We start from the raw sequence: 72,089 nt of genomic DNA, 5'->3' as shown, positions 1-72,089 counted from the left end.
TTTTAAGCACATTTATATTGCTGGGCAACTATCACTGCCATCCATCTTCAGAACTCTTTTCATCTTGCAAAACTGAAATTCTATACATGTGAACAATCACTCTCTATTCTTTCCTCCCTGTAGCCACTGTCAATCCCCTCTCTAGTTTCTGTCTTTATAATTTTGACTTCTCTAAGTACCTCATATAAATGGAATCATACAGTGTTTGTCTTTTAGTAATTGGCTTATTTCACTGAGCATAATGTCCTTCAGTTTCATCCATGCTGTAGTATATATCAGAATTTCCTTCCTAAATAATTTTCCGTTATATGTGTATACCACATTTTGCTTATCCATTCATTCATCGATGAGCACTTAAGGGAGAAAGATTTGTTGCTTCCATTTTTAGTTTTTGTGAATAATGCTGCTATGAACATGAGTATACAAATATGTTTTTGAGACTCTGCTTTCAATTATTTTGGGTATACACCCAGAAGTGAAATTGCTGGATCATACGTTAATTCTATTTAAGTATTTTGAGGGACCACCATTGATTCCCATTGTGGCTGAACCATTTTACATTTCTACTAACAGTGTACAAGGGTTTCAATTTCTCCACATCCTTGCCAACATTTGTTATTTTCTGTTTCTTGGATAATAGCCATCCTAATGGATGTGAGGTGGCATCTCATTGAAGTTTTGAATTGAATTTCCCTAGTGATTAGTGATGTTGAGTATCTTCTCATGTGCTTAATGGCCATCTGCTTATCTTCTCTGAAGAAATATATTTGCCCACGTTTTAATTGTGTTTGTTTGTTTGTTGTTGTCATTGAAGAATTCTCTATATATTCTGGATATTAATCTCTTATACATTAATTTGCAAATATTTTCTTCCATTGTAGACTACCATTTTATTCTGCTGATATATCGTTTGATGTACAATTTTAAAAATTTTCACAAAGTCCAATGTGTCCATTTTTTTGTTGTTGTCTATGTGTTTGTTATCATAACCAATAAATGATTACCAAATTCAATGCTGTAGTGTTTGCCCTATGTTTTCTTCTAAGAATTTTATAGTTTTAGGTCTTACATTTAGGTATTCGATCTAATTTGAATTAAAGTCTTTTGCATGTAGATATCCAGTTTTCCCAGCAACATTCGTTGAAAAGACAGCCCTTGCCCCATTTAGTGGTATTGGGTACCCTGTGGGAAATCTTTTGACTATACATGTGAGGGTTTATTTGGGGACTCTCTATTCTACTCCATTGATCTATTGGTCTGTCTTTATGTTACTACCATACTGAAATGACTTCTGTAGGTTTGTAATGAGTATTAAAATCAGGAAGTGTGAGTCTTCCAGGTATGTTCTTCTTTATCATGACACTTTTGCATATTCAGAGTCTCTGAGATTACACATGAATTTTAGTATGCATTTTTTCTCTTTCTGCCAAAAAATGTCAATCAGATTTTGATACAGATTGTATTGACTCTGTAGATCACTTTATCATCTTAACAATATTAAGTGTCCCAATCCATGGACATGTGATATCTTTTCATTATTTATGTCTTCCTTAATATCTTACAGCAAAGTTTTGTATTTTCATTTTACAAGTCTTTCATCACCTTGGTAAAGTTGATTCCTAAATAGTTTATTCTTTTTGATGCTGTTGTAAATGTAATTATTTTCTTAATTTTCTTTTTGGCTTGTTTATTGTTAGTATAGAAAAATGAAACTGATTTTGTGTGTTGACTTCATATTCTGTTATTTTGATGAGTTTGTTTATGAGTTCTAACAATTTTTTGTGGAATTTTTCGTTGTTTTTTACATATAAGATATCATCCATGGGTTTTTCATAGGCAGCTTTTATTATGTTGAGGTACTTTTGTCCTATTCAAAGTTTGTTGAGTGTTGTTATCATAAAGGGGTGTAGCATTTTTACAAATATTTTTTTCTACATCAGTTGAGATGATCATGTGTTTTCTTCCCCTTCATTCTATAAAAATGGTGTATTATGTCGATCAGCTTTGTGTGTCGGACCATCCTTGCATTAGAGAAATAAATCTCACATGATTATGTTGTATAATTTTTTTAATATGCTGCTAAATTCATTTACTAATATTTTGTTGAGGATTTTTGCAACAATGTCTATAAGCTGTATTTGTCTGTAATTTTCTTTTCTTGTAGTATCTTTATCAGGCTTTGTGTCAGGATAATACTGGCTTCATAGAATGAAATAGGAAGTATTCCCTCCTGTTGAATTTTTTGGAAACATTTTAGAACTATTGTTGTTAGTTCTTTAAAATTTTGGTAGAAATCATGGTAAAGCCATCATGTCCATCACTTTTCTTTATTAGAAATGGGGTGAGATATTGGTGCTACCAATATCAAACTAAGAGCTGAAATTGATCATAATTAATCACAATTTACCATTAAAGTCTTTCTCTGGAAGTTGAAAGCCTTCAATAAACTCTAGAGCTCCCCAAAATTTACAACAGGCAGATTCTGTCTGTGTAATTGTCTGTGTGGGAAGACAGATTCCTGGTGCTTACTACTTCACCATCTTCCAAGAATCCTGTGTGTAATTTTTTAACACTGACCAAATATAATAATGAGTTTGGAAAACTTTTTAAAGTTTAATAATCAGCACTCAACACACGACTGGCTGCAATCAACATCATTTTTATTGTACAGTGAACATACAGAAAAGAGAGGCAAAATGGTAATGGGATGGAAGGTTTTGGGAGTACAATAATATGGTTTGGATTTAGAGGGTAGAGAGAGGCTAGATCAGGTACAAGGCAGCATTTATTATTTTACATGGGATGATGTACACAAAGAATTGCCAACATTGGGGTAGAGAAAGAATATTGGGTTTGCATGGATAAAACAATGACCAGCACACAGTTTTGCTTTAAACAAACTCATTGATGGAAATAAACACTGCTTCAATCAGACAGATAACTTGTTTTACTTGTCAAATATGATCACAGACATATTGCAAGAAAAGTCACCATAACAAGTAGAATGAATAGGTCAGGGAAAAATTAAACATTAAATTTATTATTGATTTTTGAGCACCCATTATGAGCCATGCTAGAAAAATAATAAAAACCAAAACCAGATTGATTATATTTTAGTGTGTGTGTCAGATATTATTCAGATAAATACAACATAAAATGTAAAATAGTAAGCCTGAAATAGTAAGTCTTCTGAATGAGTGGAACATGGATCAAATCAGGTGTAGAATCAGAACACATTCCACATAGAGAGCCTAGGGGATTTCCTCCCTGAGGAAATAATAATTTAACTGAAATTGATGACTCACTAGGCACATTTTAGAGCTAAAAGTACCTAGAAATTTGGAACAAATTTTTAAAAAACCTTGTAAAAATAAGAAAAGTGAATGTGCCAGGTGAGAGTAGAGAAATAAAGAATAGGCAGAATCTTTTAATTGTTAGTCATGGGAATAAAATCAAACTTCTCTAATCATAGAATGACATTTATCTGACTTACACAATTGAAGAGTTCAGGCATGACTGCATTCAGGATTTCAATAATACAGGAACTGACTTTCTTGCAATTGCTTGGTTTGGAATTTTATTCTATTGTTTTTTTTCTTAATAGACTCCTTTCTCATTCAGAGAAGTTGACTTCCATACACTCTAGTTTCCATCACCTCTGAACTACAGCAACAATACTCTTCTTTCACTAAGATTATAACAAAAACCTCAGGATTTTCTGGAATTGGACCAACTTGACTCCTTTGCCTACTCTTGCAATAATGCCTGTAGCTGGAAGGGTGGACTACAATGGATTCCCTAGTCTAAATCACATATGATGCTTTCCGCTTAAATCATATGAACTGCTATGATGACAGGTCTCTGTATTCTTCACGAAAAATTAGGCAACTGTTAACAGAGAAAAGGAAAATTGTTCCTAGGCCTGCCAAACAACAGATGTGTAATAGGTAGCTCAGTCATACAGGGTTCTGCAGGATATGTGAAATTTATGAATGTGCACTAAGTGTAAGGGAAGTATTTGCAAAATAGTCAGTAAAAGTAAGGTGATGTGTCACATTATTATTTTCAAATGATCAATAATTAGAAAAGATTGGGGAAATTCTGTTTGACAGATTAGGGGTAGAATGAGTGACGGATATTGTGGAAGTCAGTAGAACAGTTAGTTGACAATGAGATTAGGTAAGCGTTAACAGTAATAAGGAGGGTGGAAAGAAGTGTCCGTAGTCTGCCTTTGATGCTGTCGGAAGAATTTGAAGAAGTTCACACACACTTACATGATTTATTGCACACAATTTCTAAAAATGGAAGGTGAAACTGTAGACCAACAAAGTGTTTAGCCTGAATGACATTGTTTCCAGCACAAAATGCTAACCAACATTTAAAATGATGTTTTTCCAAGTATGTTATACAAATAATTATATTGAATGTCAACATATTATTAATATTTGGATACTAATTCATTGTAAATAGTTATAAATTAAACTATCATAAATCTTAGAAAGTATTAATATTTTTGTAGAAAGTATTAATATCTTTATTCAAGATTTCTGCTGATAAATGTAGGCTTTTATTTATTCCTTTTTGATTTATAGATTTGATATTAACATCATATTATGCCACTATTTGTTGCACAGTGAGGAATATTTATATTGTTACAAAATCACCATGATTTTTTGATGGAGATTGAAAATATAGAACAAGCAAACATTAAGTTTATTTTACTGTGATGAATGAGACAAGTTTTCATCTTCCTGCTGTGCTTAAGTTAATCAAACTGTGGGGTTTGGATAAAGAAACAGTTTGTTGGTTTCCCATTCTACTTATAAACCTTCTTCTATGGATCAATCCAAAACTACAGCTTCTTCACTTCCAATTTGAGAATCTGAGTGCTGCTGGAAAAAATTAGTCACATCACAGGAATTAGTTCCATCTGTATGAGTAATGTGTGATCATCAATCCTGAGTCTACATTTTCACTTGACAATGTTTTTCAAATTATTTTGATTCACACCTCCCTTCCATTTTCAATAGATGACCTCATTAATGGTTGAGGACTTTTTGCACCTAAGTTCACGAGAGATAGTTGTCTGTAGTCTTTTTGGGTATTGTGTCTGTTTGGGTTGAGTATCAGTGTAATACAGATCTCATAAATTGAATAGGGAAATGATTCTTCTACTTCTGTTTTCTGCGTGAGAATGTAAAATTCTGTTAATTCTCCACTAAGTGTTTGGTAAAATTCTTCTGTGTCTGTAGATTTCTTCTTTTGGGAGCTGTGCAATTACAGATTCCATACATTTGCTGGTTACATGTTTATTCATAATGTTTTTCATCTTATTTAAGTTTTGGTAGTTTGTCAAGCTCAAAAAAGTAGTCCACTTATTTTATGTGGTTGAATTTATTAAAACAAAGATGTTTTCAGTATTCTCTTAATATATTTTAATGACTGAAGGATCTGTAGTGTTATTACCTATTTCACTTATGATATTGGTGATTTGCATATCCTCTCCTTATATTTTTGTCAATGTTGCTAGAGCTTTATAATTTTATTAATTTTCTAAAGAAGCACAATTTTGTTTCATTATTTCCTATAATTTTACTAATTTCACTTGCATTGACTTCTTCCCTTATCATTTTATATCTTTCTTTCTGTTTGCTTTGTGTTTATTTTACTTTTCTTTTGCTATCTTCTTGACATAGGAATTTAGGTTATTGATTTGCAGTTTTCCTTACTTCTAACATAAGCATTAAGTACTATTAAATTCTCTAAGGACAGTTTTAATGATATCTCTGATATTTTTATGTGTTGTCTTTTGTTTTTCTTGAGTTTTATATATTTTTAAAACATTTATTTGTGGCTACCTCTTTGAACCACAAATTATTTAGAAGTGTATTGTTTAGTTTTCACTTATATATTTTCCTCTTGTCTTTCTGTTATTGCCATTGTTTTATGATCCACAATATGCTCTATTATAATGAATATTCCATGGACATTTGGAAAAAATGTGTACTCTGTTGTTCAGTGGAGTGTTCTACATAAGTCAATCTGTATTTTTTTCTTTCTTTTTTTTGCTTACTTTCTGTCTAGTAGTTGCCAAGTAGCCAAGGGGAAGGGGTCAGCTGAAGTTCCAGTTATAATTTTAGAATGATCTGCTTTTTTTTTTTTTTTTTTTTTTTTCCTACAGCTCTATCAGCTTTTGGTTTATGTATTTTGAGACTCTATTGTTTGGTTTAAACATACTCCTAATTTTTTTAAAGTGTACATGTTACAAAATTTTTCATCTTTTCATTCTACCTCTTTCATTGAATTGGAAGTGAGTTTCTTGTAAACAGTTTATAATGTGGTTGTATTTTTTTTCTTAGTCACTCTGCCAATCTCTGTCTTTTTATTGTTTACATAGATCATTTATATTTAAGGTATCTATTAATTGGTGTCACATATCTGCTATTTTATTATTTGTTTACAATTTGTTTCTTGGCTTTTTTTTTTTTTTTATTTCTCTATTTCTCTGTTCTTGCATTACTGAAGGCTACTTGAATAATCTGAATAATATTTTGGACTCAGTCTTGATTTATTTATAGTATTTTGAGCATGTCTCTTTTTATACTTTTTGTAGTGGTTGGTTGGGCTTTTATAATATACATACATGAGTTATATCAATCTACTCATGTCAACGTTTTACCCAAATTTGAGTAAACCATGGAAATTTACTTTCTCTTAGTTTGCTTTATCCTCTCCACCAATAGATTTACTATATGTTCCAGCAATTCCGCTTCTGGACATATACCTAAAGGAAATGAAAACAAGATATTGAAGAGATATCTGAACTCTCACATTTATTACAGCATTATTTAAAATAGAGAAGATATGAAAGCAACATAAGTGTCTATCAACAGGTGAATGAATAAAAAAGATGTGGTATATATACACAATGGAATACTATTCAGCCATGAGAAAGAAAGCCATCTGGCATTTGATCTGGGCAAGTAGATGTTGCCATACTTAAAATTGGAAGTAGAGGAAGAGTTTATTAAAATGTGGATTATTTCTTCCCCAGAGAAATGCAGTATTATAAATTGAATGCTCATAAATTATAGTATAAAGCTACAGAATTATTTTTAAGAAAGTTAAAGTTAATTTCAACTAATGGAAATTATTTTATTTTGTATGACCTCTATATGAAATAGCACTATATAGAAATAAAAAATAATAACTATATTTGATTTTTATGTTAGTATTTTATGAATTCACATGAGTATGTGGCAATATGAGGAAAATTTTGTTTATAAGGAACTTTTACATTGGGGGAAGATTGTGATAAGCCATATTAAATATTAACTTTACTAGTTGACATATTAAATATCAAATTTAAATTCTAAAAGTAAAGTTTCCAAAGACATATTTCAGTTTAATAAGAGTATTAAGAAAAGAAAATATATTTATTGAATCAAACTGTCAAGAAATATGAAAATATGTGTTAGCCACACCTATCTATATATGTGTCCATATGTCTACATCCATTTATTTACCTATCAAGCTGCCATCTTTCTGTCAATACTCTTGGGTATTAAAAATGAAATAAATTTTGTGTATTATCGATTATATATTTTTGACATTTTTGTTCTTTCATTTCCTTTATGGTACAATCTTGGATTCCCAGAATACTGAGGATTCTAAGGATCATCTTTGAATCATGGATGGTAGTTTTGTTTTTGACTAAGGAGAAACAAGATTTAGATCAGAAACAAAATTTTGATGATCAGGTAGAGATGACTAAAAATCCAACTTGAATAGGCATAAAACTATAAATGGTATATTAACTTATATTTCATACCTAGTCTTACAAACAAAATGGGGAGTAGCTTATGACTTATCAAAATAAATGGCTTGCAAAATCATCCTTTAGAAAACTGAAAGGAAAATGAAATGAAAACATTTAGTTCAAATTGACTTTTATTCTATAAAAATTTATAAGTGCAAATAATTCATTTCTTCAATCAATGTTTCCTCCACATTCATATTTTATTTGATTACAAAATTTTTGAAAGTAACATTTTTGTTCCATCATTTTTCAGTTTTGGCAGCTAGAATAGTGTCTCAAATATTTAATTGTTCAGTAATTTTTTTTAATTGAATAAATATTTGCATGAAATTTCACTCAGTTTAAGATAAATATTAAATCTTTAAAAATGGTATGGTTTCTCAGTTTTCAAAATCTTTGTTTATCAATATTTAGGGAATATACTTTTCCTAAGGGAGTCTACTTAGCAAAACCATGGGAAACTAGAATAGGAAGTTTCTTTATTATTTTTAATTTTCACTAATCTTCTTATTTCGTAGTCAAATTAAAAACTATAAAAATACCTTGTAATTAGATAATTTTATTATTATGACATAATCCCACCTTCTACTTAAAAACATGTCATTCCAAGACACCTGACGTGTAAATTCAAATGAGTGCCAAGTGCAACCACTTTGTTTCCAAACATGACAAGCTTTGTTTTTTAAATGTATTCATTTAATGAATGTTATTTAAATGTACTTGTTTTATGAAATAAGTTTAAGTGGTTATACTCTTTAAAAATAATATTCGAGGTAAAAATTTGTTCAGTATTTCCCACAGGGAGGAGAATAAGGAGTAGAAGACATATTGCAGGTCATCCTACTCACAAATATTATTTTTTGAAAAGAGGTCCCTTAGGAAAAAAAAAAAAAGTTGTGAAATGGATGCTCACTGTAGGCAGTAGGACTTTAATGAGCAGAAGAGACTATGTCCAACCTTTAGAAATAAACTCTGTCAGTATTTAACTTAGAGAGAGCTCCTTGCATCTCCCACACTGAGAAGAAAATAATTTATAAGAAAAGTACAACTTTCCTTGCCTTAAAAAAAGTTCTAAGGACTGTGTCCTCAACTTGAGAACAAAACTCAACAACCACTCCCATTAGGAAAGGTCACAAATGTCGCATACAGAATATGTTCATTAATAAAAGAAAATACTCAGAATTAAAATTATGTTTTTAATTGATGGGGACCAGGGCAGACCACTCAAAACTTTGCCTCAATCGTATATTGATTATTTTAAATTAAAGTTTCTGGAAAAGCAGCAGGTACAAAAAGGGCACTTTGACACTCCTTTGTCTCCCTCAATGTGGGAAATAAATCTCCCATGTGAAGCATACCCTCCATGCACCAGGAGGTTAGTGAGAGACATTCTTAACATCAGAGATAGGAATTTAGGGCCCAAAAGCCTTTATAAACAAACCATTACTTCTAATTTACTATCCAAGCCCAAACTTTGTTTAAATTCCCTCCTAATTAAGCACCCGAACCTAAGCTTTTTTGTCCTGTCAAATCCTCACAAATTTATTGTGTTTTTATGTAAAAAACAAACAAACAAACATAAAAACTACCTGCTTTTTGTTGTTCTCTGAGCATCATTTTCATAACCTCCCTTTCATACAAAATTAAATTAGGTTTTCTCCTGTTAATCTGTCTCATGCCAACTTAATTTTTAGTCCAGCCATAAAAACATAGGAAAGTAAAAAAATTTTATTCCTCCCCAACAGCTGGCAACCATAAAGAGACAAACTTCCTTGGTTGGACTCTGCTCCTTTCTAACTGCTGCAACTGAGAGATCCTGGGACATCTGAGAAACACCAGCAGAGAGTAAAATTTCTTACCATGTCAGTCTCCCATATCTCTGCCTGGAGGGTCTATTAGGAATAAGAATGGTAAGAGTCCTTTCTCTCTCTTCCTAAATTTAGATTAGCAAGAGAAAATATTTGTGGAACTAGTATCTTAAGACACATTGACTCTGGTAAATCTGGTAGAGTATTCTTGATTTATTGATTCTTTTTCTCCCAGAGATGGTCCTATTTTTCTTTGTCTTTTCATGACCAATGACCATATTCTCTCTCTTACAGAGCTGAGTAGGCTGTGGATCCAGGTTTAGGAATCTGGGAAAAAAGTCACCCTATTCTGGTCATGAGGGGAGGGAAATAAGTTATTTCCTATGTTTTAAAGAAGCTGTTTGAGAGGAGAAGATGGCGGAAGAGTAAGACGCGGAGATCACCTCTTCCTCCCCACAGATACATCAGAAATACATCTACACGTGGAACTGCTCCTATAGAACACCTACGGAACGTTGGCAGAAGACTTCAGACCTCCCAAAAGGCAAGAAACTCCCCACGTACCTGGGTAGGGCAAAAGAAAAAAGAAACAAGAGAGACAAAAGAATAGGGACGGGACCTACACCAGTGGGAGGGAGCTGTGAAGGAGGAAAAGTTTCCACACACTAGGAAGCCACTTTGCGGGCGGACACTGGAGGTGGCGGAGCGGGGAGCTTCAGTGCCACAGAGAGCGCAGCAACAGGGGTGCGGAGGGCAAAGAGGAGAGATTCCCACACAGAGGATCAGTGCCAACCAGCACTCACCAGCCCGAGAGGCTTGTCTGCTCACCCACCGGGGAGAGCAGGTGCTGGGAGCTGAGGCTCGGGCTTCGGTCGGATCGCAGGGAGAGGACTGGGGTTGGCGGCATGAACACAGCCTGAAGGGGTTAGCGCACCACAGCTAGCTGGGAGGGAATCCGGGAAAAGGTCTGGAGCTGCTGAACAAGCAAGATACTTTTTCTTGCCTCTTTGTTTCCTGGTGCGCGAGGAGAGGGGATTCAGAGCGCCGCCTAAACGAGCTCCAGAGATGGGCGTGAGCCGCAGCTATCAGCGCAGACCCCAGAGACGGGCATGAGACGTTAAGGCTGCTGCTACAGCCACCAAGAAGCCTGTGTGCAAGCACAGGTCACTATCTACACTGCCCCTCCTGGGAGCCTGTGCAGCCCGCCACTGTCAGGGTCCCGTGATACAGGGACAACTTCCCCAGGAGAACGCACTGTGCGCCTCAGGCTGCTGCAACGTCACACCAGCCTCTGCTGCCGCAGGCTCGCCCGGCATCCATACCCCTCCCTCCCTCCGGCCTGAGTGAGCCAGAGCCCCCGAAGCACCTGCTCCTTTAACCCTGTCCTGTCTGGGCGGGGAACAGACGCCCTCAGGCGACCTACATGCAGAGGCGGGGCCAAATCCAAAGCTGAACCCCGGGAGCTGTGCAAATAAAGAAGAGAAATGGAAATCTCTGCCAGAAGCCTCAGGAGCAGTGGATTAAATCTCCACAATCAACTCGATGTACCCTGCATATGTGGAATACCTGAATAGACAACGAGTCATCCCAAATTGAGGAGGTGGACTTTGGAAGCAAGATATATTATTTTTTCCCCTTTTCCTCTTTTTGTGAGTCTGTATGTGTATGCTTCTGTGTGAGATTTTGTCTGTATAGCTTTGCTTTCACAATTTGTCCTAGGATTCTTTCCGTCTGTTCTTTATTTCTTTTTTTTTTTTTTACTTTTTAAAATTTTTTTCATAATAATTATTTTAATAACTTTATTTTATTTTATCTTACTTTATTTTATTTTATTTTATCCTCTTTCTTTCTTTGTTTCTATTTTTTCTCCCTTTTATTCTGAGCCGTGTGGATGAAAGCTCTCAGTGCTCCAGCCAGGAGTCAGTCCTGTGCCTCTGAGGTGGGAGAACCAACTTCAGGACACTGGTCCACAAGAGACCTCCCAGCTCCATGTAATATCAAATGGTGAATATCTCCCAGAGATCTCCATCTTAACACCAAGACCCAGCTTCACTCAATGACGAGCAAGCTAGAGTGCTGGATACCCTATGCCAAACAACTAACAAGACAGGAACACAGCCCCATCCATTAGCGCAGAGGCTGCCTAAAATCATAATAAGACCACAAACACCCCAAAACACACCACCAGAAGTAGACCTGCCCACCAGAAAGACAAGATCCAGCCTCATCTACCAGAACACAGGCACTAGTCCCCTCCACCAGGAAGCCTACACAACCCACTGAACCAACCTTTGCCACTGGGGACAGACACCAAGAACAACAGGAACTACGAACCTGCAGCCTGCGAAAAGGAGACCCCAAACACAGTAAGATAAGCTAAATGAGAAGACAGAAAAACCCACAGCAGATGAAGGAGCAAGGTAAAAACCCAACAGACCTAACAAATGAAGAGGAAATAGGCAGTCTACCTGAAAAATAATTCAGAATAATGGTAGTAAAGATGATCCAAAATCTTGGAAATAGAATAGAGAAAATGTAAAAAACATTTAACAAGGACCTAGAAGAACGAAATAGGAAACAAGCAATGATGAAAAACACAATAAATGAAATTAAAAATACTCTAGAAGGGATCAATAGCAGAATAACTGAGGCAGAAGAACGGAGAACTGACCTGGAAGATAAAATAGTGGAAGTAACTACGGCACAGCAGAATAAAGAAAAAAGAATGAAAAGAACTGAGGACAGTCTCAGAGACCTCTGGGACAACATTAAACGCACCAACATTCGAATTATAGGGGCCCCAGAAGAAGAAGAGAAAAAGAAAGGGACTGAGAAAATATTTGAAGAGATTATATTTGAAAAGTTCCCTAATATGGGAAAGGAAATTGTTAATCAACTCCAGGAAGCACAGAGAGTCCCATACAGGATAAATCCAAGGAGAAACATGCCAAGACACATATTAATCAAACTATCAAAAATTAAATACAAAGAAAACATAATAAAAGTAGCAAAGGGAAAACAACAAATAACACACAAGGGAATCCCCATAAGGTTAACAGCTGATCTTTCAGCAGAAACTCTGCAAGCCAGAAGGGAGTGGCAGGACATATTTAAAGTGACGAAGGAGAAAAACCTACAACCAAGATTACTCTACCCAGCAAGGATCTCATTCAGATTTGATGGAGAAATTAAAACCTTTACAGACAAGCAAAAGCTGAGAGAGTTCAGCACCACCAAACCAGCTTGACAACAAATGCTAAAGGAACTACTCTAGGCAAGAAACACAAGAGAAGGAAAACACCTACAATAACACACCCAAAACATTTAAGAAAATGGGAATAGGAACATACATATCGATAATTAGCTTAAATGTAAATGGATTAAATGCTCCCACCAAAAGACACAGACTGGCTGAATGGATACAAAAACAAGACCCATATATATGCTGTCTACAAGAGACCCACTTCAGACCTAGGGACACATACAGACTGAATGAAAGTGAGGGGATGGAAAAAGATATTCCATGCAAATGGAAATCAAAAGAAAGCTGGGGTAGCAATTCTCATATCAGACAAAATAGACTTTAAAATAAAGACTATTACAAGAGACAAGGGCACTACATAATGATCAAGGGATCAATCAAAGAAGAAGATATAACAATTGTAAAGATTAATGCACCCAACATAGGAACACCTCAATACAGAAGGCAAATACTAACAGCCATAAAAGGGGAAATCGACAGCAACACAATCATAGTAGGGGACTTTAACACCCCACTTTCACCAATGGACTGATCATCCAAAATGAAAATAAATAAGGAAACACAAGTTTTAAATGATACATTAAACAAGATGGACTTAATTGATATTTATAGGACATTCTTTCCAAAAACAACAGAATACACATTTTTCTCAAGTGCTCATGGAACATTCCCCAGGATACATCATATCTTGGGTCACAAATCAAGCCTTGGTAAATTTAAGAAAATTGAAATAGTATCAAGTGTCTTTTCAGACCACAACACTATGAGACTAGATATCAATTACAGGAAAAAATCTGTAAAAAATACAAACACATGGAGGCTAAACAATACACTACTTAAAAACCAAGAGATCACTGAAGAAATCAAAGAGGAAATCAAAAACTCCCTAGCAACAAATGGCAATGAAAACATGACGAGCCAAAACCTATGGGATGCAGAAAAAGCAGTTCTAAGAGGAAAGTTTATAGCAATACAATCCTACCTTAAGAAACAGGAAACATCTGAAATAAACAACCTAACCTTGCACGTAAAGCAATTAGAGAAAGAAGAACAAAAAACCCCCAAAGTTAGCAGAAGGAAAGAAATCATAAAGATCAGATCAGAAATAAATGAAAAAGAAATGAAGAAAATGATAGCAAAGATCAATAAAACTAAAAGCTGGTTCCTTGAGAAGATAAACAAAATTGATAAACCATTAGCCAGACTCATCAAGAAAAAAAGGGAGAAGACTCAAATCAATAGAATTAGAAATGAAAAAGGACGAGTAACAACTGACACTGCAGAAATACAAATGATCATGAGAGATTATTACAAGCAACTCTATGCCAATAAAATGCACAACCTGAAAGAAATGGACAAATTCTTAGAAATGCACAACTTGCCGAGACTGAACCAGGAAGAAATAGAAAATATGAACAGGTCAATCACAAGCACTGAAATTGAAACTGTGATTAAAAATCTTCCAACAAACAAAAGCCCAGGACCAAATGGCTTCACAGGAGAATTCTATCAAACGTTTAGAGAATAGCTAACACCTATCCTTCTCAAACTCTTCCAAAATATAACAGAGGGAGGAACACTCCCAAACTCATTCTACAAGGCCACCATCACCCTAATACCAAAACCAGACAAAGATGTCACAAAGAAAGAAAACTACAGGCCAATATCGCTGATGAACGTAGATGTGAAAATTTTCCACAAAATATTAGGAAACAGAATCCAACAGCACCTTAAAAGGATCATACACCATGATCAAGTGGGGTTTATTACAGGAATGAAGGATTCTTCAATATATGCAAATCAATCAACGTGATACACCATATTAACAAATTGAAGTAGAAAAACCATATGATCATCTCAATAGATGCAGAGAAAGCTCTCGACAAAATTCAACACCCATTTATGATAAAAGCCCTGCAGAAAGTAGGCATAGAGAGAGCTTTCCTCAACATAATAAAGGCCATATATGACAAACCCACAGCCAACATTGTCCTCAATGGTGAAAAACTGAAACCATTTCCACTAAGATCAGGAACAAGACAAGGTTGCCCACTCTCACCACTATTATTCCACATAGTTTTGGAAGTGTTAGCCACAGCAATCAGAGGAAAGAAAGAAATAAAAGGAATCCAAATCGGAGGAGAAGAAGTAAAGCTGTCACTGTTTGCAGATGACATGACACTATACACAGAGAATCCTAAAGATGCTACCAGAAAACTACTAGAGCTAATCAATGAATTTGGTAAAGTAGCAGGATACAAAATTAATGCACAGAAACCTCTTGCATTCCTATATACTAATGATGAAAAATCTGAAAGTGAAATTAAGAAAACACTCCCATTTACCATTGCAACAAAAAGAATACAATATCTAGTAATAAACCTACCTAAGGAGACAAATGACCTGTATGCAGAAAATTATAAGACACTGATGAAAGAAATTAAAAATGATACAAATAGGTGGAGAGATATACCATGTTCTTGGATTGGAAGAATCAACATTGTGAAAATGACTCTACTACCCAAAGCAATCTACAGACTCAATGCAAACCCTATCAAACTACCAATAGCATTTTTCACAGAACTAGAACAAAAAATTTCACAATTTGTACAGAAACACAAAAGACCCCGAATAGCCAAAGCAATCTTGAGAACGAAAAATGGAGCTGGAGGAATCAGGCTCCCTGATTTCAGAGTATACTGCAAAGCTATAGTAATCAAGACAGTATGGTACTGGCACAGAAACAGAAATATAGATCAATGGAACAGGATAGAAAGCCCAGAGATAAACCCATGCACATATGGTCACCTTATCTTTGATAAAGGATGCAAGAATACACAGTGGAGAAAAGACAGCCTCTTTAATAAGTGGTCCTGGGAAAACTGGACAGGTACATGTAAAAGTATGAAATTGGATCACTCCCTAACACCATACACAAAAATAAACTCAAAATGGATTAAAGACCTAAATGTAAGGCCAGACACTTCTTCTGTTTATAAAAAGAGAGATATTTAAACTCATTAGGTTTATTGACATGTTAAATTACATGAGAAGCATTGTCAAATGAGAAGTAATGCTAAACTTTCTTAGATTACATTTGTGTGGATATTAATATTGTTTTAGAAATTATATAAAATTTCTAAAATTGTGATCACTACTAGTAGAATATTATCACTTTTAATTCTAGTTATTATCTTAAATATTTTATGCCACAGAAATGACTAAATTTCCTTATTAATTGCATCTGACTTTTAATCATGGGCATTTTAAAGTCTTTTTTACTTAAAGAGAGTTAATGTTTTACTCCCATGCTTTTGCTAATATATTTTATCCTCAAAGAGATTTTTGGAAAGCCCTCTAACTACTCTAAATACATGATTCTGATAAACTTTCAGATTATACCATTGAACTGGGTAAGAATTTACAGAACTCAGAGAAATTGTTGGTTTCACAAAACTGCTAAGATCAAGATCAACATGAATTAATAACATGGGACTGATGAACCGAAAAGGATGGTTATAGTTTTTAAAATTCTTTATTGTTAGTTCTTTAATCTTTTATTTTCTAGACATAAGAAAACCTTTCCTCTTAAGCTAACTCTGACTTATCAGCAATTTGGTAAATTATGCCTTTTCAACAGAATTGAAGCATTTAATTTTTTTCTCCCTACCTGATCCATCCAGAGTTTGGAAAATTGAATATTCGTATTTTCATTGCAATATAATTATTTACATAAGTTCAGTAAGAATCTGTTATCCTTGTAACAGGACACAATTGGAAAGTGATTCTATTACCAAGGCTTTGACTGAAATGCCATATTTGAGAGAGACATATATAGACTCAGATATGACCAGACAGTTTTAAGGAACTAAAGTTGACTTTATGGAACCAAATAATGCCCCTTGGAAATATTGGCCTGGTACCTTGTTTACAGATTTCCCATCAACCTTAACAGGTGAGTAAAGGAGGTCACTTCTTGGCAGATGACCTCAGGATATTTTGGGGACTTCTGGAAGAGATGAATTCACCCAAATCTATAAGCATTGTAGGTGAAATCTGATGGCAAGTATTTGGGTTGACCTCTTAGCCTCAAGAGGGTATTAAAATTTCCATCTGGATATTCCTTATGAAAAGTTCCTTCAAAACAGATTTTTAAAAGCTTATATAACCAATCACTATTCTTTCTGTTTTTACATAAATAACTAGGCTATGCTTATTGATACTAGACATTTTGCAAACAACTTAGTCTTATTTTGACTATCTTTGGTAAAAATGGGTAATTTTAGAAAAAAATATTTTCCACTGAAAACTATAATATGCAATTGTGGATATTAAATGCTAGTGCTATTAATTTTCTTTGATTTTTTGTTAGTTACCTAAAAACGGGACTGGATCCTGATTTTTTTTTAGTTTCCTCCAATATTTGGCTACAACTCTCCAAACTAACATTTACAATTTTCTCTTATCCTTTTGACTTGGAATCAGTGAGAACTAAAACTGCCTTTTTTCCCCAAACTGAAGCTAGAAGACTTGACAAAAACTTCAGAGAAATCACCACAATAGCTCATGTTTAGACCATCTTCTTTATGCCTGTTTCTATGTGGGCTGCTCAGAAGGTTTACCTGAATATCTGATGACATCATCAGAGACATTCAAATTGCAAAAGATACTTTAAACTTGACATCTGGAACTCTTCTGAACAGGCTACACTCAGAAATCAAAAGCCGATTTGTAATTTGCTCCAGTTATTAGTGTTTTTCTCTTAGCTCCATGGAAATGCCTCTTATTAAATACTTGACTGCTTGCACTATAGGTCTAACTTTGGGAGCCCACCTGCATCACCATCTCCTGAAGTGAGTTTAACTGAACTGACCTATTATCAAGACTAAAAGACTGGTTCAATGAGATGGAATGATCTAACAACTCAATTTTAATCTGTAACACTTCCAAGGAAGTTTCAGAGGAGGAAACTGTTGGGGCCCAGGATAGGCCACTTCAAAATATGTCTCAAAGGCATATTGATTATTTCAAATTGAAGTTACTTGAAAAGCAGTAGGTACAAGAAGGACACTTTGACACTCTTTTGCATCCTTCAATGCAGGAAATAAATATATCATGTGATGTGTACCCTCCCTGTACCAGGAAGCTAGTGAGAGACATCCTTATCACCACAGATAGGAAATTCAGGGCCCAGAAGACTGCATAAACAAGCCTTGTTACTTCTTCACTAATTTACTATCCAAGCCTAAGCTTTGCTTAAATTTCTTACCAATTAAGCATCCAGATCTAAGCTTCTTTGTTCTGTCAAATCCTCACAAATTTATTATTTCTTTATGCAAAAAGATACATAAAAACTGCCTGTTTTTGGTTGCTCTCTGAGCATCAATTTCATAATCTCCCATGCATACAAAATTAAATTGGTTTTTCTCCTGTTAATCTGTCTCATGTCAATTTAATTCTTAGACCAGCTACAAGGACTTAGGAGGGTAGAGGAAATGTTTTCTTGCCTCCCCAACAGTATTATCAATATATTTCCAAGGCAACTAAATGTAACTTTTTTTCAGAATAGTCTTTGTATCTGAATGTTAAAGGTTGTAATAAAAATAAGAAGTCAAACAAACATGAATATTTAAAATGTGTGCTAAAATACAGACTTTCTGTTAGCTACTTTAATACATAAACTTATATTTTTTAATCAAGTTTTGATACTATTTCTCTATAATTAGAGCAACACGAGTAGCTTTCAAGTCCTTTGGCTCCCTGGTACTGAAACAACATCCATTCGACAAGTTTTTACCATCCACATACTCAAGTTCTTCTCCAGGATCTTTTGTAAATAGTATCTCACTGTTTACTCATCAATTGACTCATTAACCCATCAATAATGTATCGATGGCTACTATGTGAGGTAGCTGTGTTATACACCTAGAATAAAGCCATGGATATGACACATATTTTGACTTAAAGAAGCTCACAGTGCAATCAGTATTATAGGTAAACACCATTTCTGATAGAATGAATGAAATTGTTGAATTAGTTTTTTTAACAAAGTCATATGGAAATTCAGAGTGGGTGTTATTAGTTCTCACTGCAAAGCAAAAATTCTTTATAGTGGAAGCAAGGCTTGGGCTATCACTTAACTATAAGTAAATTTTTCAGGTGGGAAAATATTTCAGGTATTCCAGATAATATGAATGAAACATATGATATGAAATATATGCTTGGCAATTAAAGAACCCCAAATAGAAAAGAAGGGATGGGTAAGTTAAGTCTGTGCTGCATGATAAAATGGGCTGAACTGCCCTCAAGTAATTTGGGATATTATCTTGGTGACACTGGAGAAATCACAGAGATTTATCTTAAAAGATCGATTGTAGGATTGCCTTTGTTTTTGTATACTTTGAGGTAATTCTTTCTATTGGCAGTTTCAGATTGTATGCAATAGCAAAGATGTATGTAGAATATTTTCTAGTTACACTATTATTCCATGCAAGAAATCATAAGCAACCAAGCTAGGACAGCAGTATGGTAATCAAGAAAAATTCATTTTCTGGGAAAAATTTAAAATATATTCACATTAAAAATAATTGTATTTTTTTATCTAAAAATGATAAATTTTGCAGTGATTAAGATAATTTTGACAATATTAGGTGTTATTTTAGCAATAGCAACAAATGAGATATACCATTGTACATTTTATTATATATAAAGGGTACAAAAATCATTGCATAGCTTAAAAGTTAGTCTGTTTATAACCAAAGATATTATAGGAACTTGATAGAAATACAAATTTGAGGGTCCATCTCAGGCCTAGGGCCCAGAAATCTGTATTTTAATGAGCCTTCAAGGTGACTCTGATGAACACAGAATTTTGAGAACCATTGTGCTATGATAACGGGCAGGTGGTAGTATATTAAAGTAAGTTTGATATTTTAGTATTAAAAAGTTGAGGAAGTTCTTATTTGATACATTCCATTTTAATTTGAATTAATAGGATAGGGAAGTGAGGGAAGAAGTGAGGGAAATGGAGGATTAAGGAAAGTTTTTAAGACACTTTGATATAATTTTTAGGCAGAAAGAAATCCAAGTTCTACCACAGACAAATAACCTCTTCCTTTTCTGAAATTCCATATTTTATTGATACTGTGAAATAATATTATTTTATACTTCTGTACACTCTGCATAATGCCTCTGATGTTAGTATCCTCTTATTTCCTCTGGTATGTCTTAGATCTTTATCTTTTTTAATTTTTACTTTTTTAGTTTAGCTTATTTATGGCCAGATCTTTTGCCTTCCATTGTTCTGTCTCCTTAATTATTTCTACAATGGTGCTTTAAATGATTTTTAAAATGTTTAAGAAATGAGTAAAACAACTTAAACATAAATAAATGCTGTGGAGACATAAATGGAAAAAAAAATGAGATGAAATTTTAGAAAAAAATAATGGACCATGCTTTCTATTTTAGTGGCACATTTGAAAAGTTGTTAATAATGATACTATGAGGTCAAAATCAAACTAAAAATCTCTCTTAGAGGGGGATAAAAGCAACCAACATTATTGCTCTCTGTTTTATTGCTCAACTTATTAAGTTGCAGTACAGGAATTCTATGTTCTGTCAGCCTGTAAACTACCTGTCACAAGACAAACAAGCTTTTGTGCTCTGAAATTTCCTTTAGTCACACAGCAATCACTAGACATGATATATTGTATATGTGTTTTTTAACCTTGAAATTCACTTAACCTATCTCATATTATTGAATAAAAATAAAGAGGGAGCCAGATCAAGGAAAATACTAGTACTTTTTCCTTGCTTATGCTTTGAAAAATTAAAAATAATGATAACATAAATATAGAAGAGTCTATAGTACACCACAGATAGAAAGAATTCTGGATGACTCCCAGTGAGAGAAGTAATATCAACCTATTGAAAATGAATGGGACTTACTTTCAATGAGACAAGCCTGACAAATGAAGTGAAAGGGACTCAAGGAGAAATGAATATCAGGGAAGATTGACCTGTCTCACTGAGTCATGCTCAGGCTATTCAACAACCTTTTAGAAAAGTGACTGGATCTTTCTTTATTTTTAATATTCAGACCTTGACCAGCTTCAAAAACCCATGTGTCTAGTGGTGCAAATATTACGAACATGGTGAAAATACAAAAGCGTTCCATCAACCACCTAATTTTAAACCACCATATTTAAGATTGTCAAAAAAAGTAGAAAGATTTGATAGAGTCATAAATAGTAAAACTTGTCCTGAATTCATGAAAAACTGGCAAAAATTTAGAGTGACCGATATAAGTAAGTAGGAAATATAGTGTAACCACTTGAGACTTCACATCTACAACATGAAGTTAAGATACTATTAAGTAAAAAGTCTCATTCTTGATATCAATAAAATTTGTGTTTATCATTTCTTGAATGATTAAAGGTTAAAGCCTTAGTTTTCATATTTCCACAATGGAGGGAAAATATCAGCAGGTTAGGTTTATAGTCAAACTAATAGTCATAATTTTAAAACTTCTAAATTTTTGTAAAACTTAGAAACAAAAGGTTTAATTCCTACTAATTATTTTCTTATTTTATCAGTAAAATAAACTGATATAAGTACCCTGATTAGACCACCATTTATCTTCTATCTCATGGTTGTTTCAAACACTTTTATATGTTTTATAACCCACATCATCATTCAATTTCAAATTATCAGCTAAAATGCTAGTTTACTGTCTGTATTCGTTTCTTAAGGCTGGTGTAACAATTTATTAGAAAGTTTGCACTTAAAACAACAGAAATTTGTTTTCTCACAGTATGGATGCCAAAAGTCTGAAATCAAAGTTCTGACATGGCTGTCCTTCCTCTAGAGACATTAAGGGAGAATCAACTCCTTGACCCTCTCAGTTTTTGTGCCTGCCAGCATTTCTTGTCTTGTGGCTGCATTAATACAATCTCTGCCATGATTTTCATGTTGTCTGTATCTATCTAATCTTCCTTCTTTCTCAATTTTTTTAAGGACCCTTGTCATTAGATTTAGGGTCCACCGGGATAATCCAGGATAAGGTTTCTTAATTTAATCACATCTTTTCCCATATAAGGTAATTTTCACAAACTCCAGGAAATAGGAAATAGATTTTTATGGGCACATTCAACCTATTACATACTGTCATTTCTATTGCAAATAAGATTAAGTCAATTTATGTTTCCTCAAAAGATTATTTTCAATTATAATTTGTGATTAAAAGTGTTTGTCAAAAATAAAGGTCATACTATTATTAACTAACAAGAGATTAAAGATATTTTCCAATCTGTACAAAAATAGTGTAATTAAACTTTTTCCTTGATAGTTGTAGATTATATCTACCATAATTATTTCTAAAAATAATTTCCTATGACCTACCTCGTGACCTAGCTGCATCTGTTCAAAAACATTTGTACGGTCAATTTATGTTTTAAAAAATATAGCCCAATAGTGAGACAGAAAGCAAAGGACAGTAATATTTTTTTTAAATAAGCAGGTATATTTGATGATAGGCAAAATGTGACTTTTAACTTTTAATAAAGTTTCATGAATCTGATTTTTTAAAAATCAGTGATAAAACTATAGAAGATATTATTTAGAGGCAATTCATAGCTATTTTATTGAATTTAAACGAAGTTCCTTGGCTAATATAATTATAAATTTTAGTTGTTTTTATTCATCTACATATTATCTCATGGTAAATAAAATTTTGTGAAAACACTATGAATAAAATATTTCTCTTTTGCCAGCATGTAAAACTTTGATCTGCTTGTTTTATAAATATAAAACCTTTTCTGATTTAATTATATCTAGATATTTATTTTTCTAAACATTATTAAATACATATGGCTATATTTTCTCAATACATTTAATAATTTAAGTAACTATTCATTTTCTCTCATCAGATTTCATCTTTTAAAATTAAATAACAAATGACTGAACAAAACTAATTTTCATCTCAGTGATGTTTATGTGTGATTAATTAATTTGTACTGAAAGTATAGTTGTGGTTTAAAGACTATTAGGAAATGGTTCTTACAAATGCTGTCAAAGTCCATGGCAACTACAGATAACCATTAAAATTTTCACACCTAAATTAGAGTATGGTTACTTAAAACAAAAAACAAAAAACAATTTCTTTACAGAAAATGAGAAAATCTTCAAAGAAAAGACAACAAATTGCTATAGAAAATTGAATAGAATTTGAATACTCATATATGTGAGTATATGCATATATATATATATATATGTATATATATATACCTATAAAAACAATGTGTTCCTTTTCTACTTCTAAAAAGTCTCCAGACATTAATGTTTAGAAGGAACAAGAGCATGTCAGGAAATAAGAATTTAACTTATTTTGGATGATGCAACAGAAATATTATATTGTAAACATTCTATAACCTTGGCATAGGCAGCAGACAGTCTATCACTGTTAATAAGTGCATCCTGAAAAGGACAAAAACTAAATTGGCAAAAATCTAGAAACAGTAAAAATTAAAGCCAGGTCACAAAACTAGTAGTTTACTTTGAATGTAAAAAATTTGCAAACTGGGAACTTTCAAACCCCAAACTCATATGAAGCTCAGAGGCATGTATTTACAGACTGTCTTGTGTAACTGAAAATGAGGAAGTTTTTTAACTTTTACAATGATAAGCTATCAAAATTGGGATTCCAGGTGATAGAGGATTGGTTAAAAGCAATTATCCTAAACCATTTTAGGAAGATGGTTTAAGTTTCTTTTATGATCATCAGAGGCATTTACAAGAAATAACCTAAGTTAGGTTTTGCTTATGTTCATGAAATAAGCTAGACTTAGTTTTGTTTACATGGCTTGAAAGGGAATTTTCAAGCCTGGTCTCTATTTTATTTTTATTTTAACAAAATGTAATTATATGACATACAAATTTTATTGACTTGTTAAAATGCATCTTTCATAAAATTTTTAAACTATTGTTCCTCCAGAGTACTCTCTAAGCTCTTTATATTTTAACATGAGAAATATCATCAATAATGAAAAATAAATAATAATTGATCTTGCTTCAGTGTGCCAAAGTCTGTATATTTAACGGTTTCCTAGGAAAAAAGATATCAACAACTATAAAAAAAGAGTATGGAAATTATGGTTTCATAAAAGTTGTGTTTGTAAAATTATTCATAATATTTTAAAGTAGTGGCAGTGGGTATATATGGGTATATATTCCATACTATATTTGGTTTAAAAATTCCAGATAATTGTGGAATACTTTTTTTGATTAGAATAAAATGACTTGGTGACTTTATCCATTTAAGGTTTTAAAATAATAGATATTTTTCTTTATGTTCTCAATAAAAGAAACACTTTTGCTATTACATTTAAAATGCATTTAAAGTCATTACTCTTATACAGAAGTTAAGACTACAAATATATATTAATTGGGTGAGAATGGATTATTCTACTTTAATGCATTTTTCAGTTATTTGAACACTCAAATTTTATAAAATTGTTAGTTTACACATTTAGAGAGAAGTATTATTATTAAACAGTATTCATAAAATCTAATCTGTATTTGATAACATATAATAATAGCTAATGATCAGCTACCTACCTGGTTTCTCAAATGCACAACATTCTTTTTTCCATGTCTTCCAACAAACACACACACACACACACACAGAAGAAATAAACTATTTCCCAAACCCAATAAACTATTTCCCAAACCATGAGAATGCATCAACGAATCTGTGATAAATATGTGCATTATTTCTCACATTTGAACACTATCATTTTTGAACACTATCAGTGTAATTTTGATTTTATGTCATTATGACTTTATTATATACATATGTACATATATGTTATACATTGATATAAATGTTCGATATTGATGTATGTGTGTATATATATATATATATATATATATATATATATATATATATATATACAGTCTCTGAATTTAAAGATGCAATGTATTTACCAGGTTCTTTTTTTCTTTTTGATACATACTATAATAATACCTGACCCTCCAGTAAGAATAGATTACACTTGATTATTCCAAGGCAAAGTGATTTGTATTAGAATGTTTTAAGCTCAATTCAAATCAATTGTTTCTTGTAATTAACTACTTTTATTCTTATTATCATAGACTTGTTGCTTAAGTCCAAATAAATCTAAAAAAATTTTTTTCTGAAATATTGCAAAATGAGTTTATTCTTTTTTTTTAACCTCTTTATTGAAGTATAATTGCTTTACAATGGTGTGTTAGTTTCTGCTTTATGACAAAGTGAATCAGTTATACATATACATATGTTCCCATATCTCTTCCCTCTTGCGTCTCCCTCCCTCCCACCCTCCCTATCCCACCCCTCTAGGTGGTCACAAAGCACCGAGCTGATCTCCCTATGCTATGAGACTGCTTCCCACTAGCTATCTATTTTACATTTAGTAGTGTATATATGTCCATGACACTCTCTCACCCTGTCACAACCTACCCTTCCCCCTCCCCATATGCCCAAGTCCATTCTCTAGTAGGTCTGTGTCTTTATTCAGGTCTTGCAACTAGGTTCTTCATGACCTTTTTTTTTTTTTTTTTTTTTTTTTTCCTTAGATTCCATATATATGTGTTAGCATGCTGTATTTGTTTTTCTCTTTCTGACTTACTTCACTCTGTATGACAGGCTCTAACTCCATCCACCTCACTACAAATACCTCCATTTCGTTTCTTTTTATGGCTGAGTAACATTCCATTGTATATATGTGCCACATCTTCTTTATCCATTGATCCGATGATGGACACTTAGGTTGTTTCCATGTCCTGGCTATTGTAAATAGAGCTGCAATGAACATTTTGTTACATGACTCTTTTTGAATTATGGTTTTCTCAAGGTATATGCCCAGTAGTGGGATTGCTGGGTCGTATGGTAGTTCTAGTTTTAGTTTTTTAAGGAACCTCCATACCGTTCTCCATAGTTGCTGTATCAATTTACATTCCCACCAACAGTGCAAGAGTGTTCCCTTTTCTCTACACCCTCTCCAGCATTTATTGTTTCTAGATTTTTTTGATGATGGCCATTCTGACTGGTGTGAGATGATATCTCATTGTAGTTTTGATTTGCATTTCTCTAATGATTAATGATGTTGAGCATTCTTTCATGTGTCTGTTGGAAATCTCTATATCTTCTTTGGAGAAATGTCTATTTAGGTCTTCTGCCCATTTTTGGATTGGGTTGTTTGTTTTTTTGTTATTGAGCTGCATGAGCTGCTTGTAAATCTTGGAAATTAATCCTTTGTCAGTTGCTTCATTTGCAAATATTTTCTCCCATTCTGAGGGTGGTCTATTGGTCTTGTTTATGGTTTCCTTTGCTGTGCAAAAGCTTTTAAGTTTCATTAAGTCCCATTTATTTATTTGTGTTTTTATTTCCATTTCTCTAGGAGGTGGGTCAAAAAGGATCTTGCTGTGATTTATGTCATAGAGTGTTCTGCCTATGTTTTCCTCTAAGAGTTTGATAGTGTCTGGCCTTAAATTTAGGTCTTTAATCCATTTTGAGTTTATTTTTGTGTATGGTGTTAGGGAGTGTTCTAATTTCATAGTTTTACATGTACCTGTCCAGTTTTCCCAGCACCACTTATTGAAGAGGCTGTCTTTTCTCCACTGTATATGCTTGCCTCCTTTATCAAAGATAAGGTGACCATATGTGCATGGGTTTATCTCTGGGCTTTCTATCCTGTTCCATTGATCTATGTTTCTGTTTTTGTGCCAGTACCAAACTGTCTTGATTACTGTAGCTTTGTAATGTAGTCTGAAGTCAGGGAGCCTGATTCCTCCAGCTCCATTTTTCGTTCTCAAGATCGCTTTGGCTATTCGGGATCTTTTGTGTCTCCATACAAATTGTGAAATTTTTTGTTCTAGTTCTGTGTTCTTAATTAGTTCTTGTTCTTAATAACAAATAAAGGCTGCTAAAAGATAAAACAAATCCATAGAAAAATATAGAATTAATTTTACCATTGATAAATATATTAGATGAACCATAGTAAACAGCAAATGCCCACAATATCAAAACAATAAGGAGACTTCATTAATGAGCAGGTCCTACAGCAGGGGGTGTAATTATTTAAACTAATATAAATTATCTTCTCAGGTATTGCTATAAAATTGAATATGATGTAATTCAGCAAATTAAACACCATGTTTGCTCTTTTATTTATATTTTTCCTCTTTTTAAAAAGTATCTTTAATTGTTTTTTAGTAAGATATTTGACTTTAATTAGGGTTTTACACATATTTACATATCAATGGGAATGCTGGAAAAAAGACACTAATAGTACTATCTAAAAAAAAGGGGAATCACATATTAGTGTTTTCCCTTCATAGGTTTTCCAGAATTTTAATAGTTATTTAACTTGATTTTTGACCCTCATGAGATATGCTATCTGAATGTGAGAAATTCACAGAAAAATATTTTTTAACTTCATATCTCTCACAGAATTATGTTACATATACACTGAACATCAGAGGGCTGACTTAGACTTAATATTTCACCACTTCTCTTAAAACAAGGAAATCTTGAAACTGTATAAGCCCTTGATGTTTTACTTACAATATGTATTTCTTCTATGTACATTATAAACCTCAGAATACAGTGCTAAAAGTTTGCCTTAAAACCATATTTTCAGAAAAATCAAGGGAAAATACTATTTTATATTTCACCCATATTAGTATTTCCAATGTGTCGACTACCTGTTTCTTTTGTTTGCATTTCACGTCAGGCCAAAAATTTACAGTAGCATTCCTTGTATTGCATGTCCGTTGGTGAAAAAAAAAAAATCTTTTTCTTTCTTTCTTCTGAAATGAGGTTTTTTTTCATTCCAAATGTCTTTATTTAGTTTTCACTTTTATAGTATATTTTTGCCTGATTTGGAATACTAGGTTAACTTTTTTTCAGCATTTAAAATTGTTCTCTCACTGCCTCCGGCCTCCATTTTTCTGAATAGTCAGAAAATTGGCCATCCCATTTTCTGAATATTCAATCAAGTTCCATAATATATATGCAATGTGTCATTTTTCTCTGGCTTCTTTCAATTTATTCACTTTATCTTAACTATTTGGTTGCGATGTACTTAAGTGGCTTTTTTGTTTTTATTCTTCCAGTTTGGTGTTCTCTGAGCTCCTAAATTTCTAACTTTATGTAAATGTATGTCTTTCCCCAAACAGCTACGATGTTTTCACTTTTTTTTTTCCTTTTGTTTTCTGCACCACTCTCCTCTTTCCATAGGAACTACAATACACATACAGAATACCTTCTGATACTGCCCAAGAGATCCCTGAGACAATTTGTTTTCTCAATAATCTTTCTCTTTTTTAAAAAAATTAGATGATTTCTATTGATCAAGTTTTAAGCTGTCTCTTTCCTTTGCCATTTCCACTTTGTTCACAAGCCTATTTAGTGAACATCTTATTTTATATACTGCATTTTTACATCTAGAAATTAATTTCAATTTAAGAGTATTTTTGCTTTGCTGAGAATCCTTATCTTTTTATTCATTATCATAATATTTTCTCTACATCCTTGAGCTTATATGTGTTAACTGCTTTAAAACTCTTTTCTGATAGTTACAAATTCTGGGTTATTTCAGGTTTGTTCTCTGGTTATCTTTTCTCTTGAGAATGGTTCTTGTTTTCCTGTTTCTTCAACACTGAATAATATGATATATTGTAAAAATTATGGATTCTGCCACATTCCTCTGAAGAATATTATATTTTTAAGGGGGAATTATTCTGCCTGGGTTCATACTATAAATTCTATTTCTTCAGCAACCAGTGGTAGCCCAAATTTCAGTTGTTTTTTTTTTTTTTTAATTTAGCTTGCCTTCATGAAATCTGGATCACACATATGTAATTTAGAGAGCAGCTATGGAGTGAGCAGAGATTACACACAGAAATTAAGACTGAATTTTTTGACTTTCCTCACTTTTCAGAAATTGTGGTTGATCTAAACCCTGTTCTCTGATTTTTCAGGACAAGATTGCATGGTTTTCAACTACTCTTTGTTGTAAAAACTCTGACTAAAAAATATAAAAATAAACTGCAAACATATTTGGGAACTGCTACAGTGTTCATGGTGAATTGTTTGTTTATATTAGGCCTCAATGCCTTTTAGTTAATATAATGTGCGTTGCTTCTTCTGTGTCTTCGCTGCTGCCAATGTCTGGAATCCAGAAAAACCATACCCCATATCTCAACTTTTGTATATCCAGACATACAGTCATTTATTCCATTAACTACTACTCATATTTCAGATCACAGTACAGTTGTCCTCTGTCTCTGGGAATATTTTGTTGACAGGGCTGAAGTGGTCAGTTTTCATTGAATTGAAGTGATCAATTCAATTTTCTAGATTGAATGCTCTTTAATCATTGAATAAATTCATAAATGAGAGAAAAACCAGGGAATTACAGAAAGCATGAATGAATAACTGTATGAATGAGTAAACAATCTTTAATGAACATCAAGGTTGTTTCTTCAAAGTGGAACACTTTTCTCAAGTTCCTATGTATCCACTTCAGCTGCCGCTTAGATCTCACATTATTAAAGCTCAATACTTGTATTTGATTGATATAAATATATAAATGAATGAGTAAATAAAGTCATTATAAGGAATTGCCTTTACTTTTGTTTTTAGAGTAGAAAAGTGTCTTGGTTAATGGTGAAAATGAAGGGAGGAAAAAGAAAACCTCAATAAAATCAAGAAAAATGCATAAAATTGGAAAATAAACGTGAAAAATAATTTAATTTTGGAGAAATTTTATTTAAACTTTGGAGAAATTAAAAGCTTAAAATGTTATCATTGCTGTTCTCTTCTAGAATATCTTCCAATCTCTATAAGACCTTACTGATTTCTCCCACCTCCCAGGCTCCACAGAATTTAACAGCTGAACCATTCATTTACACTTAACGTAAAATTATTTATGTACTGTAAGCACTGATGTATTGAAAGTACTATTGATTGCAAAGGCTGTGGTTTATACTGTTTTGTAAGACAGTTCTACTACAATTCCTACAGCATAATACATGTTCAAAGTTGTAAAATTAATTAGAATGAATTGTTAACATATTTATGAAAAGTCAAGGAAGACTCAAAGATGAAAGGAGAAATCAGATCTCTAGCTCCATATTAAATTCTAACATTGTTTCCTTCATACTTTTATTCCATGAATTAATAAATTAAATTTCATACTGTAATGGCCATAACTCCTTTCATTTAGGATATAAATCAGATCATCCGTGAAAATATGTTAAATATGTTAACAATTCAACTAAATGCTAGAATATTAATTTGTTTAACTAAATATTGCATGCACTTAGAAATTTTTGACCACAGGAACAGAAAACTTCTTCAAATTTCAAGCAGTTCTGTGTTTCAAAAAATGACCTAAAAGGGAGTTAGAATGTAGTGAGTTATAGTATCTTGCTCTCTAGTCTTGTTAGCATTTTAATGATTTAATATCCAACTGTTTAAAAAAACAATAGAGGTAGAAAATAATTTTAGTTAATGCTCTGATACATTTTATTTTTAATTCTCATAGCTCAGGGATAAGACCATCTGTGCTATATTAGCTGGGTGCAAGATTTTTAAAAGCCAAGAATTTCCTTAAGCCTGAATATACAGGTGCTATGATGCATGCAGTGGGGAGTTAACAAAACATTAGTATAACTGCATAATCTAACTCTCAGAGAAGCAAAGATTGTCTCCTGCAAGAATTGGGTTTTGTGTTCATGACTGATGAGATTGTTGTATCAAGTGAAAGAAAAGGCCTCCCTGGTGGCACACATATGCTAGTTGCTGATAAGATGTTTCCTGGTTGCGTTATTTTTATGCTATCTGTTTTTAATAGACTTCTTTTCTATTTTATTTTCTGACCACTTAGTTTTTCATGACTGTTTGTTGGTATCTTGATGCGAGGGCATCTATAGGAATGCAAAACCAAATAATTTGTTTGGGGAAATTATTGTGCTTTATAGAGTTATATACTCATTTTATCTTGATTCATTATCATGGATTTCTATCAATAGTTGAAAGTTACAAGACCCCTGAAAAATCTTTCAAATATCAATTTTTAATGGATAAAACATATTGTAAAAAGGTTAAAGATCTATTAATTTTCCCTTTAGTGTTTCATTTCTAAATGATCTTTAGCATTTTTCATTAGTGATTTTATTAACTACTTTAGGATTAAATTCCTTTGAAAATCATCATGACCTCCACAATATCTAGATGTCTTTGTGTAATATAGACTAAGTTTTTACAGCATCGCACAAGTTTACTCTGATGAATGAGACTAAGGTGGGTAATAGAAACTTGTTCTTAATTGCTCAATTGAGATGATTACAAACTGTCAGAAATAATATTAAAAATAAGATTTAAATTCACAACTCAAATATTCTATAAATACACCCACATTTACTCAAGGAATATACAATGTGTGCAGATCAATTTGTTCACTTCTATGAGAAAGTAAATAAACTACAGCTTCATACAGCCTGTTTTATGTAGAATGCTGAGCATGTACTCATAACAGAAGGGAAATATGTGGAATTTCTGCCTCCAAGAATTGTCCAGGATCCTTTGTCCTCAGATGCATATTCAGCCCCTATACGACAACTTCCTATACAAAAGCATTATCAGTGAAAGTCAGTAAGTACTTTGTTTAGTGGTTACATGGATCCAAACACTGTCTTTGAATTCAGAGATAAGTAAGACCATTGTCTCTCCAGGTGCTCATAGTCTTTGGAGAGATGTAGGAATATAGCAGGTGGTTCTATAAAATATAGAAGATGTGAAATACAAAATCCTATAGGGATATAGGGGAGGAACCTCTGCTGTGTTTGTAACTACAATTTGTAATATAAAAGAAACCATTCCTTTACACTATCAGCCACAAGGGGAAGTATATTGCCTGAAGATATTGCAGGCGCCCTGATGAGGCAGATGTTTTTCTAAGTAAAAATATTAGCAATCTTTTATCAAATTTATTACATGCTCAATTGCTTGTCTCCACCAGGTTTTTGAATATGCAGCCATTGCTTTAAACCTTGAGTATCTTGTCTGAGTTCCCAACAGCAAACAGATTGCACACTTAAATTACGGCAATTCAAGTTGGGCTTAAAGGTGTAAGTAGCATGTAGGGAAATAAAAAGCTAATAACATCTTGACTCCTACCTTCCAAGCTATGAGGAGTAGGAGGGGGAAAACTTGAGCAGGATGGAGAATTTTGCACGGAGAGGACTGCATTGACAGAAATGTAGCCAAAAGCTGGAAGGCAAGAGACTATTGTTTTAGTCTATACAATTCTGCTTTATGGAAAAGACAGCAGTGTATAAAATGCTATATACAAGTGTTAAAGGGATAACTAGTGAAATGAGTAAAACTATAATTAACTGAGGAAAACGTTTTCCTAACACCATTTACTGAAGAGACTATCCTTTTTCCATTGTATATTCCTGGCTCCTTTGTCATAAATTAATTGACCATATATGCACGGATTTAATTTGGGCCTCTCTATTGTTTTAACTGACATTTTAAAAAATTAAAAAAATTAAAATTCCAATTATTAAGATGAATTTTATAGAGATCGTATGAATGGTATTTTAGAGCAATAAAACTGTTGTATGAGATATTTTTTAATTAAGAAATAAAGGTAAGTGAATCTATGTAATTGATGATTCTCTAGTGTGCATCTCAAGACATGGAATCTTTTTGGTTTCTGGCAACCGTGTCTGGAATTAAAAATTTAAACAAAGTAGTGGTTTATTTCTCTCTTTGAAAGAGACTTGAGGTAGGCACATCACAGCAACCCAATCTTCTATTTGATATCAACCATCCATAGAAATGGCTTCAATCTTTAGCGTCACTTCATGATTTGAAATGGTCAGTCCTGTTTAAAGAAATTTTCCTAAAAACTCAGTAATCAAATTCTTTTTATATTCTCTTGCTAGAATTTATCATCTTGATGACATCTATCTTCAAAGGAGAATAAGAAAGCGTATTTTATTTGAGGCTGTTTTTGCTTTGCATAAAATCAAGGCTCTGATTAAGGAAGAGAGGAGAATTGATGTTTGGCAGGCAAATAATCACCCCAACAAGATGTTCAACTATAAAATGTAGGTATTTGCATAATCTAAATATTCCTTAATTTTGGTATGGAAGGTTAATTTGCTATCTATTCATATAGCTAATAAATTTATAAGACTTTTTTCCAAGAAGTTTTTTTATCCTACTAGTTCTATTTTTTTCTTTTGATTTTTTCCTTCTCTCCTAGCATAAATAAAATTGAATTATTGTGGATAAATTTAATAAATTGAATTTATAATTCAATATCACTGGTGCATTTCTGTGATACTATGCTAAAATTCAGAAGTATAACAACTAAATTGAAGTTTAAAAAACATAAATAAGTCTTCATATTTTATCAGAACTGTAAATACATTGACTTATGATTTCACTGATGTCAAAGAAATTGTGAATGAAATACCCAGAACATTACATAGCATAAAAGGCTACATTACCATTGGTGACCTTCTTTGATATAGCTTGTGGAAAACCAGTTCTTCATTCTTAAGGAAACACAAAATTATAAAATTTATTGACCACAATACATAGACACAGGAGACATGTACATTGGCATTTGATTATTGCTGCTTAACAAAGAAAATTAGATTAAAAAAATGATTATGTATTTTTGCAAGGAGAAATGTAGTAAGGTTTACCATTTTAGCTATACAAACACTGACAATATTGAGTTATAATACACTTGATTTCACACTAACTCTCAAATTCCATTGTTACATTATTTTATCAATAGCACAAGTTTTGTTTTAAGTAATATGGTATTCTGTTTGATCTTTACACATAGACACTTTGGTCTCCATTCCATAGATCAGCACTTTTAAATATGAGTGAAAATGTCAGTGCAGGCACATGCATGCTATATCTTTCATAAGACTACAAAACACTTTTCTGCACATATATGGCAAACTTCCCTAAGGCTGTTAATATGTGGCAGATTTAACTGCATCCAGTGAAGTATATTTCATATGTGTTATTCATATGGTATACTTGCCGAGAAACTGCATTAATAGGTAACAGCCACAAATAATGTAAAAATGATATTTGGGTTAAAATAAACTGTATGAACTTGCTTTTAGTCTTTTAATTCATGCAGGTAATTTTCTTAAAAAATTACAGATCAATGATGAATAACTTTACCTACTCTACTGAAACCCATTTTTGTTATTATTTGACCATTTTGTTATGGTACATCCATCTTTATTATTATTTTTTTTTACTCAGTACCAATTTTTTATTTAAGTATAATTAACACATAACATTATATTAGTTTCAGATATATAATATAATAAATGGGTATTTGTATATGTTGCAAAAAAGATCACAATAAGTTTACTTACCATCCTTCCATCTTCACAGATGATACAGATTTTTTCTTGTGGTGAGAACTCTGAAGGTTGACTCTCTTAGCATTTTTCAACTATGCAATATAGCATGATTAACTATATTCATCATTTTTAAATACAAATCAAAACTTCAATGAGGTATCACCTCACACCGGACAGAATGGCTACCATCAAAATGTCTACAAACAATAAATGCTGGAGAGGGTGGGGAGAAAAGGGAACACTCTTACACAGTTGGTGGGAATGTAAATTGGTACAGCCATTATGGAGAACAGCATGGAGGTTCCTTAAAAAACTAAAAATAGAGATACCATATCATCCAGCAATCCCACTCCTGGGCATATATCCAGAGAAAACCATAATTCAGAAATATACCTGCACCCCAATATTCATTGAGGTACTATTTACAATAGCCAAGACATGGAAGCAACCTAAACCTCCATCTACAGAGGAAAGGATAAAGAAGATGTGGTACATATATACAATGAACTATTACTGAGCCATAAAAAAGAATGAAATAATGCCATTTGCAGCAACATGGATGGACCTAGAGATTATCAAACATACTAAGTAAAGTAAGTCAGACAGAGAAAGACAAATAACGTACGATATCACTCATATGTTGAATCTAATTTTAAAAAATGATATAAATGATTATTTATTTACAGAACAGAAACAGACTTACAGATTTTGAAAACAAACTTATCGTTACCAAAGGGGAAATATTGGGGGAGATAAATTAGGAGCTTGGGATTAACATACACACACTACTATATATAAAATAGATAACTAACGGTGACCTACTGTATAGCACAGGGAACTCTACTCAATATTCTGTAATAACCTATATGGGAAAAGAATCTGAAAAAGAATGAATATACATATATGTATAACTGTATCACTATGCTGTACACCTGAAACTAACACAACATTGTAAATCAACTATACTCCAATAAAATTAATTTTAAAAATGTTACATCCATTTTAGACTGGTGCTTGGTCTCCACTACCTAGAGGAGTTAGAAATGGTGGTATCCACTAGCTCTGCTTCTCTGGCACCAGGAACATATGCGTCAGTTTCTTTGTTGAATTTGGGTGAGTAAAAAATAAAGAGAAGATAATTAGGGCTGTTCCAGTGGCAATAGTGGTGACCTACAGGTTGGATTTTAACTGCAGAAATATAAGTGGTAGACAGCATCATCTAGCGTTTCTTGTTGGCAGCAACTGTTTTCTTTTCAGACCAGATCGTTATTGTTGTTGTTGGTGTTTCAGAGCAGTTGTGGAAGCTTAGGCTCAAACCTAGTCCTCTAGCATTCTCCACAATTCTGAGATTAACGTTTTACACCTTTTCTGCTTTATCTTCCAGAATCAGTTTCTGTTAATCATACCACAGAATATAACTTATTTAAAACACTTGCATTTTGTGATAAATCACAGTATATCATCTAAAACACAAATAAACATAATGAAGAAAATTACTAAGTATTGATATTCATAGGTGTAGTAATACATTCAAACTCATCCATTTTTTAATCCAGATGAGTCATACATGTTTTTACAGCTCTTTCTGAATTTATTTAGAATTATTTAGCACTGCTATATCATCTTTTCATCCATGGATTTCTGGGAAAACATATTGTGAGAATGGAAAGAAAGATTTTTTTTGTGGAGATAATATATGAAAAAGCACATATTAAAATGATGTTGTTACATATATACATGAGCTCAGGTGCATATATGTTTTCATTCTTCAAATTTCTGCAGAATATAATTTGTCAGTGTAATCAAGGATTTAAGAAGTGGGGTTTAGTTTGGACAATGAGAATTCAAGACATATATACAGAACTGAAGCTTTTATTCTCTAGCAGCTTTGTAGAATTAGGGGTTCTCCTACACTGAGCTTCCTGTCTACCAATAGCTTCTCAGCCATTCCCCAAGATAAATGACTTTCTCTTGGCATATGTAAATCAAACAAATGTATAAGCATTACAATCCTTTGTTGCTGATCTTGGGACCCGGTATTTGACAAATAGAGATTTATAGACAATTTGACATTTGAATGTTGTAGAAAATCCTCATTTTATTCCACATCTCTTTTACATAGACTTGCTATACTGTTTTCTTCTTTTCTCTTTTTAGGTCTATATCCCAAATTAGTTATGCAGGGACATTATAGGAGAGCAAAACTTTAGGTTACTTCTTTGAGTTCTGGATCTAAATTAACAAGATGCTACCATAAACATATTCAGGAACATAAATTTCTATGGTGGAGAAAGATGTGTGCTAAGTTGTGGAAACAAAAGAAAGGAATACACCCCCCCAAACCCCTGCCAAAAAAAAAGATGATTTTTTTTTTGTAGAGTTTCAATCTGTAAAAGTTGAGTTCATAAAATTAGAGATGGAGATGTACTGAGTAGAGTAGATGGAAGAAAGCCTATCTAGGATATATTCCTGAAGAGCTTTTGGATTAAATAGCTCTACATTCCATTCCTGGCTCAGTAAACAGCTCAACCTTATAAATGTCCTCTCTTCACATTGGTGTGCTTTGCTTTCATAATCCACGAAAGAGAAACAAAAAGTCTGCCTAACAAGGTTGCTATGAGAATCAAGTCACACTCCATGTATGAATTACCTAATACATTGGATCCTTTTCTTGAAGGATTGGGATAGGTTATATCTTCTATTGTCAATGAAAATTCTACATTTTGTTGGACTATTGATGTCCATCCTGATCATGAGTATTTTGTCAATGGATGTGAGTGGCAATGACAATTATGTTTTGAGTAGAGGCTTTAAATGTGCGAGAAGTTTGGCTTCCAGTCTTACATGTCTGCCCTCCATGAGGAGAACATGCCTAAGCACTAACTTTATCAATCTGGATCCTAGAGTGAGAGTAAGGTAGAGCGGACTTGAACCTGACCTGTAACCTGACACTTAGCCTAGCTGAGCCCAGCAGAGCCACAGATAACCTGTGGATCTAAGAAAATAATTAAAAGTTTTTTTATAAGGCTCTAAGATTTCATTTCATTTTTTGGTTGACTAATATAGGCACCAAAAAACATTACATTTTTTCTTATCCAAGCTTCAGAAATTTCCTGAAGGCCAAATCCAGGAAGAAAATCCTTTACCTGCTTAAGTTAAACTTGTGGAGTTTATTGTTCAACTATGGAACAATGACTTGAATTTTGTCTCCTTGAAAGCTCTGGAACTAGTGACTTATAACAAGCTTAAAAGGTAGCATCTGCTGCAGCTTGACTACATAAAGTAAGGCCTGATGAAAATGAAATATTAATATGCAGTTTATGTTAGATGCTGCTTCAGAGTTTCAGAAAAATGAACAGTAATCAAATGAGGGTGTCACATAATACACAGCAAGCAGAGAGCCAATTATGTAAATGAATGCCCAAGGTTAGCATGACACAATGCTTTTTAATTTGACTAATATTAAAATCAGCTTGTTCTTAATGTAATAGATGGCTGTGACAACAGTTAAAGAGCACCAAATGTTTTTGTAATCCCCTGTCAAATTAAAAATGCTGTTGTGAGTGACCTGCTATCCACAGTACAATACTTGAAAGGTACAAAATGTGCAATATTTCTTTGGCTTTACAAACATTAGACTAAAATGCTTCTGAGATGAAAGTCATAATAACCAGTGTACATCTACCTCTTTCAATTGAAAATACACATCAGTGAACTCCAGTTACCACAGTGCATTTTCAAAATAAGAGTTTCTCTCATTTAGCTGAATCATTTGAATTTAACAGATAAACTGCAGATACATTTTTCAAATTATATACATTTTATTCCTAACTCTATACAAAAAAAAAAAAAAAATTCTTCAGCAGATTCTGCATTCCCCTTTTATTTTCCTCCTTACTAATCTACTCATCCAGCTAGTACACTTTAAAAAATTGTTCACTATGAATAGAGCTATGGATTTCATTCTCTATATAAAGTGCATGCACATGTATATATATTCATAAGGTGTATATGCAAATACATAAACAGACATGCAAAAACTAACCAGCCATACAATTTTCAATACTAAAAGAATACACTATTTGCAAAATCACTGCAACATTTAACATATTTGAACTTTTAAATTTAAATTTGGTAATGATAGTGTTTCATTTTGGGATGGTAATATCTTTATTTGTAATGTTCAGTGATATATATCTGAAATTGATTTTTCTATAGAACTACAAGCATAGAATTCTCATAAGCTATTGATTATCTTCTAAGAAGAAATGACAAATCAATTTCACCTTGCCAGTGTTCTTTCTAACAAGTGTCAGAGTGTTTTTGTGCTAGCCTGAAATTTCCACCAGAAGAATAAAAACAAAAAAAACCCCAGAAAACAACAGGATGGGGAAAAGGAGAGGTCTGGGGAAGAAGGTAATATCTCACCTTTATATTTAAACCTTATCTCTAGTGATCAACCTTTATAATTAAACAAAAGTAATGTGACTGTTGCTTTAAATTAAACAAACAAATTGGATGTCTTTGAACCTGATGATGAGAACTGATAGTGGATATTTCAGACATCTTTTTCCAATTCTTAAGAAAGGTGAGCTATTAATCGTTTATTCCTCAGTTTCTATACTAGTGTTTTTGGAACGGGAGATTATAGTATCTGCATATCCTATTTAAGAAAAGGAATATCGAATTTCTAATACAAAATTCTGTACAGAGCTTAAAAGTGGCTCATGCTGTGAAGGGCCCTGTAGTTTACAGTTCATTAATTTCTAGAAATCTTTTCTTATGTATAAAAATAATTGACGAAAAATCTGAACACATTACTAAATACTCTCTCTTCAAAAAAAGAAAGCACTTCGAGGTATTAAGGTGTTGAGATTTACAAAACAAAGTTAAATATAAAAATTTTTTTTCAGAAAGAATATATTGATTCACCATCTTAAAATACTATTATTCCACCTAATTTTAGTTATAAAAATGTTTCAAGTATAATCATTTTTATCACTCAGAAAGATAGGGAAAATTAGTTGATAGTCACATAATTTCACCATTTTAAATCTCTATTTGTATTTCAATATATTATATAGGATGCAAATGTTTATCATTTTTTAGATAAAAATCTATTAAAATGCTCTACTCATGTTCTTCAAACTCTAAACAGGTTAATGAAAATTGAACGTTTCAGTTAATGGTGTTCAAGATGGTGTATTAGTAATGGGAGCTCAAAGATTCACCCATATGCACACTTCCCATTGAAAATCACATATTAAATTATGTAAATCAATTACATAGGTTTTATTTTTTAATCTTTATCAAATAAGATTTAAGACTATTTGAGAATTTAGATAATTAGAAGAAACAATGTTTCTCATTGTTGTAATAGACATGTAAATGATAATGTTTTGAAGTAAACACATTACTTACAAATTTTTATTTCAGCTAATATATGTAGAATAATTGAAAGTAATGATTTTTTAAAAAATTGCTCACTATGAATAGAGCTATGGATTTCATTCGCTATATAAAGTGAATGCACATGTATATATATTCATAAGGTGTATACGCAAATACATAAACAGACATGCAAAAAATAACCAGATTGTGCTTCTGTGATCACCTGTTCATTACTTAAATACAAAGGAATAGCTAGTCAATAAAATATCTAAATTACCTCTATTATTCTGTGCATTTGTTTTAAACAGAAAGTTAATAAAAGCTATAGAACTCTACTGTCAAATAAGATAACCATTAGCCACTTGTGGTTATTTAAGTTTAAATGTCAATTAATTAAATGAAGTCAAATTAAAAATTCAGTTCTTGAGCTGTACCAGCTACATTACATAGTCACATGTAGCTGATGGCTAACATATTGGGTAGCATATAGAACACTTCCATCATTACAGAATTTATTATTGTGTAGTGCTATTACAGAGGTTTCACAAAATTATCTTAGAAGTCATCCCCAGATCATCTGTTGGTGATCTCCTGCTAATGATTTGAAGATCCCCCAGGTACCACCAGCCCATTGTTTTACTTTTCTTTTTTGGCTTTATTTTTATTTCCTATATGCTGCTGGTTTTGTTTATTTTAAAAATAGTTTTGCTATTTTAAAAGAGGTCAGTGCTCAATGAAGTTGTACATTAACAAAGTTAAACATTTTTAGAATTGAAGTCTTCCTTTTTACTCAAATATTTCATTACAAAGTATTTTAAACATGCAGAAACATTGAAAGAATAACATGGTGAAAGCCCATATAAATCCTGTCAATGTTTGAATACTCCTCCAGTAATTAAGAAAGACACAAACAGAAAATCATTAAAGATTTTAAATATTTGGACAATGATATCAATCAAATCCTATCATTGATATCTATTTAACACACCCAACAACACAAGAATACACATTATTTGAAGTGCACAAAGTATATTTACCAAGGTAAAACAAATTTTAGGCCATAAGACACCCACGATAAATTTCAGAGGGTTATAAATATACCAAATATGTTCTCTTATTACAATTACATTAAATTATAATCAACAAAAAGCATACGCCTAGAAAATTACCAAATGTTTGGAAATTAAGCATGATACTTCTAAGAACCCAGAAGTCAAAGAACTTGAAAGATATTTCAAACTGAATATTAATAAAGCCACAACATATTAACATGTGTGGGATGAAGATAGTGCAGTGTTTAGATGGAAATTTATAGCTTTAAATGTCTACATGAGAAATAAGAACTATATAACATCATTTTTCTAAGCCTCAAAATTAATACACTAGGAAAATAAAAGAGCATATTAAAGCTACAGAAAGTGAAAAGAGGGAATGATAAGAGAAAAAAAACAATCATATAGAACAAGCACAAATGTTTCAGAAAGTTAAAGTCAAAAGTTTGTTCTTCAAAAATATTAATAAAATTGATAGACTATACCCCGAGCAATACTAATTCAGAAAACACAGGAAAAAGAGAAATTAATATTACATTGTGTAACATCATAAACTTTAAAAATTAAGTGGAAACTATTATAAAATAATTTGCCTTACCAAAACAGAAAGAGGAAGAAATAAAAATCCAAACAGCATTCTTTACAGTTAAAAAAAGAATTTTAATTAAAAATATTTTCCCCAAATAAATCTTGAGGCATGAATGATTTCATTGGAAAAACTCTATCAAACTTTTTAATAATAAATAACACCACTGTAATATATACACATACTTTCAGAAAACAGAAGAAGAAGGGGTTCTTAACAATTTATTACAGGAAAGAAGAGTTATCAAATACAAAAATGGGATACTGACATTACAAGAAACACACACACACACACACACACACTCACACACAGAGGCACACACAAACATACAAATATCCTTCATGAACATAGACCCAAAAAGTCATAATAAATATTGATTAAATCAAATCCAGCAATATATAAAAAGGTTGATATGCCCATGATCAACTGGAGTTTATCTTAATAGACCTTTTAACAAGTAAATCAATTTAGTAAGCACATAAACATTTTTCACCGGCAAAGCCATGCCCAGATCTTTCAGGAACACGAATCCATTGTTTATTCTTCAGCCCACAAGCTGTTGAGGTGAAGTCCTGTTAGCAGCCGTGGAATTTCACCCTTTTTCCAGCTTTGTGATAACTATTATATGTCACAACATCAAGTCAGGTAGAGGAGAGCAAGAAGGTGAGTATTCTTGAACTCTTAGTTTCATTTATGTCTTCAGAGGTAATTGTTTCCTACTGGTTCAGTTCTGCATTGTTCTTATATCATTCCTGAAAGCTTAGCAAGAACCCACTCCTCAGTCTTTCCAAAATTTTTGTAGTCATTTAATTTATTGATTTCCTTTTTGGTGATACTACAGTTGGGTGATTTGTATTTCCTTAACAAAACTGTCTGATACACTCATGTTGGTACTGATAGTTGAAAGCCAGATAGTTCATACTTGCTTACAAGCAATACAAATGAGTTAATATGTTTTGACAGTTTTTTGTTGGGATTATTATTTTAATGATTTCATATTTATTTTCTGAATGTTTGCCATGCTATAATGCATTTATGCCATAAGAACATTAACATTTCATGGAAATTTCTAGGAATGTTAGAATATTTTGTAAGATTTTATTATTTTTATTTCAGTATATCTAGATTTAAAATTTGCAAGACATTTAACACTACTGTTATTACAGTCTTGTGATCTTTGTATTCAAGATTTTCAAGGTTGCTCAAGTTTCCCATACTCCATCTAATGCATGGGTTTGCTTGCTTAAAATCTGAAAGGGAAGGTGGTGGTGACATAGTGAGAAAGGAATTTCAGTGAATATAGGAATATAAATATAAAATATAAATAATTATATATAAATATAATTTCTACACTTCTCATTTGAAGTATAGATGACATCACATCGTAGTCTGTTTTTGTGCCACTGGCATGCCCTATTCATATTACCTAAGTGTCATTGTCTTTTTTTACATTCTTCCTGAGACCACTTAACTTTTCTGCCTCCTAACTTTTTGCTTCTGGTCTGCTGACTTATTTTTATTCATGTGAAGTTAGATCTCTATAGTTAACCTAAGGCCTTAAATATAAAGCCTAAAAGGAAATTTTCTGCTTTAAAAAACTAAAATTTAAATAATGACCTCTTATTTGACCTGGTCAATCTTGGTTTACATTTATGATTCAAGCATATTTATTTAGGGTGATTAATTATGTTTTCAGTATTGCTGTAGGTTTTAATGATAAGTTTTATGGCCTCCCTACTTATAATATTTCACATAATCTAGAACTTACCCACCTCTCCAAACTCTTCTTTTATATGCATTTGTTCATACACATAGTTCCATTTATTCATACAGGCCTACTTTATTTTTTCCAAAACGTTAAGATCATTGTTGACAATCTATTTTCAAATATTTGGCATTCTGTGCCTACATTCCACACACTTCATATCTTATCTTCCTAATTAGGCTCATCCTTTAGGTCTTATCTTATATGTGAGTGCCACAGACAGGCCTTCTTCAATTACTAATCATAATTTGATCACTGCATATTTCTCTTTTGTAACACTCTGTATTTTGGCTCAACTAATAATTGCATATTTATTTTTCATTAATTTATTTTCTCTAGTACTTTGTAAATTTTAGACTGGCAAAAAAAAAAAAAAAAGGCAAACATAGCTACTTTGTATATAATTGTTTACATAGCACCCAGAGGAGTTCCTGGAATATACAGGTATTCAGTAAAGAAATGAATTTTTACACTGTAATAAAAATGACCACCCAGGTAATGTGGCCTTCAGGACTTCACCCACAAAAAGTTATGCATTTAAAATTAATTCATAAAAATCTAATTATATGTCAATTATTGAAAATGACTTCATAGGAATAATGAAAATATTAATAATTCTCTTAAGCTTTATTTGTTTTTAAGGCTTTGTGTGAGAAGATAACAGGAGGGAAGACAATGCCATTATCATATATTTATGCCATTGTCCAAAATTCTATATTTGTGATTATTACTGCTTTTATTTTGATATAGTAGAAGTGTTGTTACGCTTTATTTAACATCATGCTGCATGATGTCTATGAAATTGTGAGATTTAAGAAATAAGCTGAATCATCCAAACTAGTTTTACATTTTTTCATTAGTAAAGTTAATGATTTTCTACTGACATTGTCATTGTTTAAAACACCTTTATGATTTATTATGAGACACTTTCATGTAAGAAAATTCACTACTTTTTAGTTATATTTTTAGGCAATTAATTCAAAAGAAGATATTAAAAATTCTCGTTGAGCAATGGATCAATTCTAGACAAGATTATGATTGTAGCAGATGGCTTTTATGTTGTTTTCTTTCTTTCTTCACTCCTTGTGCACAGGCCCAGTTTATTCATTATTTAATTAAGATAAATTGATGCATATTCTATGTCAAAATAGTTACAGGTTCTGGGTATAGAGCACTGCATACTGAAGACTTATCCTTGTCTTCATGATGATCACATTCTAGCAGAGAGAGACAGACAATACACAAGTGAATAAAATGCAGAAAATGTTAGGTGGTGACAAGTACCACGGAAAAAAACTCATCTGAAAAAGGTAATAAATAATATTGATGGTTAAGAAACAGGGTGTCCTTTTAAATTCTGTGACTGGGGAAGGTCCTGTAGAGAATATTAAAACCCAGCAAAGACTGAAGGAAGTGAGAGATCAGCCATGCAGATACATATGGGAAGTGTGTTCCAGACTAAGGGGTCACCAAGTTCAACACTTTTTATAGGGTATGCCTGCTCCATTCAAGGAAAAACAGAGTGTACTGTGTCTGGAATTGAGTGAACAAGGGAAGAAAGTATTAGGAAATGAGAGCAGAATGGTAAACATGGGCTAAATTATGTAGGGCCTAATATAGTTTTGTTTACTACTCTCAGTAAAATGTAAAGCCATTGCAAGAAATTAAGCAATAAGTTACATTATATAATTAAGATTTCTAAAAAGACCCTTCTGGCCACCCTGTTCATATATGGCTAATAGTTAAATCAAGATGAGGACACAAGGGCTAAAACTGATTATTGGACTTAGCAACATGGAGATCATTTGTGATTTTTAGAGTTGCAATTTCAATGGTATTATTGTGAAATCTGAATGAGAGAAGATTTAGAGATGAAATTAATAAGAGGAATTGATTATGACAAGTATAGATGACTCTGTTGAGTCCCAAAATTGCTTTCAGTTTCCCCGGTCATTCCACTCCAGTGCCCATCCACATATACTATTCTCCTTGTTTTGGACTTTGGCCATCCTAAGGTCATTTCTCTAAGGACATGTTTTTTTACTGGATTATATGTTTAAGAAGTAAATTCTAACAATTTCATACCCGCTAAGCGTTAACTCTTTTCAACTTTTTTTTTCAGAAATTCCATATGAATTTTAAAGGAAATACTTGAATATAACACTGTGACACAAAATAATGATCCAGATTTTCATTATTTTTCAAGTATTTCACAAAGTGGTGAGGTGATAACTTAGGGAGCTCCCTGTACTGATGCATTTGTTGTAGTTATTTGCATATTTCATATGCATCAATATGCATATGAAGCTTAACTTTCCAGTTTAAACTGCTGGAAAACACACACAGGTATATACTACATATGCACATACCAAGTATAATATACTGTAGTCAAAGATCACTAAATTTAAGGCAGGGTATCTAGAATTTAGTCCCTATTTCACCACCCCCTATATGTGTGTCCTTGGATATGTCCCAGAATAAACTTTTGATATCAAAAATGAAAGTGTCACAACTACCACAGATGATTCTGTGGACATCAAGTAAGAGAATACTAATGAAAACAATTGGTAAATTATAGCATATTTATAGATATACATATACATATATATTCCAATTAATAATTTTATAACAAATACGTTAATGTGGATGCTTACCTAAATCATTTATCACCTAATGGTGCATTTTTATAAAACTGAGGCAAGGGGGCTTCCCTGGTGGCACAGTGGTTGAGAATCTGCCTGCTAATGCAGGGGACACGGGTTCGAGTCCTGGTCTGGGAAGATCCCACATGCCGCGGAGCAACTAGGCCCGTGAGCCACAACTACTGAGCCTGAGTGTCTGGAGCCTGTGCTCCGCAACAAAAGAAGCCGCGATGGTGGGAGGCCTGTGCATCGCGATGAAGAGTGGCCCCCGCTTGCCACAACTAGAGAGAGCCCTCGCACAGAAATGAAGACCCAAAACAACCAAAAATAAATAAGTAAATTAAAAAAATAATAATAATAACAAAATGTTCAAGTACAATTGGTGTCTTTAAAAAAAAAAAAAAACTGAGGCAAAATTCTTAGAGTTTTCTCACCTTGCTAAGCATCATAATGCGTATCATTATGTGGTATCTTTACACAGTTTGCAAAATTTTTATTTTCCTTGTTATCATATAATTATTTTAAATGTATAATATTCTTTCAAACATTTCCTATGTTAGGAAATAATTTCTACAAGAATTCATACTATTTCCACATGTTCAAATGGTGACCTCTGGGGGCTGGAGGAAGGGGCTGGTGATCAAGTGCTTAATGGGTATAGGGTTTCCTTTTGAGATGATAAAACTGTTTTGGGATTAGGTAGAAATGGTAGTTACACACCATTTTGAATGTATTAAGTGGCACTGAATTGTTCTTGTTAAAATGGTTAATTTAGGAATGTGAAGATTTAGCTCAATTTAAAAGACTGAAAACAAATTAAGAATATAATTTATAGTTTTTTCTTAAATCTAAGGGAATATTCCCTTCCACAATCAATCACTAGATAACAAACCATATGGTCATCTTATAAAACTTTATAAAATGATAGTTTATCTTGATTTGGACAATAAAATATATGGCTACCCTGTTTAAAGTCCATAAAATAGTTAGGTACTAAGCTATATTCTTAAAATATTTCTACTTCTGTATACAAGGAAAAGTTCAATATTTTCAGAACACTTGAAGGACTCCTAATTTATATAAATATTTAGCATGAAGCTGACATTTTATATTGTCATAATTAGAATTCTACGGGTCTTCTAAATATTACCTCCAATGTTATGTGAAATCTTCTAATTTCCCTGCTTTTGTTAATCTGATTTTTATATTGAATTTAAACAGAATTTGTACAGTAAAAGTAACTAATAATCCTTTCTTTGTGAATGATAGTAATATGTTTCCCTTATTAATTCATATAATATTTTTAAATTTTGGCAGTGTTGACAATTATTTCTTATCTGGTTGGGTAATGACAATAACTGCAAATAGTTGAATGTCAGTAGCTTAGTTTTACACGTGAGCTTCTTTTTGCTCCTTGATATACCTCAGAGGCTATTAGTGCATTATTGCTACTTTATAAAATATTCTGTACTAAAATTCAGTAGATTCTTTTGTTATAATTTTAGTATATTAAAGCTCTGTGACATCATTAGATATACGTTGTATAATGGATGTTTACATCTTTCAAAAAACTTTACTTTTTAATTAGCCTATTATTAATAAAGTGGGGACTTTTACAATATCAATGGCCTGATTCTTCAATAATTAATGGCTTTGGAAAATAAAAGAAGAGGGATTATTAGAAAATAAAAATGATTTTATATATATATATAATTTAATTTTAATATGTAGACTTCTTTCTCGTATCCTAATTCAGACATACTTTTTTTAATATAATAAGAGCTGTGATTATGAACTGGATATTGATGATATTAACAAATTATTTTAGTAATTTCGTGTATGATAATGGCATAGAGTGTATGTTTAAACAAAAGTTCTTACCTTTCAGAGACTTAGTTTTAGCCTATTGAATATTATCCTGCTGATATATTTTGTAAATACTCCAACAAAAACAAATAGATGACCTAACTAAATAAGGTAATTAAATGAAATAGGCAAATGAATGAATGATACACTATATATATATATATATATATATATATATATATAACTAAATACATAAATGTGTAGGTGAATACAAATGAAAAAAAAACTGTCGAATTGGTAATAATTGTTAAAGTTGTTGATGCGTAGCTGGGGTTTGCTATATTTTTTGTCTCTGGCAAGAGTCCCTAGAGAATTGAAAAACTGTCACACTTACTCTAAAATAGCATCAACTCTGCTGTTCCTCCCTATCTTTTTTCTCTAAACCCATATTACTATCCGAACACCCAGAGACAGCTAACCTACAGGAATAATTTCTTTATTTTCTAAGATTCTCTTTTGATTGCCTATTCTCAAAATTATTTGAAATTTTGCAGATCCCTTTTGCTAAATCTATACTTTTTCAAAGTAGAATTCTCCTTTGGAATCATTCTGATGTTGCATCATTCTGAATAAATCTTATTCTTAAAAATGATCTTACTGACTTTTCTCTCTTATTCTATTATTAAGTTTGAAAGAAAAAATTCCATAATAAAAAGTTAAAAGGACAATAATTATTTCTAAATTTAACTAAATGTACTCAAATAATGGCAATTATTTCAATTTAAATGATTGATATCATCCATTATAATAAGACATGTAAAACTATTAAGCATATTACTAATTCTGGAAAAACTCTGCTTCTTTATGTCATCAATATTTCTAAACTTGATACTACATTTTATTTATCAATAAAGTATTCTATCCACTCTAGACACTTACATATTTAAAATCACATTGTAGGTAAGTTTAAGTTTCAACACTTAATGAACTCAGAGTAAAACCATGTTTGGGGAATTGAGGGCTTAACTGACCTGAAAAATGTCCTTATAGCTATAAGAATTGAGTTTATATACATAGTACACAAATGTCCCTGCAATCTAGTTTAAGAATATTTCCATCATGACAAAGTATTCCCCCATATCAATTTAACTAAATGACTAAAATATCAGCTGTTACTTTTCTTTTTGAAATTATATGACAATATATAGTGTTCTGCATGATTTCAGTGCTTTGAACCTTGTTGAGACTGGTTTATTGACCAGTCTATGGTCAATTTGGTCAGATATCGTACTGTGAATAATTATAATATGGCGAAATTTGTTGGTACTTGCTTTATGGACTAGCAAATATAATCACTTTTTGTAGATGATCTATGTTACTTGAAATAAATGTCGATATTCTTGAAAACTCTGCTGCCAGTCATGTCACATCTCCTTTGACAGTGATGTATATATTTTTTCTGAGTTGTTTTAAGATGGTGTCTTGATTTCTGGTTGTCTTGCTATAATGTCTTTATATTTTTGTAATTATTTGATTTATGAATGGTAGACAATCTTTATTCCATGGATTGATCACACAGCCCATTCTGCTCTATTTACAGCAGTAGTATTCAATTCAGCTTGACTATACAATTCAAAAAAACAATAGTTTCATCTGACACCACATTTACTGAGCTTTAAGAAAAGATACAAAAGAGGAAACATCAAAGAATGTTCAGTAACAGCACAGAAATGATCTTCTGACTCCCATGCATAGGGTCTGACGTCCCAGTCTTTCCATATTGGATGTGGGTGTTTACAATACTGAGTGTTGGTAGACAATCTCAGCTTCAGAAACCCATCCACATAAGATCCTTTTGGCTTAGTCACATAGCCCACTTGGGGAACTGTGACTTGCTTCCTTTCCCCAGGCAAGCTGCATCTCATCCTTCCCAGTTACTCATTACTCAATAAAAAATATCAACAAGGAATTAACAATGGTTGGATTTGCATATAGTCTTTGTTCAGAGTTTCCCTTGTCTTGGATAAAGTAGATTTAGGTCAGCCCTGAGTAATTCCATGAGTAAAGGTTATACAATGTATACAAACACGGGCAAAATCTTCTCGCATCTGAAACTAGAGTAAAGATCTTAGAACCTTCTTTTAATCCATTTTTTCCAGTTTACCTCCACCCCAATCCTTGCTATCCTTGCTATAGTTTATCCAGATAGTTAAAAATAATTCTTAAAGGAAAAAAAGTCTACAAAATTAGAATTTTAGCCTCAAACACATTAAAGATATCCCTGATGAGATTTCTGATATTCCTTTACTAACTGGTCTATTTTTCATAAAATTTTACCTACTATTATTTGCAAATTTCTACAGATGTTGATAGAAGCATTTAACTGTATGTTACTTTCCCAAAGCTAAATTTATTTCTTCCTCCTTCTATTATTAGTGTCCGTGTATAATATATCAGTTTGAATTTTAAGTGAACTATTTAAAATATATGTTTTTCTGGAGGATCATTTTCTCTAGACTTATATTCTTATTTGACTATACATTTGGACCATAAATAATTTTGTTACCCTATAAAGCTGTTGAATAAGTATTAATATAATGATTAACATACCACATATTAGTTACTATTAATGTCATTGTTTTATTTCTTTTTGGAGAAAAAACTAAACAAAAATATTCTTTGCCATATACTCTATTTTTCCTAACTTAGAAACCTTAGAGATCACTGCTCTGTAAACTCTAAGTTCCATCTTATCTGGAATATAACTATAACCAAGCTACAAAGACAATGTTTTCTTTGATGCATGTTTCCAAAGTCACCCACCTACCTTAAATGGAGTCAACATGTTGTTCCTTAATCTGGCTGTTCCAAATAATTGTACCAGAGAAAACAGAAGTTCCAGGCACAGTGGCCAAGAATATGTAGCAGTAAATAAAACAATGGTAGTGAAGATTTTGCATTATCTAATGATAGATAAGACCATAAGACCATAGGATTCCCCAACATTGACCTCATTATCCTGAGCCTCCAGCCCTCCCAGCCATGTCTTTTAAACACATCAGAGCACGTTGAAGTTAACATGCTTGTTAAAAAAAATTTTTTTTTAATTAAAATATACACCCTCTCCAAGATTTTCAATGAGATTAATGCCTTATTAGATTTCAAATAGTTGCACTTAGCTTTATCAGCTTACTAGGTTAACTAACAAACATGTTCAATTTTCTAGAAGTGAATGACATTAAGGTCTCCTTCCTGGACTTACCTTGTCATCATCATTGTGCCCAAACCTCTAGATAATAAATCGTCCTTTGGATCCACACATTCAGCCTAATTCCCAAGATCCCTAAGGCCCTCTTATGAATCGGGGCACATGTTGATTAAGCCTCTACAAGTGCTGTGTCCATTGAATACTTGTGGCATTGAAGTAATTTAAGTATAATGTATTTGCCTATTAGAATTATGTCACCCAGAAAATGTGTTGTCCTTCATACCTGTAAAATTGTCTGAACAGAATGTCATTCTGATTCACAGCAACACATGCATCAGATGTCATCTGCCAGTCAGAGTAAATCCAGTCAAGCTTAGAGGGAAGATTTATCTCCAGGCCGAATAAGAACCAAAATTATAAAAATAATAAAAATGTAACCTAAATGAAAATTTTTACACTGCTATATTCAAGCAGAATATCGCTGGACACAGTTTGATGTCTTTCCTTCAAATCATCAAAATATACTTGTTGGGTAAATTTCATAGCTTGAATCCATTCAATTCTTCTAAAAGGATAACAAATCAGGGGTGTCTTTGAGAACTGGCCATGAATTGGCACCACAACTGAGAGAAACAACTCTGAATACTCTCTTATTCTGATATGAGCTCTTTGAAGAGAGTGATGGTATCCTTTCTCAGCATCATTCTCCATTTATGGGCTTCCTTACTTTCTCTGACAACTTCCCCTAATTTTCTATATTTTACCTATCATTATACAGACTTGGCATTCTGAATGAGAGTCTCTGATTAAGCCATCTGTACTGGCTATCCACAGGGCAAGTTTCAGGAATAGACCTACCAGAATTTTCTTTTTGGTTTGGCTTCTGGAAGGAGTAGTATTAGGAAATTAAAATATAATGTGATTGCCTTTACCACTAGGAAGTTGGGTGCACATATCATCAATTCTAGTTTAAGCTCTGAAGGAAGGTCACTCTTCAGCCTACTCTTGTTTTATTCTGAGAAATTAAAATAGTGTCCTGAGAAAAAGTCTTCTTCTGCTGGATAATAAGTGCAGTCTCTCTCCTGGTGTAATTGGATCTGCCAAGGTAATGGCAAATATTATGTGATGTAGGAGACAGAGAAAATTTTATGATCCCATGATTCCCCCAACACAGTCTCCCACTCCCACCAACACTTATGACACCTTTCCAAAGGATTTGCTATTCACCATTCCTCACATTCAGATGAAGTACACATTCACCCAGTTGAGGCAGCCAGCCCTTCATTCTCTTACCATCTCCTATTCTAGTTACTATGGCTGTGTAGCAAATTACTTCAAAGTTTACCTCAAGACTGTGAGCAAATTTCAGCATAAAACAGTTATCTATTGTGCTCCTGAATAACACTGGTTAAGAATTCAGAAAGGTCATAATGGAGATCGTTTATCACTGCTCCATGATATCTGAGGCCTGAGAGGGAGGACTCCAAGACTGGAGGCTGAAATCATCTGAAGGCTCTCTAACTGACATGATTGAAGGAGGATGCTGGCTGACAGTGGGAAGAACCTTGTTAACTTACCACCTGGGCCTATACATGTAGACTCCCCAAGTTTTCTTCCTCATAGGATGGTGGTTGGGTTCCCAGGACAAATATCTTTAAAGTGAGGAAGGTAGAATCTATGTACTTTTTATGATTTGTCCTCAAAAGCCACAGAGTATCCCTTTTGCCATACTCCAAGGGTCTAAACCAGGGGTCGCCAACCACCGGGGTTGCAGACAAGTAGTGGTCCACGGCCTGTTAGGAGCCAGGCCGCACAGCAGGAGATGAGCAGCAGGTGGGTGAAAGCAGGCGCCTGAAACACCAGTCTGTGGAAAAATTGTCTTCCACAAAACCGGTCCCTGGTGCCAAAAAAGATGGGGACTGCTGTTCTAAGCAATCCACAAGGCCAACCTCAGATTCAGTTGAGGGGGATATAGACCCCACCTCTCAGTGAAAGGAGTGTCAGTAACAGCAAAAGTAGAACTTATAAGGGGCTGTGGGGGAAGGATGGAGTGGGAGTTTGGGGTTAGCAGATGCAAACTAGTATATATAGGATAGATAAAAAACAAAGTCATACTGTGTAGCACAGGGAACTATATTCAATATCCTGTGATAAACCATAATGGAAAAGAATATGAAAAACAATAAATAAATAAATACATAAATAAATAAATTATATATATATATATAAATATATATATATAACTGAATCACCTTGCTGTACAGCAGAAATTAACACAACATTGTAAATCAACTAACTTCAATAAAATATTTAAAATATTTTTTTAATGTAGAACATGTAAGATGGGAGAGAGAGAGAGGAGACTAGAGAATTGTGGAAATCAGTGAAAGTCTAAAACATGGGTAATTGAAATTCAAGAATGTGAGGAGAGAGAATACAGAAAGCCAATATTTGAAATGATAATGAACACACATTTCCAAAATCTGCTGAAAGATACTAGAAGGAAAGGGTATAACTGTTTTGGTAGTCTTTCCTCCAACATCAAGGATACCTGAGGAGTCAATTCTTGATTAAATCTCTTAAAACATCAACTCAGAGAACTATTAGGAATTTGATTGTATTGGTTCAATGATAAATGAGAATCCAGCCCAGGGCTATGTATTGAATTAGCATCTGTATCTCATTGTCAATGTTGTTTATCAAGTAATGAATAACTGGATATGGTGAGATGCAGCTGCACTAAAAAATGGACATTATTATGTATCCCTTGAGAATTTTGCAACTAGCTAGTAACATAGCCTTGAGGGAATAATGTGAGCTGCTAAGGAAAATCGCTGAAAGGAAACCATGGCTTCTTTGAGCGGACCTCTTCCTCAAGTTATGTTAATCTCTCATAATTACACACATCTAGACTGTAGGATATCTGGGCCTTTGGAAATAGCCACTACAGGTCTTATACTTTAGCTATTCTATGTTGGTTACCTCACCCTCAGAGAATATTGATATTCTTAGCTTTTAGCTAAGTACACTTGATATGGAGAGAAGCCTATTTACTCTCATGAATCTGATTGCCCATCCAAACCTATGACCACTGCTCCTTAAAAAGCAGAATGGGCATTGCAGGTAGATTGCAAATAAAGGGGGACATAAAAAGTAGAAAATGGCTCTGAGATATTAGTTTTTGGTGCTTCCAGTCTCTTAAGTGGTAATACATCCACTGACATGGAAGGCAAAGTAAACAAGATCAAACAAAGAGAAAGTTGAGACATATTTGAAACTGTGACAAGAAGAATAACATTCCTCCCCCACAAGATGCCTTTTCTACAGTTTCCTAAATCTGTGGATATGTTACCTTGTATGGCAAAAGCATCTGCAGATTAAGTTAAGAACCTTGAGATTTTCCTGAATTATCTGAGTGGAAATAATGTCATCACAAGGGTTTTTATTAGAGGAAGGCAGAGGGGTCAGAATCAGAGAAAGAAATATGATGATAGAAGCAGATGTCAATTGGAGTGAAGTGGCCATGAGCTAAGGAATGCAGGCAGCTTCCAGTGCTGGAAAAGGGAAGTAAATAGTTTCTCCCCTAGAGCATCTTGAAGGAGTACAGTAAGTCCCCTACATACGAATGAGTTCCATTCCGAGAGCATGTTCGTAAGTTCAGTTTGTTCATAAGTCCAGCAAAGTTAGCCTAGGTACCCAAATAAAATAATTGGCTAAATAGTACTGTACTGTAATAGGTTTATAATACTTTTCACACAAATAATACATAACAAACAAACACAAAAAATAAAGAAAACATTTATAATCTTACAGTACAGTACCTTGAAAAATACAGTAGTACAGTACAACAGCTGGCATACAGGGATTGGCATCGAGTGAGCAGGCGAGAAGAGTTACTGACTGGAGGAGGGAGAGGAGGTGGGAGATAGTAGAGCTGAAGGATCATCAGCAATAGGAGACAGAGGGCAAGCTATCTTTTTGCATCGCTCCACTCTCTCAATTATTTCCACTTTTGTTCCCATCGTCACTGCTTGGCACTTCTTAGCAGTATCAGCTATATCACCGCCACTTTTATGCTTGCTTCCAGACATCCTGGGCTTGAAATAAAGATACTATATTACTGTACTCTATACAGTACAGTACATTACAGTAAAGTACACGAAAGCACAATGACTTGTAGAGGATGCACACATGTGACAAGTACACTAGACACATGAACTAACTTATGTGATTGGACATATGAACACATGTTCACATCTTTGCAAGTTCACAACCTGAAGGTTTGTATGTAAGGGACTTACTGTATAGCTCTACTGATATCTTGAATTTGGCCAAATAAACCCCATTTTGCTTTTCTGACTTCAGAACTGTAAGATAATAAGCATATTTTTAAGACACTAAGTTTTGGTAATTTGTTACAATAGTAACACAGTTGTAGCTACCAATTACATAAGATGGAATGTGCAGTGATGAGTAATGAAGCAAGACAAATGATATGCCTCTGATCTAACCAGTTGTAGAAGCTGTGATATCAGTAGCCATCACCCCATGCGTGGACCTTTATTCAACTCTCCTTTTAAGAGAGCAAGAGACCATACTAGAACCTGGGCCAACATGCTATTTACTATGAAAACATGGTCTTTAAGGGTATTAACGATGTTTGAGTCATTTAAAAGGAGAATGGTTGCTGCAAAAATAATGATAATGGAAATAAGAATGCTAAATTGAGGGGCAATATATATTTAATCAATAATGAAATAATTAAAAAGGAGGAGATTGATGTGATTGCTACAAAAAGCTAGTGGCACATTATTGCCATCTGGATGGAGGAAAACCAACCCCTGGCAGGCAGCACAGCAGCTAAAAGAACCTGCCAAATATGTTCCCTTTATCTCATCTCAGATACATTTAAATTCAAGCACATTAAAGGAGAAACACACACACACACACACACACACACACACAACACACCAAGATATCAGAACAGGGTACTGAAGAAACTTAATCTTTCAATGTGGTAGTAATAGAGGATGAAAGATATGATTTGAGGATCAATATAATTTCATTAAATCTCCAGCAAGGGCTCCAAGATTGTATACTATAATTAAACAGGCTGGGTAGAGAAGAAAACTTTTTGTGGGAATAGATATTGATACACCATATACTGGAAGACAAGGGGATATGATCACATGGTTAAAACTGAAATCTGGAATGTAAATTCATACTATGGCAGCTGTCACCAATGTTATGGTGAAAATATATATTATCCTGTACCATGGTGTGGTAATGTCACCAGTACCAGAAGACACAATTGGAATGAATGAGACCATAAATGCAATAAATCAGCATTGAATACTTATAGTTGGATATTGGGCAAGTCTAAACTTTGTTTTATTATTGTGCTAAATAAAAAACTTTTTGGAATTTTTGAAAGCAGAAATTTTGTATTCAAAGAAGAATAGCAGAAGTAGGCATACTAGATTCAAAATATCTCCACTTAACAAGAGTTCCCACTGCCCTCTAGGAAAACTAGATAGTTCCTGAAAAGTAAATGTTCACTCTTATGACTTGAATTACATAGTTTCTCTAATAGCATCTGCTGCCTGCTATGATGACAAGCTAAAGTATAAAATTGACTGTTAGGATGTTGTAGAGTTGGCTAAGGTTTCCTTTTATGTTCTATCTCAATTTTGAAGAAAGCCAAGCACATATTCCTTTTTTTAAAATTCTTTTCCTTTCTTTCCTTGCTTTGCCCTGTCTGTCCCTCTCTCTCTCTTTCTTTCTTTCTTTCATTATTTTTTTACTTTATCTCTCGATTGATTGATTGATTTTTGGTGGAAACATCTGAGGAGATTATTCACTGCTCTTCTCATAGGGTGTCTGAATTTTCCAGTATACTGTTAATGACCTGATGAAATGAGGCATAGACTTGATTGCCATCAAAAGTAAGTTGATTAACTACATTGATTATAATACAGCATTACCTTTTTCAGAAAAGATAGCCAAGAAATTTGGGGAAATAGAATAAAGTATATGACTAATTGTTATAACATCTGTACAATATGCAGTGGGATACATGACTAATGGTTAATTATACCATCTAAAATACAGGACCAGATTAATTTGTTAAATTATTAGGAATAGCTTGAGCATGGGTCACAGAAGACATTCCATAAACAATACAGTGTACAAACTGTTTTACTTCATTCTTCTAACAATAAAGTGCTACAACACTATAGGAGACTTTTTGGATTTTTGTAGACACATATATATCACATGAGGATCTTGTTAACATCTACACAAAAGTTACCAGAAATAAATCTGAATCTGTGTAAGTTTCAGAGCAAAAAGGGGTTTCTGAGAGACTTGCAGACAATTGCAGTGCAAGAAACACAATTAGAGATATATTATAATAATATACAAATATATCATTAATGATGATTTTTAGGGGGACATATTTTATCCATGAGGTGGTTGTAGCTCGCCTTTTGGAACCAATAGAACCCCAGAGGACTTCATTATCTTGTTGGCGGAATGGTCTAAAACTTATGTTTATTAAACAAAGCAAGCTAGTTTAACAATGGAAGCTTCCAAATCTCATTTCCATATTTAAATTGGTAACCTACCACCATTTGACTACAGAAGTTGAAGAATAAGACTTTGAATAGGCAGAATTAGGGAAGTATATGTGGTTGTACAGGAAAACTTAAATCTTGTCCCCAGGAGGTGATATTTGAATATTTAAGAGCATGTGACATGACCAAAGAATTATTTCTTATGGCCAACCAAATGAACCCTCCTTAGTTGGATAAATTAAAACAACACTCCAAAGGGAATCCAATCACAGAAATTACTGTGCAGAATATGCGAGGGGAATTAAATTTGATCATGTAGCTTCTTCCAACCCCAGGAAAGAAAAAAACAGTTGCTTATTCAGCTGGAGTTTAGAATTCAAAGGTGGATTTCCTTCTGATCCTTGGAGGTCGCTATTTGGCTATATGAAATGAGTAGGCACAGTGGAGCTTGGGCTATATAAGTTTGTGGGCTTAGCCATAAACTAAAGATGCTGATGCAGTAAAATGCTGTTCAGAAATAATAAAGAAATGATGTAAAGATGAATCAGGAAATAGTTAACAGTAGCCTGAAGTGGCTGCAAATGGATCCTAACTGAGAAGATACAGCTCTACATCAGGTGCTGCTTATCCTCTGACCAAAATAACACCTAACAAAAGAAGTAAGCATTTAGAACAAAGTATTGTGCCTCAAAGCAATTCATTGGGTTATGTCTTTATATTAATATAGACATTCCACTGGAGGCAATTGGACAAAAAACAAAACTGTTGTACAGATCTATGAGATCCCTTATTACCCCCAAGTATCAGTTAAATTGAGAGTTGGATGAGGAAATAAAACACCTGTTAACAGAAATTTAGCTGAAGAGTAGCAGATTATATTTTGCCAGAAAAAATGGTTCTGTCTCTCTCTCTTTCTTTTTCTATTGTCTGTGCTTCCATTTGGACACTTTCAATTGACCTATCTTCCAATTCACCACTCTGTCTCTCTCTTTATTTTTTGCTGTATATAATCTACTATTAAATTCATTTTACAGTTCTCGATTTTGTATGTTCTAGAACATCTAGAGTTTTAAAAATTCACTTTATAGATTCCTGTTAAATTATCTATGCATTTTTCTATTTTTCATATTTTTATATATTCTAGAACATATTAATCAGAATTATTCTAGGTCCTTGTTAGGTAACCCCAATACTTGAATCATCTGTGAGTATAATTCTATTTTTTTTGTCTTTCATTTCCAGTCAAATGGTCCATGATGTTTCTATGCTTATGTGTGTGTATATATGTGAGCCTAGAAAAGTTTGACGATGGTAACATTTGGGAAAAAAAAGTCTTTAGAATTTTCAGATACTGTTATCTTCCTTTGGAAATGATTAACATTTCCTTCTTTTAGGAAAGTAGAGTGGTTACTAGTCTCATTAATTATGGGTTGTCTTGAATTGAGTCTGGATTGCAATCCTTATAAATCTAGGTTTACCTTTGATTTGTCTTTGGGTTTCCAGGGTTTTCAACTATAATCCTCTTATATTTTGTGGACCATTGCTCTAGTGTTTTTTTTAACTCCAGTATATGCCTAATGAAGCTTTCAAAAATATCCTGTTTGCTTGTCAGTGACATTTTGCTAATGCTTTTAGTCATGATTTCAAGCAACTTTAGGCTTTAGCAAATGTATTAAGAGAGAAATAGTTATGTCTTTGAAATCCCCAAATCTTCACCAGAAATTCTTGCGGCATCTTTGTCCAGTCACAGTACTACCCATCTTTGTCCAGTCACAGTACTACCCTCTGGGCTATGATCTGGATCTTCAACCTCCTGCTTTAATGAGAATTAGGATATTCTCTTAGAGTAGAAGCAGCTATAGCACCCAAGTCACTATTCCAAGATTTCTCCTGCTCTATGCCTTTGCACCTCTCATTTTGATCTGCACTGTTAGATTTCTGTCTCCTTCAAACAGGTCAGATCTGTATGTTGTTGGCTTTTCTAGTTATTTTAGGTAGAAGCACCGATTGGCTTTCAGAAACTTTATTTCACGAAACTGGGAAATATTTCAAAGCATAGTTTATTAGACTTTTTTCATGTAGAGGAAATTAGAAGTCATTAGAATCTCTTGTTAGAGCTCAATAGCATACTTGTGTAAAAAATAAATATGTAATGACATAAACTGTATAGGTTACAGATACACATCTTAAATTGAAAAAAATTTTAGGAAAAAAAGGGGACACAGAAATCTTATTTTCCCATTAAATCATTTTTGTAAAAAAATGTGTCTTTCACTGAGCCTAAAAACATCCACATACTGAAAGTATATGTTTAAATTTTTGACCAACCTGGCTGCCCGGCCAAGCATTAGATGGTTATTAATGACACAATGCATGGAGCATAATAAAAGTAAACAACTGAGGTGGGCTTTTTTGTGCATGTGCTTTGGTTTTTGTTTTTTAGTTTTTTTGGTTTTTTTTCTGTAGTGTTTTTTTTTTTTTCTGATGAAAATATGTAACAGCAAAGTGTTTAGATTAAAAAAAACCCTGAGTTGCTGCTATTCAAAGAATGGCAATAAATTTTTTATCTTATTTGATTGTAAATATAGATTTCCCTAATAATAATATATATTATACACATTATTTCAATTAGAAAACATTATTCACAGGAATATTTTACCTAAAAGTCTTATTAAATATAAGGGTTTATATTCTAATTATCTTAATTCTAGCATTTGATTCTTAATAAGAGATAATGATATAGTCTTATTTTTTCTTATTTATTTCAAATATTATTGCCTCTAATGCATTTTGTTTTTAGTTTCTCACTGTATAAAATGTAAGAACAATATTGAAATATATCCTAAATTATTTTTTCTAAGGTAGCCATATTGTATTATTATTACTTATTATCATTAATATTATAGTTATTCCTTTTTGACCACCAAGAAAGGAGGCAAATCAAACAATGAGTAATTAAAATACCTTCCCACTTGATCCAATCTAATCAACGACTAGACCAAATGTCCAGCTTTTTTTGGGAATAAATCATATTAGATTAGAATTGAAACACATTGCTGTGTTGTAATACCCTGGTCCTTAATTAAATTCACAGCATCTTCCTTGCAACAGGAAAAGTTTAATACATGTGTTCTGACTGAAAGTGGGGCATACAAAAGTCCCAGTGTGGGCTATTATCTGATCCATTATGATGGCAGGTTTTTTGTTAAAAGTTGATTTGTAGGCTAATTTGGGAATTCTTAAGTGGATTATTTCAGCATGTTATCAAAAAGTGGCCTTGGGCTATTGCAAATTATGAGAGCATAATTATTATCATAGGGAGATAAATTTTGTTTGCCTGAATTCTGTTCCTGGTTATCTTTGTGGGTATTTATTCAGATTAACATCATCTCTGTGTTAGCAAATAGCACATGTGGCTATTTTACGTGTCACTAAAAAGGCAAAATAATACTTATTAAATGATCAGGTTATTTAATCAATAGACATTCAGATAACAGAGACCAGAGAAATCATAATACAGTAATACACTTTAAATTTATTGATTTAAATAAATGCCCTTAAGGGCTTTCATCATTTTAGTTAATTACCAAAAATTTTTACCTGTTCCATTAGTAAATATATGTACAGGAAAGTCAATTACATATTACATCTTAGTATTTCATTCTAGACTTGTAGAACTTACTCATGGTTTTTGTCTGTTTGTTTTAGTAATATAGGCCACTTCAGCAGATACTGTAATATATATATATAAATTATGTATTTCTAATATAGTTAGTGGATAAAAATGTTGCATAGACAATGTATCTGTTGACATCTCACCACTTATTGTTCCAAGGAAAAATTTCTAAACCTCAAAGATAATAATGAACAAGAGAACAATATTTCATATTAATTACCTCTGAAGTACTATTTCTAAGATATATACTGTAGCCTCTACATATGTGATCAATAAACTTAAAAGAATACTCTTCCTCTCTCATTGACTAATTTCATGTACTTTTTGACTTCTGTGTTTTAGTTCGGAGTAATTTACTCCCAGATTTTTATCAAGTTGTGTTACTTATGTACAAAAGCTCATTGTAGTTATCAATTAATGACCTATCCTGGCCCCTTCAAATCTATTATTATACATCGTCAGAAATTATAGCTTTTCTCTGTACAAGATGAGTGCAGAGAGAGGAGGAACAGGAGGCTCTTCATTCTGGAATGTGTGGTTATTTTACATCAAGGTGTAGAGAGAATATGAGGATCCGATCATGTTATTGGGGAAGGTTTTTCTCATACACTAAACTGAAACAAAGAATACTAAAAATGTGGCTGTTTATCTATCACACAGAATGTCCAAAATATAATAACATAATTGAGCATCCCAAAAGAAGTATAAAGAGTATTCAGTTCACTAAATTAAACAGTAATATGCTGAGCTATCATACAAAAATCACCTTGATTGAATTAAAAAGAAAAACATATTAATGGAAAAATTTGAAATCAGTTAAATTAAGCTGTTTCTGTTTCAGGGTAATAGAAAAACTAAGAAACTCATGTTTAAAGGGGGATTTATTCACTGGAACACAGACCTTTCAATGAGAAGAATAAGACTTTAAACTTTTTATTGTAATAAAAACAACTATTTTTTTTTGTGAATTCTGTAAGACTTATCAGTGTGGTTAGCTACACCCTGAAGGACATTCATGATGATCAGCTATTTGCACTCCTCAGTGAAGGCTCGAACAGCACAAGTCCAGAGAGATGCTCAGATTGAGGAAGGGAGGCGAAGAGATACTGGGGTCCAAAGCCCAAACCAGGCAGAAAAATGTGTCTGCTCAGTACTTGAGTGAGATTGAGATGGCCAAGTTGCAGAGGGACAACTAGCTGAAGAAGGCCAAGTATGACATCTAGGTCAACACCCTCTGAGCACAGGGTGACCTGGCCAATCAGCTTCACGTGGCCTAGACTAAGCAGCAGCTGGAGGAGCAGGAGGCACAGGTGCAGGTGATGGAGCAGCCGAGCAGGGGGCAGTGCAGGAGCAGGAAATGGCCTTGCTAGAGCTAGATATTCGAGTTCAGAATATATTTGTGTGGGGTTTTTTTCCCCATTTAAGTGCTTTATTGATTCCCTTATATTGTTTTCAATTCACGATGTATTTTTGTAACAAGAGGCCTATACACTGAAAAAAGGGTAGGAAGCAGGGAAGAAATCAATATCAGAAGATGCTTTCTAGAATCTTAGTTAAAGTCTTTGAATGAAAAAGTAAACTTCCAGTTAGCTCAAATAGGATAAAAGAAATTGACCTGGTGAAGCTAATTCAAATGATGACAGAACACAAATAAGAAATGAAATGTTGGCCAAATAGGGGAGAAAAAGGAACCCTTGTACACACTTGGTGGGAATGTAAATTGGTGCAGCCACTGTGGAAAAGAGTATGGAGGTTTCTTAAAAAACTAAAAATAGAACTACCATATGATCCTGCAATTCCACTCCTGGGTACATATCCAAAAAAACCAAAAATACTATTTCAAAAAGATACATGCACCCCAGTGTTCATAGCAGCATTATTTACAATAGCCAAAAATATGGAAGCAACCTAAGTGTCCATCAACAGATGAATAAAGAAGATGTGGTGAGGGAGACCTTCAAGATGATGGAGAAGTAAGATGTGGAGATCACCTTCCTCCCCACAGATACATCAGAAATACATCTACATGTGGAACAACTCCTACAGAACACCTACTGAACGCTAGCAGAAGACCTCAGACTTCCCAAAAGACAAGAAACACCCCACTCACCTGGCTGTGTGCTGACAGGGTCTTGGTGCCCCAGCCAGGTGTCAGGCCTGTGCCTCTGATGTGGGAAACCCGAGTTCAGGACATTCGTCCACCAGAGACCTCCCAGCTCCACATAATATCAAATGGCGAAAGCACTCCCAGAAATCTCAATCTCAATGTTAAGACCCAGCTACACACAATGACCAGCAAGCTACAATGCTGGGCATCCTATGCCAAACAACTAGCAAGACAGGAACACAAACTCACCCATTAGCAGAGAGGCTGCCTAAAATCATAATGAGGTCATGGACACACCACCAAAACACACCACCAGACGTGGTCCTGCCCACTAGAAATACAAGATCCAGCCTCATTCACCAGAACACAGGCACCAGTACCCTCCACCAGGAAGTCTACACAACCCACTGAACCAACTTTAACAACTGGGGGCAGACACGGAAAACAACAGGAACTACGAACAAGCAACCTGTAAAAAGGAGACCACAAACACAGAAAGTTAAGCAAAATGAGAAGACAGAGAAACACACAGCAGATGAAAGGGCAAGGCAAAAATCCACGAGATCAAACAAATGAAGAGGAAATAGGCAGTCTACCTGAAAAAGAATTCAGAGTAATGATAGTAAAGATGAGCCAAAATTTTGGAAATAGAATGGAGAAAATACAAGAAACGTTTAACAAGGACCTAGAAGAACTAAAGAACAAACAAACAATGATGAACAACACAATAAATGAAATTTAAAACTCTTAGAAGGAATCAATAGCAGTATAACTGAGGCAGAAGAATGGAAAAGTGACCTGGAAGATAAAATAGGGGAAAAAACTACCACAGAGCAGAATAAAGAAAAAAGAATGAAAAGAATTGAGGACAGTCTCAGATATCTCTGGGACACATTAAATGAAACAACATTCTAATTATTTCTCTTCCCAGAGGAAGAAGAGAAAAAGAAAGGGACTGAGAAAATATTTGAAGAGATTATAGCTGAAAACTTCCCTAATATGGGAAAAGAAATAGTCAATCAAGTCCAGAAATGCAAAGATTCCTACACAGGAAAAATCCAAGGAGAAACATGCCAAGACACATATTAATCAAACTATAAAAAATTAAATACAAAGAAAAAATATTAAAAGCAGCAAGGAAAAAACAACAAATAACATACAAGGGAATCCTCATAAGGTTAATAGCTGATCTTTCAGCAGAAACTCTGCAAGCCAGAAGGGAGTGGCAGGAAATAATTAAAGTGATGAAAGGGAAAAACCAAGATTACTCTACTCAGAAAGGATCTCATTCAGATTCAACAGAGAAATTAAAACTTTTACAGACAAGCAAAAGCTGAGAGAATTCAGCACCACCAAACAAGCTTTACAACAAATGCTACAGGAACTTCTTTAGGCAAGAAACACAAGAGAAGGAAAAGACCTACAATAACAAACCCAAAACAATTAAGAAAATGGTAAGAGGAACATACATATCAATAACTACCTTAAATGTAAATGGATTAAATGCTCCAACCAAAAGACATAGACTGGCTGAATGGATGCAAAAACAAGAGCTGTATATATGCTGTCTACAAGAGACCCACTTCAGACCTAGGGACACATACAGACTGAAAGTGAGGGGATGGAAAAAGATATTCCATGCAAATGTAAATCAAAAGAAAGCTGGAGAAACATTCTCATATCAGAAAAAATAGACTTTAAAATAAAGACTATTACACAAGACAAAGAAGGACACTACATAATGATCAAGGGATCGATCCAAGAAGAAGATATAACATTGTAAATATTTATGCACCCAACATAGGAACACCTGAATACAAAAGGCAAATGCTAACAGCCATAAAAGGGGAAATGGCAGTAACACAATCATAGTAGGGGACTTTAACATCCCAATTTCACCATTGGAAAGATCATCCAAAACGAAAATAAATAAGGAAACACAAGCTTTAAATGATACATTAAACAAGATGGACTTAACTGATGTTTATAGGACATGCAATCTAAAACCAACAGAATAAACTTTCTTCTCAAGTGCACATAGAACATTCTCCAGGATAGATCATATTTTGGGTCACAAATCAAGCCTTGGTAAATTTAAGAAAACTGAAATCATATCAAGTATCTTTTCCGACCACAATGCTATGAGACTAGATATTAATTACAGTAAAAAAATGTTTCAAAAATATAAGAATATGGAGGCTAAACAATACACTACTAAATAACCAAGGGATCACTGAAGAAATCAAAGAGGAAATCAAAAAATACCTAGAAACAAATGACAATGAAAACACGACGATGCAAAACCTATGGGCTGCAGCAAAAGAGGTTCTATGAGGGAAGTTTATAGCAATACAATGCTACCTCAGGAAACAGGAAATATCTGAAATAAACAACCTAACTTTACACTGAAAGCAATTAGAGAAAAAAGAACAAAAAAACCCCAAAGTTAGCAGAAGGAAAGAAATCATAAAGATCAGATCAGAGATAAATGAAAAGGAAATGAAGAAAACAATAGGAAAGATAAATAAAACTGAAAGCTGGATCTTTGAGAAGATAAACAAAATTGATAAACCATTAGCCAGACTCAGCAAGAAAAATAGAGAGAAGACTCAAATCAATAGAATTATAAATGAAAAAGAAAAACTAACAACTGACACTGCAGAAATACAAAGGATCATGAGAGATTACTACAAGCAACTATATGCCGATAAATTGGACAACATGGAAGAAATGGACAAATTCATAGAAAAGCAAAACCTTCTGAGACTGAACCAGGAAGAAATAGAAAATATAAATAGACCAATCACAAGCATCGAAATTGAAACTGTGATAAAAATCTTCCAACAAACAAACGCCCCAGACCAGATGGCTTCACAGGCGAACTTTATCAAACATTTAAAGAAGCTAACACCTATACTTTTCAAACTCTTCCAAAATATAGCAGAGGGAGGAACACACCCAAACTCATTCTATGAGGCCACCATCACCCTGATACCAAAACCAGACAAAGATGTCACAAGGAAAGAAAACTACAGGCCAATATCACTGATGAACATAGATGCAAAAATCCTCAACAAATTACTAGCAAACAGAATCCAACAACACATTAAAAGAATCATGCAGCATGATCAAGTGGGGCTTAACCCAGGAATGCAAGGATTCCTCAATATATGCAAATCAATCAATGCCATACAGCATATTAACAAATTGAAGGAGAAAAACCATATCATAATCTCAATAGCTGAAGAAAAGGCTTTAGACAAAATTCAACACCCATTTATGATAAAAACCCTCCAGAAAGTAGGCATAGAGGGAACTTACCTCAACATAATAAAGGCCATATGTGACAAGCCCACAGTGAACATCGTTCTCAGTGGTGAAAAACTGAAACCATTTCTCTAACATCATGAACAAGAGAAGGTTGTCAACTCTCACCACAATTGTTCAACATAGTTTTGGAAGTTTTAGCCAGAGCAATCAGAGAAGAAAAAGAAATAAAAGGAATGCAAATCAGAAAAGAAGAAGTAAAGCTCTCATGGTTTGTAGATGACATGATACTCCACATAGAGAATCCGAAAGGTGCTATCAGAAAACTACTAGAGCTAATCAATGAACTTGGTAACGTAGCAGCATACAAAATTAATGGACAGAAATCTCTTGCATTCCTATACACTAATGATGAAAAATCTGAAAAAGAAATTAACGAAACACTCGATTTACCGCTGCAACAGAAAGAATAAAATACCTACGAATAATCCTACCTAAGGAGACAAATGACCTGTATGCAGAAAACTATTAGACACTGATGAAAGAAATTAAAGATGATACAAATAGATGGAGAGATATACCATGTTCTTGGATGAGAAAAATCAACATAGTGAACATCGCTATACTACAGAAAGCAATCTACAGATTCAATGCAATCCCTATCAAACTACCAATGGCATTTTTCACAGAACTAGAACAAAACCTTTCACCTTTGTATGGAAACACAAAAGACCCTGAATAGTCAAAACAATCTTGAGAACGAAAAATGGAGCTGGAGGAATCAGGCTCCCAGACTTCAGACTATACTACAAAGATGTAGTAATCAAGACAGTATGGTACTGGCACAAAAACAGAAATATAGATCAATGGAACCAGATAGAAAGCCCAGAGAAAAACCCATGCACGTATGGTCACCTTATTTTTGATAAGGGTGGTAAGAATATACAATGGAGAAAAGACAGTCTCTTCAATAAGTGGTGCTGGGAAAACTGGACAGCTACCTGTAAAAGAATGAAATTAGAACACTCCTAACACCATACACCAAAATAAACTCAAAATGGATTAAAGACCTAAATGTAAGACCAGACACTATAAAACTCTTAGAGGAAAACATAGGAAGAACACTCTTTTACATAAATCACAGCAAGATCCTTTTTGACCCACCTCCTAGAGAAATGGAAATAAAAACAAAAATAAACAAATGGGGCCTAATGAAACATAAAAGCTTTTGCACAGCAAAGGAAACTATAAACAAGATGAAAAGACAGCCCTCAGAATGGGAGAAAATATTTGCAAATGAAGCATCTGATAAAGGATTAATCTCCAAAATTTACACGCAGCTCATGCAGCAGCTCAATATCAAAAAAAAACAAACAACCCTATCCAAAAATGGGCAGGAGACCTAAATAGACATTTCTCCAAAGAAGATATACAGATTGCCAACAAACACTTGAAAGGTTGTTCAACATCACTAATCATTAGAGAAATGCAAATCAAAAATACAATGAGGTATCACCACACACTGGTCAGAATGGCCATCATAAAAAAATCTACGAATAATAAATGCTGGAGAGGCAATGGAGAAAAGGGAACCCTCTTGCACTGTTGGTGGGAATGTAAATTGATACAGCCACTATGGAGAACAGTATGGAGGTTCCTAAAAACCTAAAAATAGAACTACCATATGACCCAGCAATCCCACTACTGGGCATATTTCAAAGCCATAATTCAAAAACAGTCATCTACCACAATGTTCACTGCAGCTCTATTTACAATAGCCAGGACATGGAAGCAACCTATGTGTCCATTGACAGATGAATGGATAAAGAAGATGTGGCACATATATACAATGGAATATTACTCAGCCATAAAAAGAAATGAAATTGAGTTATTTGTAGTGAGGTGGATGGACCTAGAGACTGTCATACAGAGTGAAGAAAGTCAGAAAGAGAAAAAGAAACACCGTATGCTAACACGTATGTATGGAATCTAAAAAAAAGAAAAAAAAAAAAGAGTTCTGAAGAACTAGGGGCAGGACAGGAATAAAGATGCAGAGGTTGAGAATGAACTTGAGTACACAGGGAGGGGTAAGGGTAAGCTGGGGCGAAGTGAGAGTGGCATGGACATATATACACTACAAAATGTAAAATAGATAGCTAGTGGGAAGCAGCCACATAGCACAGGGAGATCAGCTCAGTGCTTTGTGACCACCTAGAGGGGTGGGTTAAGGAGGGTGGGAGGGAGTCATAAGAGGGAGGAGATTTGGGGATATATGTATATGTATAGCTGATTCACTTTGTTATAAAGCAGAAGCGAACACACGATTGTAAAGCTATTATACTCCAATAAAGATATTAAAAAATCAATCAATAAATAAATTTCAGCCCAGTTAAAGAAAAGATATGTTATATATACACAAACACACATACACACATGCACACCCACAGACACTCATGCGCACAATGGAATACTACTCAGCCATAAAAAGAATAAAATGTTGCCTTTTGCAACATCAGGGATGGACTTGAAGGGCATTATGTTAAGTGAAATAAGTCAGACAGAGAAAGGCAAATACTGTATGATATCAGTTATACGAGGAATCTAAAAATTGCAACAAACTAGTGTATATAACAAAAAAGAAGCAGACATACATAGAGATAACAAACTAGTGGTTACCAGTGAGAAGAGAGAAGAGGGCAGGGGTAGGATAGAGGCAGGTGAGTAATAGGTACAAATTATTATGTGTAAAATAAGCTGCAAGTATGTATTGTACAACACAGGGAATATAGCCAATATTTTATAGTAACTATAAATGGAGTATAACCTTTAAAAATCATGAATCACTATATTGTGACTTATATAATATTGTACATTAACCATACTTCAATAAATAAAGAAATTAACACTAACAAAAAAAAAAAAAAAAGAGGACAATGGGAGCCCAGCGCTGCAAGCCTGAAACACCTAGTCAATACAGATAATTCTCAGCTGATAACACAGAGAGAGGCAGAAGATGTTTCTGTATGGATGCATGAGGAGACCGAGGCCTTTGCCCTAGAGGCCAGAGTCCCAGGCCAAATCTAAGCAGGTGGCCAAGAAAGCAGTAACTTTCCAGCTGGTCCAGGAGACTGCTCAGCTGATGCTGCTAGAGAAGGTGCCCCAGGTGGCAGGAAAGACCAGTGGTCCTTTGACATCAGCCAATAAGGTCACGCTGGCATCCCTTGGAAGTGGAGCCATGGGAGTGGCCAGAATGACCTGTGAAGTACTGGACATCCTGAGCCACTGCCCTGAGAGTGTGGATAGACTCACAGGTGTCAGCAGCTCCCAGGTAGACCACGAGCACTTGCAAACAGCCTGAGGTCTCAAATTTCACTGATGCCTAGTGTCATGGCTCAAGTTGCCTGAATGGTCCCCTATTGCATGCACTTCAACTGGCCTCTCTGAACATGTTCCTTGACAGCTGGTGTTCCACCCTCATCTCTCCTTGCCAAATTGTCTGTGCCTTGCCTCAGAGCAGAAGAGTTTCTCCCCTTCCCAACTCTACATTGTCAAGACTTCCAGTACCCTGCGGGCCCCATGCCAGCCTTCTGATCATCTCACCCCACCCCAACTCATTTAACTTTAAATTTCTAGTCAATTTAGACTCTGAGCCTGTTGTCTAGAATTCTTTGCTGACTTAGGTTAAAGGATTTCCTGAAGGTTCTCAACTTCACTTACCAAATAAATTGCTGTTAATAAGTTTAAAGAAAAAAGTTTGGTTCATTTTTTGCAACTAGTAGAGTGATATGTAGTCTCCATTCAGTAACATACAATAAGGAAACACTTTTTTTTATGATGCTCTAAATGATACAAATGTACTATTTTAGAGGGAAAACCCCTCCCTTCCATCTAATTTTGGAAGTCTTGGTATGAGATGGGGTCTAATTTTTCTAGTAAAGAGTTGAAGATGAATATTTAATTTTTCTCCTTGTCCTGGTGTTGAGGTCACAGACAAATGAAGACGCTAACTAAGAATTTAAGTCTCCAGGAAATAACTTGAAAGCAAAAGGGCAGTTTAGAACTCACCTATAGAGCCATATTTCCAAAAGCTGCAGCAACAGTGACCAGTAGTGGTAGTAATTGTATCCAGCAGCAGCAATGACTAGCAAGAAAAAAATGAGATTTATTTTCTTTTGGTAGTGTTGTTGATGGTTGTGTGTATTTGTGTTTCTTACCTAAATGTGGTTACCAGATAAAATACAGGATGCACAGTTAAATTTGAATTTAAGGTAAACCTCAAGTTCTATTTTTAATAAGTATACTCTGAATATTGCATGGGGCTACTTCTACTACTTCTTTGTTGTTGCTATTATTTAACTGAATTTCCAACTTAACTGGGCACCCTGTATTTTTATTTGATAAATTTGTAATCTATCCAGTAGCCTTATATTGAATGTGTTTTCACCTTGAGTTGGCAGATTCTTTGTTGCCAAAAGCTTTGATTTTATAAGAGTCAGTACCATGAAGAGGGGAGCTGAATATAATATGTACTAGTTTGTTAATTTTAATTAGAGATAGTGAGAAGATTAGAGAGGAACCTAATACATGCTACCTTTAGAAGATGTCAACACTTGCTAAGCATGTACAAAACGCTTATTTAAATTGTAACATTGTTTGATATTGGAATCTAAGAATTTGCATTTGGGAACTGAGCAAGTAATCTTCAAACATTAAAGTGTGTTGGACACTTTGGGTCTTGAGTATAAGTAAGTTTGCACATGTGGCAAGTTTTGTACCAAGAAGACTTATCTAAATAAGAGAAAAGAGAACAATATGACATTGATAAGAAAGGGTCTGTTTCCTGAAGCTAGATGTTAAATTTGACTACTAAGCAAATAATCTAGGACCTAGCAGATTTAGAAAGTTGATTTCTCTATACCAAGGTAATGTTCATAGGAGCAGACAGAGGAAGGCCAGAGGCTGAAGAGAATTATATGGAGTATAAAAGAATACTGATCGCTCAAATATCATCTCCACATTTTCCTTTAAGCAATTCTACCTGACAATAGATGCAATACCTCCACTTGTGAAGATGCAGCTGCAATGGAACCTGACAGCAAAGTGTAGATTAACTAAACAATGTTGTCTTGATGTCCCCTTAGGCAAATGGAAAGTGAAGGTAAAGAATACATATGGTATCCCTCCCACCCTCCTTATCCCACCCCTCTAGGTGGTCTCAAAGCACTGAGCTGATCTCCCTGTGCTATACAGCTGCTTCCCACTAGCTATCTATTTTACATTTGGTAGTATATATATATATGTCAATGTTACTCTCTCACTTCGTCCCAGCTTACCCTTCCCCCTCCCTGTGTCCTCAAGTCCATTCTCTACGTCTGTATCTTTATTCCTGTCCTGCCCAGGATATGAGGATATACGTATGCATATAGCTGATTCACTTTGTTATACAGCAGAAACTAACACAACATTGTAAAGCAATTATACTCCAATAAAGATGTTAAAGGAAAAAAGAAAAAAAGAAAAATGTGAATTACCTTTATAGGCTAGAGATTAAAGCAAAAAGAAAAAAGAAAAAAAAAATACATATGGTTTACTTAGGTAAATTTTAGGTAAACTTTTTGTTTTAATTAATTAATTAATTAATTAATTTTTGGCTGTGTTGGGTCTTTGTT

General features: G+C 33.5%; 1 pseudogene; it reads left to right on the top strand.

The window, feature by feature from the left end:
• The first annotated feature begins 62,064 nt into the window (after positions 1–62,064).
• LOC132352429 (flotillin-1-like) lies at positions 62,065–69,778 on the top strand (annotated as a pseudogene).
• Positions 69,779–72,089: the final 2,311 nt, after the last annotated feature.

The sequence above is a fragment of the Balaenoptera ricei genome, chromosome 18, assembly GCF_028023285.1.
Source record: "Balaenoptera ricei isolate mBalRic1 chromosome 18, mBalRic1.hap2, whole genome shotgun sequence".
NCBI classification, from domain to species: domain Eukaryota; kingdom Metazoa; phylum Chordata; class Mammalia; order Artiodactyla; family Balaenopteridae; genus Balaenoptera; species Balaenoptera ricei.
This window is presented reverse-complemented; position numbering and strand designations above follow the sequence as displayed.